Consider the following 72089-nt stretch of genomic DNA (forward strand, 5'->3'; position numbering starts at 1 on the left):
ATGCATCTAGAAAAAAGTATATATTTGCTTATATATTGTAACAAAATTAATTATTGGACAATTATATTTTATGACGGAAATGTGACTTTTAAGCCGCTCAATTTGACCTTTGCGTTCTTCTAAAAGAGCTTCCAACTCATCTTTTTCCTGAACAATCTACTTTATATAAATTTATATATTCTTAACACTTGTAAATTTACTATTCCAAGTACTATTTGGTTACCTGAAGATAAGCGTCAAGGTCGAAGAAGGTTGTCTTAAAGTTTTGCTGGTAAGTTTTTAACAGTTCGATGTATTCCTCTTTCTTGTTTTTAAGTAGTCGAGCTTGCTTATTATAATTTTTCATATGTTTAACTGTTTAGAAAATTGATAGGTTTAAATATAGTGTAATACTTGATAAACTGAGTAGAGAAAAAAAATTATTACTGAAGGTAATAAGACATGTGCTTTCACAAACTTACCTTTATTTTTGTAAACCCGATTGTGAAGAGATCTTAGTTCGACGATCTTAAATAAAAGTTTAAAACTTGACTAGTGAGGAAGAGCATTTACTTTGCATAAAAGACCCACTTCATTTCGCAAAGCTCTTATCGCCTCTTCTTCCCCTAGCTGGTCCCTCCAAGTAACATAATCCTTATCATCTTGAGGGGAAAAAGAAGCTATGTCATATATTTTATCCATGGATTTTAAGCACTCCTCGCTCCATTGATAGCCAGCCTTATAACAATTAAGTTAACCTTTTTTAAACAAGTTTTATTTAAGAAAACTGTAGTAGCTTAAAATTATACTAGCAAATTTTAATAAATTAAAGTTTCTTTTTTTAAAAACATCTCTTTGCAGATACTCTTACCGCTTCTTCTAAAATTATTTTCTCGTTCGTCAAAGTGCATAATTTATCAATGAGAGAAAGATTTGCTTGTAAACGAGCTTTTGCTTTTAACATGTAAAGTGTATTTTCTGTTTTTATATAAGGTTGAAAGCAATTTAACTATTCAATAACTGAAACAACTTTTAGTAAAGTTAGAACGAACCCTCCTGTATTCTTAAAATAAAGGAATAGATTTTAGTAATTTCTGAGGATAGTTTTTCGCTTCCAAATAAAGAATTCAAAAACTTGATATCTTTGGCTCTTTTCTCACCATGAGTTTTAGACGTACCTTGACTTTTATAACTATTTTCACTTTTTTCTTTCAGAACTTTGATAATTAATTTCTTAATAAAATTACTCCTTTCTGGAAACGCAAACATTCTTAAAAGCTTTAAGAGAAGGAAAATTATATTTCGATCTTTTGCGGTTTTATAGTTTCCGTAAATAAAATCAAGGAAGTTAAATTTTTGCCGAATCAGTTGTTCTTCGAAAAATTCTATAAGACTAACACTTGAATTAACCAGATAATTCCATTGCTGCCTTCTAACTTTATTCAACTTACTATTCTTATAATTGTTTCTTATTGGTTCATGATCTCTATTGTTTTGGCAATTGTAGAAAGAATTAGAATATAGTACAGCTATTGCATCACTATGAAGTCTACTTCCGTATTTTTTCATCCTATTAAAAGATAATAGGTCAGATTCAAGAGAATCTCCACTTTCATAAGCATGCTTACTTAAGTTAAAACAAATATTTTTAAAAGTAAAAAAGGATGACATAAGTAAAAGTCTGTTTTTATTTAAAAATGAAAATATATTAGAATTATTTGAGTCTTGATATTCTTCATGCGAGTAATTAAAGCCTTTAATTAAAGAGTTCAAAGTTTTTCGTTCAATGTTTTTTCCAACTTTATAATCATTAATCTGTAAGTCGTCAAAACTAGAACATAACATCCCTTTTACCCTACCACAGTATTCCACATCGACCTGCAAAAACCTTTATCAGAGAAGACTGTTCATGGAAATCCAAGAGGCCAATAATAAATTAGGTTAAGTTAATAACCATAGAAGGAAAATGATAAAGAGGATATTAGAAACGGAAAACATAATTAGTTTTGGAAGAAGAACGAGAGAATATCCTTTTTTCGTGAATCTCGCTTTACTACTTTAAATAGGAAAAGTTTGATAATTATAATAATAAATTAAATAAAAAAATTAATAAATAATAAGTGCTATAATAATTATATTAATAAAGCATCACTATCGAGTATTGAATAAAACCCTGCAGCTGAAATATTTGCATTTATAGCCGAGTTTTAATTTTTTTGAAAAAAAAACTTAGTCAATTAAGGCTACACATTCCTCTTAGTTATAAGTTTGAGATTTATATAATTACTTTATCTATAAACATATTTAAATGGTCCTTTAAAGTGAAAAATTAATCTGTTGTGAAGTCGATTAACGTTATCTTCTGAAAATTTAATTTCTTTATTTATTAATGTATAAGTATAACTTTCATCTTGTTAATTAAAAAGCTCGTTAAATAAGGTTAATAATTTTAAGCGAAGAGCGATAGGTTTTTAAAGCTTAAAGGAAACCCTCTTAAACCTAGCATTTTAAAACTTCTACATGGTTGAAAATAGAAGCATATTTTGTTAAATAATGTCTTTTACACCTATTTAAAACACTTTGTCAAATTTTAATCTTTTAAATTAAAGTCTTTTAGCCTGTAGCCTACTCTTTATATATAAAACTGCTGTAAGAGCATAAAGCGGGAAACAACAACTGACTTTGTTAAAAATTGATATATATACATGTTAAAATAAGTTTTTTAAACCAAATAAGCAGTATTGTAACGAAAATTAATATCGCCATTCCAAGTTTGTAAAATAAAGGACACTTTGAAACTCTCTTAGGATAATACGTGTAGTGAGGGATTCTAATCCTCCCCAAAGTTTTAGAAGATATTTAGTTATCAAAAACTTCTCACTTAATTGTTTTGGAAAAAAATTCCTTTCGTAAAGTTTAAGTCATGAACTAATTAAATGTATTATAAAATGGTTCACATAAAAGAAACTTCTTAACGCAATTATATCTGTTTGCAGAAGTGGCAATAATTTTAGCACTTAGCTAAAAGAGCGAAAAGATCAAAGGTATGAACTTATTAAAATTTATATTGTGACTTATCGCATAAGAAAGAAAAGTTTAAAATATTGTGTTGTTAAAAGTGAAAAGTGACTTAATGCGCAAGCTATTAATTTTTTTTTTACCAGTGGCTCAGTTTTAAGTGATTTTTTGTCTTAGCGAGATTCTTTCCTTTAACTAAAACTTAGAAAATTTAATTATTCATATAATTAATAAGAACTATTTTGCAAAGTTATCTTCCTTTAATCACGTAAAGTTAAAGGTCAGTAACGCGCTGGGAACTTTTTTTCTCCGAATTATTCAATGTCAAGCCAGGCAAAACGGATTTCAGCAACTAAAAGTTTCATGCCACTTTTCAAGTGCTACGAGTGCTTCCATTAACAAAATAGTTTTATTTTTGTCTAATAAGGGGTTAAGGGTTGCTTTATTGAGAAGGTGCTCAACTTCGAACCCGGCAGTTTCTAGTTTAAATTTTATTAAAGTAAACAAGTAAACAGAATACATAAGGAAATGAGGTCCAAAAGTATTAATTAGTTGCAGATTTATTTTAAGGTCAGACTATAAAAATTTAGGGTTGTTATAAATAGTAATTTAGTCTCTAGTTGATACACTGTTGTTGCGTTCCTAGTTAACTCTAAAATTCCGAAACATTTTTCTATGAGAGAATGAATACTATCAACTTTTTCTACTAGAAAGTAAACCAAAGAAAAAGGATTATTTTTTAATGCCACCGAGAAGTAGAATAAACATAAACATCGTACTTACGTTATTTGACCAATATCTTTTTTAAGCTCTTTAGAATTGTGGTTGAAGCCTGCGGAAATAAAAACCGAAAAATTTTTGGTTTATAAACTCGGATCTAAAAATTATTATTAAAAGGAATAATATTGATCATTAAGGTAAAGAAATTACGGAAAGTATCAAGGAGACTATAAAGAAGGCTTTAACAAAAAGATGTTTTGAAAAGCACGTGGAAGAGGTTGAAGTGCTGGTCGAGTATATTTATTGTCATGACAGTCTTCCCAACGTGTTAGGCGTGTCGCCTACGTTAGTGCTCTTCAAAAGCAAGTTATCACGAGTTACTAAAAGACAACCTTTTCAGTGGTTAAGATTCAGTGGGTAACTGATTAAAGCATGACGTTAATTACTGTAAAGCGACTAATGATGTGGACATTTTAGGAATTATACGAAGAAAAGATGAAAAAAGTCTGTGATAAAGAAGTCAAGAAAACCGAAAGACTAGTTTCGAGAGCTTTGGTGAAAATTGGGTGGAACTAGCTACTATAGAAAAAGTTTTATTAAGGACTGGGTTATAAGAAATAAGTTTAGAGGGAAAGCTATTTAACGCCTCCGAGAACAAAAAACAAGTGTATAAAATAAATTTGGAGCTAACTGTTGTGAGTTAAAGAAACTTGGAAACATTTATTTTAGTGAACTTTTATAAACCCGACATCACCACAACGAAAAAAAAAGAAATAAACACTACATTAAGTGGTAAGTACGGTCGTTTATGACTAGGCAAAGTAACCGCTATCATGGAAAGACGGGTGAGATGGAACCAAGTAAGAGGGTTAAATCCTTTTTGAAATACATAACGATAAGAAGCTGGTGGACACCAGATTTTACTCAGAGATCCAGCTAAAACATCTAATATAAAAGCCTAAAATATATACCCCTTGTAAATTTGTGAACGATCAGTTCCGTGAAGGCATTTCTTTTTCAGGCTATTCTTCAAGTAAGTTGTTATCTAAGAGTCTAAGATTAAAGGTGGGGAGGTAGTTCACAACAATTTTATATCTTAATAATAGGTTATTTTTATATTTGATAAAGATTATATAGCACAACTTTATAAAAGGCTTGTTAATAATTGTTTGGACCGCGAGCACTTGGTGTACCGGCGAGAGATAGAAATAGGGCTGTGTTATTAAATGTAATAAACGCTCAAACAAAAGACTTCAGGTCGCGGATATTCTCTAAAACTTGGTGTCATGACATTCAAAGTCGTTGTATGTACTTTTAGATAAATAAACATAAGCAATATTAAACACCGCCTTGTCTTGGTAAACCGCCATCAACGTTAAAAAAAGATGTATTTGCTTAGTGTATCACCCTTATCCCTGAGTACTTAACCTGCTTATTGCAAAATGGGTTATTCAGTTCAGTGAGAGACAAAAGATTTGAGTAAGCCCCCCGTCTTATAATCAAAAGGCTCCCCCTTGGGCACATAAAATGCTAATCTTTACTTAAAAATCGTGCATAAACACTCAAATAAAAATGTGTGTTTTCTTCATTAGCAAAGTAAGCTTTGAACTTAATATAAAACGGTGTTGACGGCTTACTAGAATCGAGAACCAAGAAATTATTAAATACTACATACCCTGTAAAGAAAGAATAATACGGGTAAGTAGCTTTATACCCTCGTGTAAATAAAAAGCTAAGTAATGTTTTACAACTTTGCGATGATAATAAAGTACCTATTTAAATTGCAAGGGAAGTTTTTGTAAAGAACTTTTTTAAGAGCTATAACGGGGAGCAAGACCGGTAAGGCCTGTCTTTAAGATATAAAATGGTTGCTATTTTATTACTAAAAATAAAATTTAAAAAACTTGAAAAATGACTTGATAAACTACTTAAAAGTAAATTATGGTTAATAACTACAAAAGTTAGTAATATAGATCATAATGCAAGCTAGAGAATGAACATTCCCATAAATCAGGTATCTCCCCTAATATTGGCCTGAGAGGCCAGAGGCCGACATCTCGTAGTAGGGCAAAATATTGCCAGACACACTTGTAGAAGCGCAAAGTTTTTAGAGTTTGTATACTGACGATATCTACTTTGGTGAGAGTTCAGGAACTATAATTTATATTTTATTATACTTCTGTCACTAAAAGAGATAGTGGGAGTACATCTAAACTAATTCAGCAGGCCAGCGACGCTACTAAACGTCAAAGCGGATCACTGCACAACCACTCGACAAAATTAGAAAGACAAGCTTTATTATTTTATTTATAGTAATTACTTACTACAAGCGTGATTTAGAGTCAATCTGCTTAATCTAATTCCTGCAATTATTTGAGGATGCGGAAGCCACGTCTCCCTTTCGGTTTATTACGCCGTCAACGAAAGGGATGCGCTTCATCTTCACAGCTGGTTAGTATATACTAATGAAAACGTTAAAGCAAAGTAATAACATTATTACATGATTAAGTTTCAATACCGTTATATTATTTAAATATATTTATTAATAAGTTAATGAAGTACACTATAACATTAGTTAAATTTCCCTTTAATAGGTCTAAGACCGCAAGTACTGGGTGTACCAACAAGATTCTTAACTAAGAGCCTGCCTAATTAGTGTTGTAGTCAGTTCCAACCTCTTAAGCTGTGTAACTGGCCAATTTACAATCCAAAAATCGTAAATTAGCCTTCACGATTTTATATGGCATTCAATATCTACAAAAAACGTTAAATATGTAACCGGCTTATTCGGGTGCGTATAGCCTCTTTTAAAGAGGTATGCATGTAGCGGACATATCCATTTCTCTGAAGTAAATGAGATAAACTATGCTGCATGCCTAACAAATATGATAAAATAATCTTGGTATCAAAGGAAAAGTTATAAGACTTCAATTTCGAAAAGGGCCCGCTCTTGCTGCGGAGTTAATACAGAAAGCCCATAATATATATCAGAAGCAAATGGTAAAAATTGAGATGCTAATTACTTTTTGAACACAGTGCTTAATTAATAGTTTTTCAATATTGCGGGCTAAATAGTTTCTTTTTTGCTGCCAAGAATTTTAGTGGACTTACCAGTAATAAATAGTTAGAAATATTAAGATAAACGTTACAGCGTTTTGTCTCACTTCTATTTTATATGTCTAAAACTACTAAATATATTATCTTTAGAGACTAAAAAATAGTAAAACAAACCTTTTTAAAAAATACTCTTTAAATTTTGTTTAAAGCTAAAGTACCTAAAGCCCAGAAAAATAAATATATTATAGTTGATTAAAAATACAATTGTCTCAAGAATTTATATTAAATTACATGCGAATCTTACAAGTAAATTTAGAAACCAAAAAAAAGGGAATAACAAAGCCTTATGAGAGTTATGAAGGCATGAGATGGACATCTACTCAACTTAGAAAAAAAAAAGACTAAATTATTTATGAAAGAAAGTAGTACTTAAAAAAGTGGAGCTCTCTTGGATGACAGAAATTTATTTTTCCTTTAAAGGAAGGCAAAAACAAAGAAGACTACAGAGAATTTGTTTGTTGTATATAAATAATATAACTGATAATAAATTACTACAGATTAGCTATTAGATATAAAATATTAAATATAGATGTATTCAACTTTATTTTGAAAAAATAATTTCAAAAGCAACTTTCAAGATGGTTATGTGCTACTTAAAAAAGTTTAATCATCGTAAATTATGTCTTCAGGATTAGGAGCTGTTGGCAAAAATTCTAAAGAAAATACACATTTTTAAAAAAATATAAAAAGACAAAACGTTCAATAATAAAAAAAGTGAGACCTTCATCAGGACAAGTTTGATGGAAAATCCGCTGAGCTTCTTTAATTATTGGTTCAAAATCAAACTCTGGAGGGTCGTTATTAATAACGTAGCAATTCTTGGGAAGAACTTCGCTTGAAAAAGATTTTGTTCTATAACAATTTTGAATATAACGAGCGGCATACAATGCATGAGGTTTTTGATAGCATTGTGTACTACAATTTTCTAGACAAACACCAAATTCAAAGTTACTAATTTAATTTTAGTAAAAGAAATTATTTAGTTAACTTTAGCCAATAATAAATTCATATGAATTACTTGAAGTGCAAAAATAATAATTCTCCAACATCTTTAAATCCTTCAAGGCTGCATCAAGATTCAAACTTTGAGATCGCATGTAAATGATAACTACAATATTACCGCCATAAATAATAGCAACAAGGAGTAATAATAATAATGGCTAACAATAATTCTGAGGACAACTTGAAGAACGTTCTGACAGTTGAGTAATAAAAACGTTACTACTAATTTCATAACTCGAATCATCAGTTACAAGTATTTTAGTATTTTGTGGTACAACTAAAAATGCATTCTATAGTATGTTACATAGAAATTATTTAAGTGAAAGCAAGTTTTATTAATATTATAATAATAGTAATAATAAAACCTGTTTATTTTTATATTCGTCGTTTATAAAAAAGTAGTCCTCTTGAAAATTTATGCTTCGAGCGGTAATATAGAAAGCCCGCGCTATTTTACTATTTTCATAGGAAATTTATACAAAATTCACTAAAAACTTTGAAGAAGTCAACAATAAATTATGAAATCTTACTGGTGGAGCTCTGCCCATTGAGAAAAATAAATTGAAGAAGCGATAACATAACGGCAACGAATTATTTCACCTTGATCCAAAATAATCTTTATTTAGGTAAAAAAAGTGCTAAGATAAATCTATCAGCGCGTAAATAAAAAACCTTCTTACACGTGTTATCTTCGTTATTAATTGCTACCGCTTTAACTTTTTTGTTCAGCATAAAAACGCCGTTAAAAACAGCAGAAAGACTAAAAAAAAAATATAGCTTTTGATTGTCATTTTAAAGTACCCAAGAAACCAATGCTAAACCATTTTTTTCTTGGTTTAGGGCTTCATTGCTATAGTTTATTATATAATGGCAGCATTTAAGTTTAAAATATTACCTTAAAACATTTAATAGATATACAAATTTTTATATTAACGCCAATTTATAGGGCCTAATAAGACTTATTTTCATATAACTTCTACTAAATGGTATCCAATACCCAAGTAGAATTTTATATTAATTACAAAATAAATGTAGAGTTCGTTAGCTGCAAGTATATTCACCGCCAATTTGCGGTGTCCCAAAATGCGTAAACGCAATGAAAATAAAAAAGATAAAATATATGTATTTATATAAACTTATACCGGGCAAACGCTTGTACTATTTCGCTCATGCCGTATGAAGATATAATAAAAGGCGTATTTCCGTACTTTCCAACCGACTTCAAGTATCTTAATAAAAATAAAAAGAAAACTAATAATTAGTAATTTATAAAACCTGAGATTTACTAATTTTGAATTTAATTTCAAAAAATAACAACCGCTGAGTCCTTAGAAGACCTGTGTAGGTTGTCACGTGACAATCTGATAGCGCAATGGCGTGCAAAATTATAGACTTGAGTGTGTCTCCAAGTTTTCTTTGATGTAGGAAGTCGGAGAACGGAAGATCTTTGTGCTCTGATAAAAGTATTCACAAAAATTTAAAACAATTTTTATTTTATAGGAATAATTTAATATTTCTTTATAATTTCCAATGGTATAAATTATCATAATAAATTTAAAAAGTAAAAAAAAAATTATTACTAATAATCTTATCATACTATAAAGCCAAAGATCCCAAATTTTAATTTTTATTAAATTAAAAAATTGAAGAACAGAATTTTAGATGTTAATAAAAGATAAAACTAAAAAATTTATTACAAAAAAGTTTAAAAAATAAAAAATATAAAATTAACTAATAAGAATCTAAATAAAGAGAATCTGAAAATTGAAAAGTAAATTGTTTCCTTTAAATATTATCATAAATAATTAAAATCTACTAATTTCGAAGAAAAGTTAACGTTAATTATATAAAAATAAAAAAAAATTTGTAAAATAAAAATTTTTTATTAAAATTTTTTAATTATAGATTAGAAATTTAAGAAAAAATTTCTTTGAAAAACAATAAAATTTATATATTTAAAATTTAGTGCAAAACTTTTCTTTACATTAAACTTTTGCTGTAAATAATATTACTAAATAAAAATTTAAAAAGTTTTATTTATAAAAAAAATTATAAAAGATTTTCTCCCGAAATAAAATTTTTATATATTATAAATTTACTAATATAAAATAGAAAAAAGTTTTTCATCATCATTAAAAAAAATTTATTATATAATATTTTACTAAGTAAAAAAAATTCATCGTTTGTATAATTAAAAAAAAAATAAAATGAAATTTCCACTTAAAAATATATAAAAATTATAATAATCATTAATTTTGCTTAAAAAATAAAAGGAAATAAATATATTAAAAAAGTTTTTAACGAAAATTTCAAAATATAAAATATTAAAAAGTTTCAAAAATGAACAAAATTTTATTTTTTAATTAGTATTATAAATTTAAATAAATAAAAATAATAAAGTGTACGTCAAAAAAAAAATTTATAAACTTTTTTAAAACTTATTCATTTATAAATAAAATAAATTTAATAATTTACAATCTAAAAAAACTAAATAAGAAAAATAGCAGTTATATTATTAAAAATTTTATAAAAATATAAAAAATATAAAAAAAAAAAATTGCAAAACATTTTATGCTCTATAAGAAGTTAACCCAAAATTTTGTATATTTTAGAATTATTACTCTGAAATATCAAAATACGATATCAGATAATTAAAATTTTAAAATTCTGTTATAATTTAGAAATTAAAATTATTATTAAATAATAATATAAAATAAATTTATCGATATATAGGACACCAAAATTTACAATATTTATAAAGAATTTTATTTGAGAAATTGCTATAATTAATACTCTTCAGAATATAAAATTTACAAAATTTGTTAAATCTTATAAAAACAAAAGTTTAATTAAAACTAAGTAATAATAGAAAAGAATACATTATATATTCCCAATAAAATAAATATAATATTTATTAAAAAGTCTTTATAAATTATACTCTAATAAAATGCAAACTTACAAAATTTGCAAAAAATATTAAAAAAAATTATAACTCATAAAATTTAATATAAACAGTATAATTATTTTTAACCAATCCAGTCGTCTATATTTTCATCAAACGTATAAGCAAATTTTAAAAACTTCATCAAAAGTCGTTTTTCAAAAACATTTATTAAAGCACTAGAAAAAATGTTAGCCTTCGAGCAGGGAGCCTTAAAAAATTAAAAATTATTACAATTAAAAACCGAAATTTAAAATATTAAAATGTAAGAAAAAATATTTAAAAACAATACTTTATAATATTAATGTATATATAATTATAATAAGAAAATTAAAAAATTTACTAAAAGCAAAACGAAAAAGATTATAAAATCTGTAATAAGTTAATCAATGTAAAAATAATTCTCCGTTTTCCTCAGGAAGAGTTAAGAAGAAATATAAAAAAAAGTTCGCAAGTAAAATTAAACAAATTTTATTTATCAAAATTTTAAATTAAATATTTCAAAATGAACTAAATTAAAAAAAATTAATGATTTATAATTAAAAAATAAACTAAAAAATAAACTAAAAATCTAAACAAATTAAAAATCAAAATTAACGAAATAAAAATTAACAATTTGTATAATAGAAAAGTAAAATTAAAAATCTCAAATTAATTATTAGAAATAAAAAAAAATAAATTCAAAGGAATTAACAAATTTAAAAAGCACTTTTTCCCTATAAAATTCCATATCTATAATAAAAACAAAATTTATAACAAATAATTTCTAGTAAATTATATAAATATAAAAGTTTCTTTTGTATTTATATAAATAAAAAAATAATCTTTAGATTTTTCAATTCTCTATAAAATTTCAAATTTACGATAGTTCTATAAAAATGAAAAAATAAATTATAGTTGATCAAAAAGTACAAAAAAGATCTTTTTAAAAAATATTATTTATAAAATTTTTTTATTATTAATATAAAAAACGAATGCATAAACAATACACAAATTTTATCGTTTTTCAAAATTGTATGAAATTTTAAATATATAATAAACTTTATAAAAAACTTCAAAATTTTTTTTTAGTTGATTAAATATATGATAAATAAACATATAAATATATATATAAAGAGTTTCTGGAAAACAAACAATCTTTAAACTTTTTTAATTTCTTATTAAAATTCAAACTTACGTTAAAATATATAATTATAAATTTTTTTTATTATAATAATAAATTTAGAAAAAAACAATTTTTTTAAAACATTCAATTTTTATAATATTTAAACTTTATTAATTCCTATTAATTTTGAAATTGACGATAAAATAATTATAAAAAAAAATTAATATAATAATAAATTTTCAATTTTCAATTTCCAATTAAAGTTCAAACTTGCAATAAAATAATTATATATAATTTTTATAATAAAATAAATTATGTTATCTATTGAATTTAAAACTTCAATAATATTAAATAAAGAATACTTACAGGAATAAAATTAAATAAAAAAACTTTTAAAAGATTCAAACTTAAAATTTTTTTTAAAACAATTAATATTGATAAATTGTAGACTAAATAAATTCTAAATATTTTCACTATAAAATTTATACTATATTCTTCAAAAAATAATTAAAATAAAAAAAATTTTTGATACAAATTATTAAAAATTTTTAAGAATAAACAAAATATTAAAAAATATTATAAAAACTTATAAATTATTATAATTCAAAAGTTACGATAATTATATAATTACTTAAATATTTATAATATATATTTATATAAAAATTCTCAAAAAATTTAGTTAACAATTTTTAAATTTTTTTAAAAAATCAACAATAAAAAGGTTATAAATATTCATAAAGCTTGATAATATAAATTAGGATAATTATAATATTTTATAATTATTATAATAAAATATAGAGAAGTAAAAAAATAAATAAAAATATAGACCTTCCAAAAAAATTTATTAAATTTTCTAAAAACAAACAATTTTGTACACTATTATAATAGTTTAAGTGTACGATAAGTTTGTAACAATAAATAAAAAATTCTATATATACAGATTTTAGCAAATTCAAAAAAATTATGAAAAAAATATAAATCAAAAAAGTTTTTTTATAAAAAAAATAAATTAAAAAAATTAGTAAACAAAAATTAATTTTTAACGCACATCATTAATTTTCCGGTAATTTTATAGAAATTTATAAAATTAAAAAATGGGGTTTTCAGTAAATTCAATAAAAAAAATTTTAAAAACATAAATTTGTAATGTTTAAAAAATCATAAATTTTTTTAAAAGAAACAAACTTATATAAAAAAACTTTAGATTCTAAAAGTTCTCCTTTTTCAATTTTATAAATGATTTAAGGTGTTATTAAATATATAGTCTACAGCATATAAAAAAATTAAAAAAAAATTAAATACATAAATTTATCAAGTATTTTAGCATTATTAAATTTCTATTAAAACAAATCTATGAAGCTTACTAATTTTTAAAGGTTCCCTTTCCAATTTTATAAATAATTGATATTATTATATATGTTTTATAATAAACTACAGCATATTTTAAAAAAAACTATAAAAAATTTTAAAAACATAAATTTAATAAATTATTTCATTAAATAAAAAATATAAATGTTAATAAAACAAATTAATAATAATTTACAGATTTTAAAAACGCTCCTTTTCAGTTTTATTATAATTCATATATCACCGCATATATATAACAATTATAATATAATGCTAATAATATAGCGTACAGCAAACTCAATAAGAATATTAAAAAAATTAATAGCATAAAATTTAAACAAATTTATATAAATTAATAAAAATTATTATAGTATAGCCTACAGCAGTTTAAAAAAAAATTAAAAAGTTAAAAAAAGTAAATTTTTAATTTTTTTAATAAAATAAATTTTTATAGAAACAAATTTATGTAAATTTACAGATTTAATAATTTATAAAAAACAAGTATTATAAAATTTTTATAATAGTCTACTGCATATTTAAAAAAAAATTAAATTTATAAAATTTTTCATACTTAAAACTATTAATAAAACAAGTTATAAAATTGATTGGTTTATAAAATTCTCCTTTCCAAAATCATTAATAATTTATATTATTGTAATATTGAAAATTTTTTTTTTATGAAAGTCTACAGCAGATTCAAGAAAAAATTTAAATAAAAAAAATCTAAAAAAAAAAATTTGAAATATAATTTTACAATAAATTTTTAATATAAGAATTTTATAAAAATTTATATATTAATGAAACTCTTCTTTTCTAATTTTATCAATGATTTGTATTATTCAGCAGATGCAAAAAAAATTTATAAAAAAAATATTAAAAAAATATTTTTATTTTATTAAAAACAGAATTTTTTTTTTTTCAAAAAAAAACTTAAACATTAAATACACATTTTCAGTTTTTCCTATAAATTTCAAATTTACGATAATTTTATTATAATTTTTAATATTTTTATAATATAGTGCTAAATTATAAATTTAAAAAAAAAATTTACAATCAATTTTTAAGCGCGCCTTTTTAGTTTTTCCATGAAAATTTCAAACTTAGATTAATTTTATTAAAAAATTTTATAACAAAGTTTACCACAAATCAAACAATTTTTTTATAAAAAAAATTTATAATTAATTTTATAAACGCTCTATATCTGATATTTTATAGTAATTATATAAAAAATTAATAGACTTTAATAAAGTTTTTGAGCACACATTTCCAAATTTTCATAAATTTCAAATTAACAATTTTTTAATAATAATTAATATAAACTTTTTATAATCAAATAAACAACAAATTAAACCATAAAATTTATATAAAATTTATAAAAACTAATTTACGATAGTTTTATAATTAATATTAAAAAATTTTTATAATAAATTTTGCAATAAAATTAAAAGATAAATTTAATTAACATTTTCATAAATAACATTACAAAATTATTTGTTTTACTTTCTACTAGCATTTCTTTTAAATCTCTATTACATTCAAATAGTTCATATAATATAATCTTTTTACTAACTACTAAGTTTTAAAAATATTTTTTATAACAAAATTTTAAGTTTTACTTTCTCTTATAATATATATTTTTATTTACAATTGTAAATTTTTTATAAATTTTTTTTAACTTTTTAGTTTTTATTTTTACTTTTATAAAATATTTAATAATTTTTAAATAGAAAAAATTAAATTTCTATATAATTATATATTTTTCATTTTTTTTAAATATATAATATAGAAATTTGTAAATTAGCTAACTATTAAAAAAGATTAAGCAATTTCCTTAAGGAAACTATTCATAAATAACTAAATTTCTCTTTACTTTCGAAGTCCCGAGAAATTTACAATTTATGAATTCTAAGTCATATAAGAAATTTACAAAAAAATTTATGTATCTTTTTTAAAATATTTCTTAAAAAATTTAAAAAAAAAAAAATCCACAAGTTTTTTTTATTAAAAAGTTTTATGTAAAAAAAATAGTAAATAAAAATATAAATTTGTATAAAGTTAAAAAAAACTTTGAATTAAAATTTATTTAATAAATTAAAAAACATTTGAATAAAGTTATAAAAGAAACTTCAAAATAATAATTTATTTATTAAAATAATAAACAACACAAAAAATTATTAAAAATAATATAATATATAATAAAAACTATAAATTCGCACCTTTTCAATTTTTCCGTTTATTTCCAAAAAAGAGGCATCTAATGCTCGAAATTCAATATACCGTGCAACGTTGGATTCAACTAATAACTAAAGTAGAATATATATATTTTTTAAAATAAGTATATATAAAACCAAATTTACATTAAAAAGTATTTAAAATTATTATAATGCTAATAAACTTAAAACAATTAATAATAAAAATATAAATTTGATAAAGATCATAAAATTCTAATAAGTAAAAAAAAAAAAAATCTAAAGAAAAGAATGCAAATAATAATAATTAAATTTAAATAAATTTAGTTTCTAAAAAAGTAAACAAAAGGAAATAAAATTTATAAAAAGCTACAAAGAAACCGTAATTATAAAAAAAATTAATACCCAAAATAATAATAAAAAATAAATTCACACAAAAAAAATAAAGAGCAGTCTTCAACCAAAAATGCAATAAAAATCTAAAAATAACTAAATTTTATAAATATTAAAAAATAATTAAATAAAAGTTTATAATAAAAGTAAACATTTACTTAAAAACTGTATATTTTAAAATTAAAAAAAAATTAGAAAGTTACTAAACAAAATTTACAAGCATAATATAAATATAATGGAAAATAATGAATAACATAAGAAAAGAAAATTTATTTATAACTATAAAAAAATAAGATAAATTTATCTAAAAAAAATAAATTTACATGTAATACAAAAATTTTTTTTTAAAAAAAATAATTAACTTTAATAAATAAACGTATAAAAGAGAGTTACAAGTATAATAAAATAAAAACATTATACAATAACAAAATTAAAAAACAATTAAGTATTTATATGACCGAAACATACTTTTGTTAAAGGTCCAGTAGAAAATAGCAAGTATGAGGCAAGATCTATGGAAAATTTTTTACTGTTTCCTATTAATTCTTCCCAAAATGACTAAAAAAAATTGGTAAAATTTTAGAACTTATATTAGTAGACAATAAAAATTAAAATGTTTTTTCCATATAATAAGTTAAAGTTTATAAATATTTTATAATGAACCTGATTAGAAGGAAATTCTTTACCGTTATGATGAATTTCAGTTTGAAAATTATCGAAAATTCTTAATCTTTGAGGTAAATGTAGTATTTTTTCTCCTTCATCTAGTAGAATTAAATTATAAATTATTAATAAATTAAAAAAAATATAATGCTGTATAACCAGCATAAATATTTTCATCTGAAGGCGGATCACTTTGAAAGTTCGATAAAGAGGACCTTTCAATAAATTCTTTCAAATTTAAAGTTTGAAACTTGTAAATATAAAGCAATAAAATACATAATTAAATAATGAAAACCAAAAATTTTCGTATCACTATTGTTGATATTAATAACTTTTAATGAAAAAATTAATACTTCTAATCCATAATGGTTTTCAGCGTCAACATGCAGAACTTTTTGGCCTACGCGTGAAAAAGCTGCTGAAAGTATAGTCTCACGCAACCCAGTTCCAATAATAATAATATCAAAGTTTTCAAAGTCCATCAAAGAAATACAAAAGAAAAACTGAAACAATAAGCGAAAGAAGTATCTGTTTTAAGGATAAAAAAAAAAAGTAAAAAAACAATGAATTCCATTTACAAATTAAAAAAGTCGTAAGCTGATAATTTGCTTATTTTTTTTTATTAAGGCAATTTTGTTAAACTTATCGTTTAGTTTCTACCTCTAAAGTTATTACAGTTAAAGCACAAGACCAAAACATACATAAATAAATTAAAAAAAACTTTTTAACGTTTAACCCTTTTCTCATGGTGTCGTATTTATAAATAATTATAAGCGTTAGTCGATAGCACGAGGGTTCCGCAATGAAATTTACAAAATATTAGAAGCACTAATATAACTTGTTCACAGAGAAAGTTAAGATTATTATAAACACGAAAATAAATAACCGCTGAGTTCTCTACTAATCAATAACTAAAAATAGAAAACCTTGAATTGGAATTTTCTACTTAAATTATGAATAATACAGTTATTAATCCCATTAATAACAAAGATCGCACAGCTTTTTTGTTTACTTGTTCTTTTATTTTTTTCTTTTTCTTTTTTAAATTCTCTCTCAATTTTATACTTTTATAAATTACTTTACGTTTATTTAGAGGGGCATTTTTTCTTGTTACGATAGTAATATACCCTGGGGTCTTTAAAAAAAGATTAAATTTCTTTCTCACTGCCTTTGTTACAAGTATGCATGGAAAACTTTAAGAGCAATATCATGTAAGAGAAGTTTAGCTTCGACCGCCTCATCATTCTTGCTGCTTTGATGGTGTAAACTTGGCCTCTCCGCAGGCGACGCGTCAGTCGGGGTTTGTCAGGGCTCAACCATTTTTTAGTTGTTTATTTGTAGCGCTGACTTACTAAAGGCGTGAGTTATAATCAATCGTTACTTAATATACTTTCATTCCACTAATTGATGGTGCAAAAGCCACAACTCCCCGAACATAAAAAAGTAAATAACAAATTCATATGTACTGAAATAGTCAAGTTTTAATACTGTTTATTAAATATATATGTTTAGCCATATTACCCCTCTAATAAGAATGAGAAATGTTTTGTCCGGGAGCAATTGGTGTACCAGAGTCATAATCAAGAGGCAGTCTAATTAGTTTGTGGTGAGAACTACAGGCTCTAGTAAGTCAGTTTCGTGAAAGTTACACCTCCTTATGTAGTTGACTGTTGCGCCCAAATGAAGGGAGTCCACCACCATTCTTTGGCTATAGTTTGTCAGGTGTCAAAAACGACAGAAGAAAGATACGGAGCCCAGCTTTGTCCATCGTCAAGCACAACCCCGAGATAGTTTTGGATTTAAGTGTCAGAATGAGTTCAAGAGTTATGAGTAACTTTACTGAAACAACAAAGCTGACTCCGTAGTAGAATAGAGGGCGACATGAACCGATCAGGATAAATTTACTTTGATATGTTATCCTGCCTTTGGATGGCTCCCAGTTGAGCACCGTAGACCGCAACCAACCGGTTCCCGCAAAGAATAAGAGCGACGACAGACGCGAATTTTAGACATAGGGCCCCTCTTGTTAGGCCGCTTTCACTATCAAGTCCCTGGCAACGGGACAGGAATCGTTACAAACATGCAGAGCGTACACTCAACTTGACGAAGTATCATAAGGTTCGATTCAACGGTCCAAGGCACCAAAAGCGCCAAAGCTTACAACTAAGTAGCCGACCTATGCAGTCGTTAATGTATTAACTATAAACTGCAAAGGACTAACTCTCTGCGGACCCAGTCAAGTTAAATTTGCATACGCGCATCCCGCATAAAAGTGAATATAAAAATGTGAAAGTTAAAGTAAAGTAGCGTACAGGACACGCGCAAGCAACCAGACACGCTAAGAGGCATATCTTCTGCACGGTCAATTATAGTGCTTAATTATTGTAGTTAGCAGCACTACCACAACGCGTCATCGATAACCCCCTCCCTTTAAAAACGAAGTTCATCTAAAAGCTGAAGTAAGACAATTGGTTTCATTTTTTATAATTATTGATCAAGAAAGTTCTCAACGTCATTTTATAATTGCTTTGTCGACTTACTTTCTCCAAGTGAGCTAGTTTTGTCTTTAAAGTTTCTAGTTTCCTTCTCAGTACAGCTACCTTAAACAACAGTAACTTTATCTCGAGGAATAGCAGTGCCCGCAAAGTGGCGCCTCAGGTAGTAGAGTAAAAACAAAGTTTGTTATAAATAGTCAGTAGTTATAGAGTTAGGAAGTTTAAGCTTTCAAATATAATAAAATATATATTAAAGAAAGCAACATATAAGTCACTAAACAATACACGTAACTCTGACGTAAGAAGGCGAGACTCAAACCATTAAAAACTGCCCTGCTAATTGAAAACCTATAGATCTATTAAATCAGTAAATTTAGAAAATACACAGGAAAAAACGCTTTAAGCTAAATAAACACTTAAAAGTCCACACTTTATTTACAGGACGTAGAATTTTTCCCATAAACTTTTTACATATTAATACTAATTTATATTCTTTTTTGCTACTGTAATTTTGTTATTTAACACAATATAACACTTTAAGAAATTAATTAACGTAAAATTTAATATAAATAAACTGGCTAAATAAAAGATAAAATAATTATCACAAAAAGTTTTCGTCTCTTGTTTTCGGTCAAATACCCTATAAACACATTGGCCATTACTAATATAAAACTAAAAGTGTTAATCTCATAGACCTATTAAATTAATTTTCCTGTTTAAAATTCCTTCATTTGACATATTTAAATCCTAAATAATAGTTAAACTTTATTTTCATATTGTTATCCTTGTTATATTTTCGTAGCAGTGATTAAAGATCATTGGTAATAAAGAGGTAACGGTCATTTTCGTATCTTGTTCCTTTTTCGAATTCTTTCATAAATTCTAGCTTGTTTGTTATTACTACCTTCTAAACTAAAAAGAAGATATACAGCTAAACATACCGTATTCATAAATAAAGTTATAACAATGAAAAATTCGTTAACTTTCCTATAAGAAAATTCCTTTGTAAAGGGCATAATACATATATGCAAAAAAGCCAAAAGTAATGTTAAAATAAAATGGCTTTCGTAGCTCAAGGCGCCCACTTCCTGGCGAAGTGGATAGAATAGCACTTTTAAAATCAACACCATTCCCTACGCTTTACTTATCGCTTACAAATCGACAAATACACTAATAATAAATGCTTAGGAAAACTTTTAGAGGGAAATCTAAATCCTCCTGATCACAAGCACATAAAAAAAACAGCGATAATAAGGAACATTCCGTAAGAGATTGTCATAAAAAAATTAAGAATCATAGATACAAGTTTAGCGTTAATAACTTTTTTTAAAAGAATTTCTATATAATTTTGGGGCTAGTTAAAAGAAAGGTGTGTAGGTATAACATAATAAACTGTACCACATGTTATGTGAAATTTAACAGCTATAAAAAACTTCTAACTTTTAGTATATAAAATTATATTTAAAACATTTATAATAAAAATACAATAAAAAAAACAGAAAACTTATGTTTAACTAATTTATCTTATTTTTTCTAAGAAAAAAACTTAGAATTCCCTTCGTTCAAAAAAATAATAATAAATATAATAAAAAAAACTATCTTTATTGATAATTAGAGTAAATTGCTATAAGAATAGAATAAATTTTCTAAAAATATAAATTTGAGAAATCTTTAAAATTTTAATGAGTCGGCAGAAAACGGAGACATCTGCAACGAGTAAAAAATTCTTCGAATTAAATCATAAATTTTTTTATAGAATTAAAGAAAAATTGAAGAATTTTACTTCAAAACACAAATTTATAGATTTTTTTCTAATAAAAAAATTAAAAAGGCGGCTAAGCTCCAGGGACAGGCACAACCTCCTATAAGAAAAATAAAAATTAAAACCTTGAAAAAATTTAAAAGATAAAGAAATTTTCTTTTAAATTAATAATTAAGTTTCAGACTTAATATAGAATTATGAATTCTATTATAGAAAGAAATACATCCCCAAAAATAATTTAATTTGAATAAATTCAAGTAAAACTAAAATTAAAAAATAAGGAAGACAAGTTTTTCATGACTAGTTAATTATTATAATAAATTAGTAATATTTTTTATTGAAAATAAAATTATTAATGACTAAAATTTAAATTAAAATGTAAAGTAAAAAATTATAAAAATTTATTATAAAAATTTAATTTAAATTTTATTATAAAAAATAAGTAATTTTTTAAAAAATTAAAATTATTTTGAATTACTAACTTATATATTAGAATAAAAAGTAAGTTTTTTTATTAAACTTATTATTAAACTTTTAATAATATAATAACAAAACAATAATTATTATAATTTTGTATAAAATTGTCCATAACTAAATATAATGAAACAAGAAAATTAATTTTTTTAATTGAGTATAAACTTCTAACACTTAATTAAGTAAAGCCTACTATTATATATTTTTTTAAGTAGTAGAAAATTTTATTAATATTTTTGAGATTATATTAATTCATTAAAACTTTTTTCTAAAAAATATACATTAATAGATAAAATTAATAAAATTGTAAGAATTAGTATGAAAATATAAAAAATTATAATGATAATTATATAAATAATAAAGAAACGAAAATATTAAAAAATTCTTTATAAATAAAAAAAAATTTAAATTAATATTTAACAAATAAAGAATATAATTATATTTTCTAGATTAAAAAATAATAACTATTAAATGAAATATTTATTAAAAATATTATAATTTTTAAAATCTTATAATTTTCGAGTATTATAATTAATTAAAAAGTAAAAAGCACTAAAAATTGAAATTTTATAAAAATATTATTAAAAAATAAAATATATAACAAACTTTTATAAATAAGAGAAATAAAAGAAATAAAAAAAATCAACAAAAAAGTCTTGAGAAAAAAATTGATAAAAAATAGTGATTAGTAGATATATATTAGAGTAATGATAACTATATTTCATCTATAATAAAATTTAAACAATAAAAATTTATAAAAATTCATATATTCAAAATTTAATTAAAAAAATTTGAAGATTTTTGTAAACAAAAATTTATAAAGCAAGGACATAAAAAAATTAAATATAAGTTATGAATTCCATTCATTAAAAAATAAATTAAAAATTCATTTAAAAAAAGAAACAACCATGTACGACTCCAATTCAGCATTCAACTCTTCCACAGTTTTAGAGGAATTCATTGAGCGTCCGCCACGACGCCATCGCCGTCCGCGTGGTGTACTGTTATTAACTGGGAAGTTGCCTCGTTGGTCGTGTTGGTAATAATCACGGCGCCCAACGAAGGGAAACGAACGACTTTTATTAAAAATAATAGGGATAATGATAATTAGTAATTAATATTTTCAAGGAAATTGTTTATAACATTTATTTTTATTGTAAAAAAATTGACTTTTATTAAAATAATGAAATAAATGTATTATAAATTTAATAATTGTAACATAAAATTAATAAAAATAATACACTTTATAATAAATAAAATAAGAATTTACCAATAGTTAAGTAAAAAAATTATTCATTATATTTTTTACTAAATAATAAAAAATCAGTACTTGGTTTTCACACCATCAAAAATTCTTTGAGAAAGAGGCGCACGCGGCTCTTCACCGAATACAGACATTTTTAACAATCGACCTTAATGTATATAATAAATAAATATAATAAGAATATTGATTTTAAATAAAATAGAAAACTATTTATAATGATAATATTAATACATTTACCACAATAAATAAGTAAAAACTAAATTTAATTAAATAATTGCTTATAAACCAATTATTATTAAAAATTTTCAGTATACAAGTTATATAAATGATTTAAAAAATTTCATATACTAATTAATAAATAACAATAAAAGATAAATAGAAATTCATTTGAAAGACTGTATACTACAAATTATTACGTATTATAATTTTTAATAAAAATGATTAATAATATTAGCAAAAATATAATCTATTTTCAAAATATTAGCATTAAGTTCCAATACATATTAATAATATATATAAAATAGAATAAACCAATTAAAAACAACTAATATAATATTTTTATAATAAAAGAATTAAGTCAAAAAAAATCTATAAGCACTAGTTTTCTTCCTAGAGAATTATATAATAATAGTATTAAATTGGAATTAATTAAAAATATAGTAATAATAATTTACTAAATAATATCACTAATCAAAATAATGCATATAAAAAATAGAATCATAACGTTTGCTATAAAATAATAAAAGTTATAAATAATAACACAAAGAATTAATTAATATAACAACAACAATAATAAGATATAAATGAAAATAATAATAAAAAATTAAAAAAAATAAAAATTATTAATAAAAATAAGGATATAAGCAGAAATAACAAAAATACTTATAATATAAAAAATACAAAAATAAATGAATAAAAATAAATATAAAAATAAAAGACCGTCGAGTTTCATATTAGAAAACTGCGAAATAGCTTTCAGAGGATCGCCTTTCCTTAGAAAAACAACTTCAGCCGTGCAGAGCGACTTTCCTTCAGCGTTGTAGTGAACGTGGGCGCTTTTTAAAGGGCCAATAGTTTCAAAAAGTTCCTTATAAAAGAAAATTGTCAAAAAAAAATTTAAAATTAACAATTGAAGTTAATAATTTTTATTATAAAAATATAAAAAAATAATATTATACATTTAAATTTCTAGTAGGTTGTAAGACAAATAAAAATTTTAATAATAGTTAACTTCCAATGCTATAAATCTAAATTTCTATTAAAAAATAATTAAAATAGTAAGAATATTAAAGATTTATTAATATTAAAAACAATTGACATCAGAAAATTGTAATAAAAATTCATTCACACTTTTTTTAAGATTATAATAAACACAATTATAATAACTAATTACTTTTAAATTAATATTTCAAAAATATATTTATTATAATAAATAAAATTATTTTTACACTAATAAACTCCAGAAAAATTCAATGAAAATAAAGTTCAAAAATTAATCGTATTTAAACAATTAGTGATCTAGCTTTTTCAGGAAATCATTAACTTGTAAATTAAAAAAAGAAGTCTTATTGTATGTACTTAGATTATAAATCTTTATAATTTAATTTATAATAAATAATTAAGATCAAAACAAAGTTAAGGGCAATTAAAGATTTATTAAATTTTATTATAATTGTAAAAAAATATTAATGTTTTTAGAATTTATTATAATTTGCTTTAATTATAGAAAATTATAATCTATATTCGCATTAAACGTAACAAAATTTTCGAATGTAAAGTTAAAAATATAATTTGTAGACATAAAAAAATTAAAGAAATTATTTTAAATAAAATACAACCTTAAAAACAGCTATAATTAATAAACACTACTACGTTAAATATATATTTACAATTAAAAATAAAATTTAAAAATAAATATAAATTTAAAAAAAGTTAATTTATATTAAAATAGTCAATTGAAATCAAAATCCTATCAATTTAATAATGCTCATACTCGCATGTCCGCATCGTTTACTTGTGGGTCCAGATTACAAACATTAAGAATAGTACAATCGCTTTGCGAGTTATAATTTCCCAAAAACTTGTCGTGATTCCAGTTACGGTCCGCCATGCGCTGATAAAAAAATGACAAGATTATAATACGGTTAAACCTATCGGGGCCCATCTCCCGCAACTTCCGCAAATTATAAATAAAATTTCAAAATTCTTCTTTTTCAGTTTATAAGATTGAAAATATCCAATCCAACGAGATAGAAATCTTTCTAAAAACCGATCCAAATGTGCCATATGACGACGTTGTGATAATTTTAATTCCAGATTCAAAACGCAACACGTATGTATAATAAACTATATACTTCTACAAAATCATTAGTTTCTATTATAATAAGATTGAGATCCAGAAACGTTCGAATTAATTTAGATGATCGTAATTATTATTATTCAATACTATAAAAAGCTCAACGGCAATAGCCAAACGTCGAGTTTATTACAAAAATAATTTGCTTTGCTCAAAAGCTTAACGGATTGGTGTGGATATCTTAATAGCAACCTGTAAAACCCATTAACTGACTTTTACTTTGTGATGGGAATGTACGGAAGAGGACGGAAGGAGTTAATATTATCAAAGGCTTTTACGGTCAGTCCTGAAGCAAAGTATGGAGTAGATCTTCGATTAATAAATCTTCTCCCACGGCCTCTAAATCGCCCGAATCCTCTAAAAGCTCCTCTGTTGTTGCCTAATAGAAATGAATATACACCAATATAAGTGGATTGTGTAAAATAAGTACCAGAACGGTTTTGTTTTTTATGTTGAGCAATAAGATCGTCTAAAGAAACTTCAACCATTTTCGTAGAATCCCAAATTAATAAACTCGCCGGAGAAAAAAATAGATAAAGGAAGGCGTCGGAGAGGAAGCAAAGGCAGAGAGACACCAAGCAAATTGTAATAAACAACGAGAGGCCCCCGCAACAATGTGAATATACAAAAAAAAAAAATTCAAAAGCCATGCGATCGCTGGGTTCCTTTTAAATTTTATTCCTACCAAATAACTTTCTTTTGGTAATTATAAGTGTTAAAATAAGCAACCGGCTCTACTATTTAAAAGTTTCCCAATTTTGTACCACATGGTTCCTTTTTTGCCTTTTATTTTATTATAACAAGTTCCTTAATAAAACCTTTTTAAAAGTATGAGTTAAAGAGAGAATTTAACTTTCTATTTCTATCATTAATGGTGTTCAAAGTTTACTATAGCCTAAACGTAATTTTTTTAGTCTCTTCTCCTCTTGTTAATTATTCTTGTTACTGCAGTATGTTAGGAATAAATTTTATATGTATACACCTAACGCATTTATAAATATTTTCTTGCTTTTATACAATTAAGCCAAAGCCTTTTAAATACTCGGCGATTTACGTTCTTATTATTATGTCTTTTATAAATCTTTAAGAGTGTGATTGGCGTTAGCCCAAGTTAATGTTTATAGCTTTTAAACCTTCCTCTTGCAAGATTACTGTAACTCTTTATAAATAGTTAATTACAGTCTGGTTTTAGCTAAATGATCAAAGTATTTTAGACTTTTTTAATAAAAGTATAAGCACTAAATATTAAATATAAATTTATTCTGTTTATAAACATAAATTTCCATAGTAAATTTTTTGTTTATGAAGTGTTTAATAAGTTAACTACGAAACCTACGAAATTTTTACCTCTATAGGTAGCGTAAGGGGTAAATGTTAATTTAAATATACCAAGGTTTAGAAGCTTACAGTTATTACGGGAAAATAATTTAGGACATGATTTGTTTCAACAGAATATTTTTATTTAAGTTATTACAAATAGTTTATCACTTTTATCTGAATTTATTTGATAATAAAGTAACTTCCTCATAATTTTTTATTTAGCCCTTTTTTACGAAGTACAAATATTTAAAAACTCGTTTGAAAAACGTAGATAACTTCAATTTTGCCAAATCTACTATAATGAAATAAAAGTATTTTTTCAATAATTTCTAGAGGGGGTTTAAATAAAAGTAACTTTTATCAAAGCTATATAAATACGATTAAGAGTATTTTTACGGTGAGGACAAGATGTAAACAGTCAAGCCCTATTTTTTTTAACTGATCTTCATCGTCTTCTATATATAAAATTTTTATTAAGACTTGTGAAAGTAATTTTTTTTTCTTCTCTCTTAAAATTTAGTATTTTCACCGGAAGTTTATTAAGATTGCTTACTTTAGGCTTTAAATTGTTTGCCGTGTGTTTTACCATCTAACAGTTGTTATAGCTTTTATATGTTTATTTTTAACGACAACAATAATTATTATTTTTAGAGAGTAATTATAATTTATTATTACTATGAAGTTAATAAAGTATTTTTATCTTTGACCCACACATTTTGTGGGGTATATCTACTTTATAAAAAAAAAAGTGCTATTTATTTTATATTAGTTTTTTATTCTGTTTTTATTATCAAATGTTGTTTACATATATATTTTTTTGATATTCATAATTTATCTTTTTTTTTTCAGTTTCTTATTAACACTCGTTTTATTGTTCTTCTTTAGCTAAGTTTATCTCTTTAAAATAACCCGATCTGTTACAAAGTTACTATAGTTTTAAAGCTCAGCTTTCTTTATGTTACAATGTTCGGACCATAATTTTAAAATAGTACGGCTCCAATATAATTTAAAAATTCCAGTTTTTAAAAATTAAAATAGTTTAAGAAAATCCGTTTATCAGCAAAGTAAAAAACAGTCTTCGTTTGAGTGTTCCTCAGTTGCTGTCCTCGTTCTAAAAATGTAAAAGTTTTCAATTGTTTTATTAATATTAAATAAAACTTATATTCTTTTAAGCAACGATTTAATATTGAGTATTGAGTTAATCACATTTAAAGTTATAATTTTTTTTAGAAATAGTTATATAGCTAAGTAACTTTTTTAATGCCAAGAAGAGGAAAAGATGGCTTCGTACTATTTTTTAAAAATTAATTAATATTTGTTTAAATACAAATTTTTATTTTTTCCTAATATAAATGCTCTAAACTAGAAGTTTAGTTGAATAAAGTTTGTAATATACTTTCCTTGTGCGATTTTTAAATCAACGTAATAGTGGCTTATCCTTCTCAATCTAAACTTTGTAGCTTTACGCAAAGTGCTTGTTCAATTACTAAATCGTAATTACTATAGAAAAACAGTCAACTACAATATATATTTTTATAGAGTTGATAATAATAATAGTAAAATAATACTGATAATAATATATAAAATTTTTATTATGCGCCACCAATATTTTTATAAATTTCCTTGAAGCTCATAACTTCCAATTAGACTGCAATTACTGGACCAATTTTTATATAAATTCTTTCTTATTGGTCAAAATAAACCAAGCAACCAACCAAAAAATAGAATAGAGCCAGAGGATAGACAACCAAAGGCTTGTAATTGGATGGTAGATAAGCTTTTTGAAAACAAAAGGAAGCTAGAATATTATTATAAATAAGTAATTAATAATAATAAATATATTAATAAGGAATAATTATAATAATAATAAATAAAAGAGAACCGTAAAGAGCCCAAGCAAAGCCAGCAACAACAAGAAGAACTTTTATTATAATATAAGCACTTCCTTGAAGAAAAAAAGTTATCAATCTATTACTAACTGCAGCAGTTATTAAAGGAAAATTGCAGTATCCTTTTAGTAATATATAGAAATATAACAATAAATATAATATTAATAATTGAACTTTACTCAAAATAAAAAAAAATTAAAAATGTGAATGTACCAAGTAAGCATAAACTTTGAAAGAAAGAAAGAGTCCCTCCTGATAAAATAGTAATTGTAATAATAAATAATTATTGTTACAAGTAAAATATGTGAATATGTATATCTCAATATGTAATGTACAGAAAAGTAAATTTTAAAAATAACTCAAATTAAATATAATAATTTTAGGTAAAATGTAAAAATATATAAATATACGTCAATGTGTAATCTATAAGAAAAGTAATTTCTAATAGTAACTAAAAGTAAACATCATAATAATAAAAATTGTAAGTAAAAATTATATTTATATAAAATATATTAATGCATAATATATAGCAAAATTTTCAAAATAACGTAATATATAGAAAATATCTAAGATAACTTAAAGTAACCATAATAATAATAAATAATAAGTAATTATAAGTAAAATTTATTACTAAATAAAAAATAGTTATAACTAAAATTATAATTATATTAACATAAAAAATTAGTCTATAATATATAATAAAGTAAACAATTATAGTAATTATAACAAATGAAAAATTAATAATACTTTCGTATAAAAGTTTAAAAAAAAAAATATGTTAATATGTTATATATAGAAAAGTAGTTTTTATAAAATATTGAAAGTAAAGATAATAATAATAAAATAACAATATTAATAATAATTATAATTACCTAAAAGTTGAGAATTTACAGTGACTATGGCGGAGCCAATCCACAGAATTACAAAAACTGAAGTGAAAACAAAACTTTTTTGAGAGGGAGCTGCTCTAATATTATTAATTATTACTGCTATTATTATTATTATTATTATTATTATTATTATTATTATTATTATTATTATTATTATTATTATTATTATTAGTACCATTACTATTAATATAACTATTAAACTATAATTGCAAAACAAATAGAGTTAATATAATAAATTAATATCATAATGATATTATTATTGACTTTAAAATTAAAAAATATATACGTTGTTTTATTAGTTAAAATAACCAATCAAAAATGAAATAAACTGCTAGAAAACCTTTAAAAATAGCTTAAATAGAAAAAGAGTGAAAAATAAGAAACTATAACAATTTATTAATATCTAACTTTTAAAAATTATAAATTAAACATCACTAACAGATAAATTTAAAAAAATTAGCAATTAAAATTATTAATAATATTGTATATTTTGAAAGAATAATTAAAATATAAAACTTTTCTAAACGAAAAAGTATGTCAAAATAATAATTAATAATAATAAACTAAAATAAACATTACTAGGAACAAGAAAACTCAGAATTATATACTATTAAAAATTAAAAATTTATATAAAAAATTTTTGAAAAAATAAATTAAATTTATAATCAAATTAAAAATCATTTGAAAAAGTAAGTAATAAAAAAATAAGAAGAAAACTTTTCACGTAGAAGAAGTGCGAGCGCCATGCAAAGAAAAAGTGGGCCCCATAAATCCCAATTAAAAAGAAGTTTTTTTTGTGAACTTTGCGGAAAGATAATTAATGAAAATTTTTTTCCGACTTCTTTAACGTCCCTAAACTATTATTATTATTTGTTATTACTAACTACAAATAAATAAAATTAATAAAAATAAAAGTTAGAGATTTTAATAAGTAATGTTACAAAGATAAAGGTTAAAAAAAAAAAAAAAAATTTAAAAATTATATAATAAACTTGTTTAATAATAAAGTAATCTCCCAAAAAAAAAATTTTATAAAAAGCTATCATATAAATTTTTTTCTCTGCGATATATAAACTTTTATATGTAGTTATATAATAAAAACAGAGAAAAGATGTACAAATTAATATAGAGTTAGAATTCTAATTTTATACTAAGAATGGCTAAGAAAATAAATTATAAAACAAAGGGAAAGGCTAAAAAAAAGTTTTACAATAATAATAATATTTATGAAATAGTAAAATAAGTAATTATTTATAACTATAATTTATAAGTAAAATTTTTTTTCTATATTAAGTACAATAGTAGTTAAGATATCTTCGTCAAGCGTATTAAATTTTTCAATTTCTTGCTCATCTGCAACCTTTTAAAAAAACATAAATAAAATAGAAACATTTTAAAGTTTATTATAAAATCTGAGGTATACTTCTTTTTTTTATTATTAAGAATTAAATATTAAAAAATTTGGATCTCTGAAACGTGATGCAGGACTATTTAAAAAGAGCTATTATTTAATTCAAATTCCTTAAATTTTCTAAATTTCTAGTTTTAATAATTATTTAAAGTTGGTTTACTTTTTTTGTTAAAAATACACCACATATATTAAAACATGCATACTTGTAAGTTCCCTTTTATCTCTTGTAAATCAATATTAATATCATCTGAGAGTGTTTCCATTACTTAGAAATTTAAATCCAAAATAGAGATTAAATAAAAATTGTATTATATAAAAAAATTTAAGAATTTTAGATTTTTAGCGAAAATATAAAAAAAAATAAGAGAATGAGTAAAAAAGTTAAATTCACTTTATGAAAGTGTTAAACCGCACACCTTTACTAGACAAGCCTTATGCTTACGGAGCTAACTTTCTATTTTTTTTTGTAATTAAGTCTAAAGCGTAAATATAATTCCATTTCCTTTTTATTGGTAATAATCTCATGTTTTTGTGCAATAGAGATTTATTATGATAATATTTTACATATAAATTAAAATCTGTTTAGGTTGGCGTAAATAATCAAAAGTTTTAAAACTGTGAGCACGTCTCTAGCCTTAATTTAAAAATTTCTCAACACTTTATTGAGCATTTTATTCGCAAAACAATATTTTTATTAGTTTATCTGGTTGATATTTAAACTGCTTGCTAACTTTTGTAAAACAAAAAAATACTGATTTTAACTTATTAATTTACTACCTGATTTATTTTTAAACAAGATATATATATGATTCTTAATTATCTTACTATTCTTTTTATTGTTAAAATATATACTAATAATATAATCAGATCTCTATTTGTATATCTTATAATATCCGTATTGTAGGACATTTAAAAAGTATTTTTAGGTAGCTGGAACTCTAACTAATTTTCTATAACTATGAGGAACGCGTTTAAAAACAAAGAGTAAGAATTGTAAACTGCTATTTACCAGCTCTAAAAGAGCATTAAATATTTTTAAAATTGAATAAAGATATCTAAAATCATTAATTTTTTTTTTTTAAAATAAAACCACACTTCTTACTAACTCGTAATATTTATGTACTACAAACTAATAGTTAGATTATATTCACGGATGGTTGTAAAAGTAAACTTTTATCTCCACCCCTTCAATTTACTTCACTCTTTTTTGTAATTTGCCCAGTTATAAATTTTATTATGAATAAAAGGAAATAAAAGTTAATGCAAGAAAAAAGTATAAAAAAGATTTTAATTTTTTTCTTAAGAATAAAAAGGTTAATCCATATTAATTAGAAACGTAAACTATGAAACTGCTAGCTAAACTAAACTAAGCTTAAAATAATATTGTAAGCTTTTTATCAAAAGTCAAAGCCGCCGAACAATAAAGTTAAAGTAGATCTTAAAACATCCGACTACAAACTTTCTAACTGCAATAACTGCAACAATATACGTGCCAAAAAACACTTAAGCCAAACTAAAGGATATCCTCTTTTTTTAATTTAAATTTTTTGAGTTCTGATTTCTTCTTTAATAATTACAAATGTTCACAAGATATAAGATTCTAGATTTTAAAACAAAGAAACGTCTTAAAGCGTAAATGTGCATACGTGCATCATTTTGCAATCTTAGAAGTTGAGCATTTCTCTCTGAGAAAAATATTAAAAATTTTAAAAGTACATAAGTATATTAACAATACCATTTAAAAAATAAAAATTCTCGAAAGAAAGTACAAAAATTATTAAAAAAAAAAATTCACTGTATAGCTTTAGATCCAATTATTATACCTCAAACCTAAAAATTAGTATCATAAAGAATAAATAAGCGTAAATAAGCTTGAAGCCGGTTTTTAACCTAAAGAAAACCTTTTTCTTTTCTTTTTTAAAAGCCGTAACGAAGTTTTTCTTCTTACTAAAATTTAAATATTAGTAGTTTTTAAAAGCTCCTGGTTAGTTTTTACTATTTATAACAAATTTGGCGAAGACTTTTCTGGTTTTTAAAATGTTTAAACTTTAGTGGTGCATTATCTTTACCAAAAGCAACACTTATAAATAGCAACTTTAAAAACCGAATTGCTTATATATATATACTTCAGTGATTTTAAATGTTCCCGTATAATTTTTCTTTTCTCCTAATCAGTAGTTAAAGAAGATTTTTAAATCGGTAAAGGTCTCTATCTTCAACGGTTTTAAAAGAAGTCTCGATGTGAGGTACTTAACAAAATTAATATAGACTTCAGTGCTTCTGTATCTCCTATAACTGTTGTTTTATCATCAAAGTTACGTTATGCGTAGTAAATTCGGGAAAAATAGAGAAATTTTTCGAAAGTTAAGGATAACTTGTAAAATTAAATATACTTTTAAAAAAGGAAGAAAGGCTTTAGTAATTAAGGTCTTTCTGTATTATAAAACAAAAGAGTAACAACTTTTTTTAACGTCATATGCAATTATTGTGGGTGGCCGTTTGAGGGCACAACCCTAATTAATGTTTTAAGGGATGCCATGAGCATCGTGTTTTTCCGTTTTACTTCCCGGCGTTGTCGTTGTGGTCAGTGTCTGTAGGGTGGTAAGCGTTATGTCACCCAGGCGACTCAAGAGCAATCAATTAAATTATACAGCTCTTCTTTAATTTTAACTAACTCTTATTATTTTCTTTGTTATTTTATTGAACTAACCACCCTTAATCTTTATATAATATATTCTTGAAGTTATCAAGGCTGTAAGTTTAACACAAGAAAAAACCTTAACAGAAAATTAAATGCACACCATTTAAGTTAGGCAAACACGAAATAGTATTCTTTTTATTTTTTTTTTTTAATGACAAGATCAAACTGATTAACTACACGAAGCTCCAGCTGCTTAGTTTATATAAAAACACTTAAAACAAGGGGCTAAAGGGTTAATAAACTTAAAAAAGCATTTAATAGTTAAAGTATAAGAAAACTAAAGAAAAAGTGATAGACGCTTATCAAAAGCGGCTTAATATGTACGTGAAAAAACGATAAAGTAGCTAAATATATTTTTAGTTTATATTATTTAAATAAGAAAATTTACAGTAAAGATATTTTTTTCAAATCTAGGAAAAACAAGCTGAAATACCCTTTATATAGTTTTTCCTAAATCGCCTTCTAAGATGTACTTAAAAACATATATTGTAGTTTCATGTCACAAATTATAAAGTACCTCACTACAGCCTTATTTTAATATTACTAACCATTATTATTTAATGTTATACAGAAATTTATTACAGATTTGAAATTCAAAAACAATATATTTGTAACTATTTACAATAAGAGAATCGTTAATTTACTGCCATTGAAGTTTAGCAATGGTTTCCTATTGTCTTGTTTAAAAAACGAGCAAAATCCCAGTTCATAAACAAAATTCTTTTAATCAATCTCTTCTCATTCCCAAATGGTGAGGCAGTACATTCCTGTTAATTTTTAATAACAGAGAAGTGTCTAAACCTCCAAAAGCTTGAAGGCACTAAAGATTAAAAGAATATCTAAAAGTGGTAATACACTTTTTAAGATAAAATCAAAAGCCTAACAAGTACTGCGGAAAACTGGCTAAAACAAAAGAAAAGAAGCAGTTTTTAAAATTAACTCTAATAAAGGAATGTTCGTAAATTTACATTTTTATCTTTAAGCTCTTTGCTTTTACTCATCATTTATTTCGATCGACCTTTAAAATATTTTGGAGCAGCTAATTTCTTACATTTTCTTCAGCTTTCTTTGTTGACAATAATAACATATTGACATTAATTTCACTAGCTGTTTAACATAGGAAAGCATACATGAAAAAGATCAAACTTTTTACTGTTAATCCTCTAAAGAATGCTGCCATAATCATTACCTGAAACTATAAAGCTTAACTCCTTAACCTTCCCCTTACAATCAGTACCAACTTCTTGAAGCACTAACAAATTTATGATATATATTACGAAAAAAAGAGTAAACTAGCTATCTCATATATATAATTACTTATCTCTTAGGAAAGCTGCCTTATATACGGAACAACCACTTTTATTTCACGACGTTGAAGTCTCGCGCAATATCTGTGGCGTGATATGTGTCTGGTCAACATTCAACCCTCATGTTTTTTTTTTAAATTATTTTTACCATATTTTTTTAAATATATTATTTTCAAAAAGTATAACTTTTTTATTAAAATTAGCTGTGCGTCATAGTTTGTTCCCAGCTTAATTTACATTACGACTTAAAAACCGAAATTCTGCGGTATTTCAAAGTAAGACCAAAGAGATTTTATAAAAGCTTTTAGTTTACCAAAACAAGTTGTTCACTAAATGAACACTAAATGAACACTAATTGAACTACTCAAACATCTGCTGTAACGTCGCAACAAGGTCAGATTAATGTATAGGCTTTGTAGAGAAAAAGAGACTAGGCTGTAGCTTTATTAGGTAAAAATAAAATAATCAATAAACATCCCAGTAGTAGAAGTATTTTTCCCGTTTGATAAAAAAGTCGGTAAGGATCCAACTCTCCAAATACTCTTGTAAGGTTTATGCAAGCTTAGGGAGTAAACGCCAAACAAAGAAAAATAACAATAAGCACTGATTTTTTTAGACTTTTTTATGTATTTATAATTTTTAAGATCGTTTTAAGGTTTATTACGAAAAATAGCAAAAGAAAGCAAAATAGAAACAAAAGAAAAAATAATTTTATATAAAATATATGATATAAAAAGTTTATATTTTTATTTAATAAAACTATAAATTTTCTTATATTTCAGTTAAAACTCTCACTTTCTCGTCTAGTTTAACTATAATGCCTACAAAGGTACGAAGAATAACAAGATTTATATATCAACAGTTTTACCGCGTGGCCCGCCAGATATTCAAACGACACGCACTGAATCAACTAACCTGCGGAAGCACCAACGCCCACAAGTAAATGGGTTAATTATGAACATTAGGGAACATTCGGGAACATTCGAGAATACTTAACTAACAAAAAAATATAAAATTATAATAATACTAATAACAAATAAAAAGTTTATACTATATAGTAATAATTACAAAATTATAAACTTTTTTATGTAAAGCACTTTCATGGCTACTGTTAGGACTATTCTTATTTTACTGTTAACTACTAAATTCTTTACTTTTTCCTAATGTTATTTCGTTATTAAAAATAATGATTGGCATTCTTTTTATATCGTTATAATAAACACAAACTTTTTAACGCCAACGCTACATTTTGACTTTCCTTATGATAGAATAATTGTTATTTTACCGTTGACTACAAAATCTTTACTTTTACTAATTTTATTTTGATCCATTTATTATTTCTTTAAAAAAAAAATTTTGTAAAGAAATAGCTCGTACTAAATACGTTTTTCTGTTGAGGTGATCTGACGGTACGCCTTTATTTACTTGTATAGCTTAGCCCATCCATTTTGCCTCTACCAATTTTTTTTGTACGAATTAGTAACGTTATAAACAGATAACATATAGTTCCTTGCTTGCTATTTTGTTTTTTTTTATGGTAACTGCAACAAACTTTGTTTCATTTTTAGTTATATCTGAAGAATCCGCTTAATTTATGTCTTCAACTGGAAAGAAGGCTTTTTACGCTGAAAAGATTTTCTGAAGGCTTAAATTTGTATTTCCTCTAAAAGTTTGACTCAATATTCCTTCAATAATAGCTTTTTTTTAAAAAAAAATAAATGAACACTACAAGCGCACGTAAATATGTACTTGCCATTTGGCAATATTTAAAAGCGTGAAGTCTATAATTTATACTCTGTAGACAGATAGATATTATACAGTTTGTTAAATAACTAAATTATTACCTATTTAAAAAAAAATATTTGAAGTTCCCATAGTTTCATGAAGGAGCAACCATTCAATACTTTGCGCGTCAACTCTTTCATGAATTACGTATGCAACTGTTATTTTTAATTGAATTTATTATTTGGGCTCGACATCGACAAATATATGAAAGTTATACTTAAAAGTGAGGCCGCTTTTATTATTGTTATTATTGTATATTATTTACTCGCCCTGATATCGAGTAGATGAAGAATTAGTTTAAAAAAAATTAAAATCGCAGCATAAATAAATTTGTTCCTATTAACTCTACTAATATCTAATTCTTACTAACAGTAGTAATTTTTCAGTTAATTTTGAGCAGAGAAACTTATTTAAATGTAAATCAAATTTTTGCAAAAAAAAATTAGTAGGAAAATCTTCCTTTTACAATGTAAAATCCTCTACTGCCCGCTGGAGAACGGCAATTATTTTTTACAAAAGCAACCTTTTATTTTTAGAGAGAAATCGTATCCAAACTGAATTGTTTAAATATTTAGGTAGCTATTTACGCCACAAAAAGTAATTTACGAACTTAAGAATAGTAGGACTTGAGAAAGTTAAAAAAAGTATTTAAAGCATAATTTTTTTTATCTGTGTCAGCCAATGTAGACCTCGCAATACGTTTTTCTAGAAGATTCGCATGATTATAAACGGTTTAGTAAAAAGAAAGTATATAAAAGACGGGTTTGATGTAGATCAGCTTTTTGTGTAAAAAAAAAAAATAAGAAAACACACAAACTTTACAACGGGCGCTAAAATTAAATTTAAAAAGTTAACCTTCGAAAAATTAATAATATGATTACTGTGATAATATTTAAATTAATCTTAAAAACATTTACACAAAAACGACTAGGTTGATTGGTTATAATCTTATTTTGCATAACTTTTTAATTTTCTTTTTTAATAAATTTTAAAAATATAAATATTAGTAAATAAGTATTATGCAGCGCTCCGCAGTGGTAAACTTTCGTTCTTCAACTTTTTTAGTAAAGTATATATTAAATAGATTGAACTTTTATAAAAGACCGAAAGTAGCATGATAAAAAAAATATGTAACTGATTTCTTCCTTTTTATATATCTACTAATTTTCTTACATTTCTTTTCTCTTTCCCCTTTTTCATTCTACTGGGTTTACAGGGCCACAATAAATTAGATTCGAATTGTCTGATTTTCGTTCTTTTAATATATATATTACATTCCTTTTGCCGTTTCCCTTTTTATTAACTTCTGCTGGGTTTATACAAGGGCCACAACAAAATGAACTTTACATGTAACTAAAATCCTTCCTTTTATATATATATGTTGCAATTCCTTTGCCTTTTTATACTTATTAACTTCTGCTAGACTTATAAGAAGCGTTTCCAAAAAATAAATCATGTGACTAGTTCTCTTTAGTTATACAAATCTTTCATTTTTTGTAATTCCCTTGCTTTTATTTTTATCCTTATCAACTATTGCAGTATTTACAAGGTAATTAATATTATCTTTAATTTCTTTACATTTTCCTTCTTTTTCAACTTATGTATTATATTCTTCAGGGCTTATACAAAACGTGTTTTAAATAATGTAAGGAAAAACTATTTTTCTTTTTAAAATTCTTATATTTTTATAAATGTCCCTGACCCCTTTTTTATTTTCTTTATTAAATTCTACAGAATTTTATACAAGTCTGTTGCCAGCTTGTTGATCTTATTTTTAATAACTTTATAAACTTCGCTCAGAATTAAATACGTAAAAATTTAATATAACTTTTCCTGCTACGGCAAGAGAGTAACTTACCTCTTTTAATAAATAACTTAAAAAAACTTTATAATTTATGTCATTAATAATAAATCTACATTAAAAAGTGATGGACTTATACTTCATTCTAAAGATTTTATGCTGCTCTTTATAAATCCCAATTTTTTTGGACTCTAAGTTGCTTTATACTAAATTATATAGTTAATTAACGCTTTACAAATAGAATCTGATTTCTACTTTTTAATAAAAATCTAATATCTTAATACTCTAAGTACTCCAATTAACTTTAGGTCACCATAGTTTCTATTGTAAGTAGGCGAAATTAAAAAATATAATAACTTTGTTGTTTTATATTAATATTTCCATATAATTTTACATATTTTTTTCGTGTTAAAAAATTTATTTTTATTAATCTTTAAATAATCAACTTGTCAATAACAAAAAAATCACAAAATATTATTAAAATATTTTATTCGTGATTGTGGATTCCATAGCGAGACAAAAACTCCAGCACGCTGGCCACCGACGCGGACGTACTAAATTCTCGAAATTCTATTAAAAAATTAAATTTAAAATTGTTACAATAAATTCAAAAAAAAACTTAAACTAATAAATTTAAATATAAACAATAAATTTATATAACAAATCCCTTTGTTAAGAAAAAGATTTAATAATAACAATAATTTTATTATAATTTTTTTCGTATTTCATAATAAAAATTTTTTAAAAATATTTAATTAATATTATTAAAAAACTTTTTTACTAAAATTTAGTATAAAAATAGTATATAAGTTTTCTAATAATTTTTAAATAAGAAAAAATATACTTTACAATATTAAAAAAATACTTTATATTATTATAAAAATATAATAATATTTTCAGGTTTTTTCAATAACGATTATGGCAAAAATAAAAAAAATATTCTCATAAAACTTTAATAAATAAAATCATATCAATAAAATTTTTTTGTTTCTATAAAAATAATAAAAAGTAATAAATTTTTTTAATATACATAAAAATATATATTTATTTTTTAAGAATAATATATTAAAACTTTAAGATTATTATCACTAATAATTACTATAAAATAAATAATTAAATCTCAAAACGTTATTAAATAAAAATATTTCACTAATAAATTTTTGCTTTGTAAAAATATAAAAAGTAAGAATTTTTTTTTTTGATATTATAAGATTAATAATAAAACATTTACTTATTACAATAAAAAATTACTTTAAAAAATAAAAAAATAAATATTGCATAAAACTTTATTATTTAAAAAATATTTAAAAAATAAATATCTCGCTTCTAAAAAAATTATTAAAATATTTAAAAAGTAATAAATTTTATAAATATTAATGATTTTTTTAATACTTTTCATAACAAAAATAATATTTTTTTCAATAATCTTTTAAAAATCTTTTGTTCATAATATAAAACTTAAACGAATAAAAGTTTATAAAATAATTTTTTATTACACTACTATTATTATTTAAATACTTTATATAAAAATTATAATTATAAAACTTTAATAAATAAAATTTGTTATAATAATTATTAATAAAAGCTATAAATTTTATAAAAAATATTTTGAGTAATATTATAAAATTTTTAAAAAATTTATTTTATTTATAATAATATTTTATATATAAAAAATTAATGACTTTTGTAAAAAGTATTATCTTATATAATAATAATAAAATTTTTAGAAGTATACTTTTTGGTAATAATAATTATAAAAAAATTTCTTTCAAAAAATTATTATAATATAATAATAGTGTTATTTTTAAGAGATACTTTTTTTATTATAATATTTTATAATAAAAATTGTAAGCTTAATAATTAATCATATAATAATAATAGTTATAAATTTACTTCTTATTATAAAACATATATAAATAAAGATATTCTAAGTTTATAAAAAAAATTTATAATTAATGTTTTAAACAAATAATATTATAATGTATTTATTAGTAATTAGTAAATTTTTTAAAAAATATTATAATATTTTAAGAGTGTACTTCTTCATTAGAAAAAAATTTATTAGAAATTTATGTTTTTAAGAAATAAATAAAATAATAATTATAATATTTTTAATAATAAAAATAATTTTTTTGTTATAGCAATATTATCAGAAAAATTCATATAACATATAAATTATTTTATTATATAATTATAAAACTATAATAGTTTACTAAGAACAGGGAACGGAAAGCAAAAGCTGATGACTTTTTTTTTTTGGCATACTACGGCCAATCCTTCTTAAAAACCTTAAGCGAGTGCCCCACCAGTGTACGCTCTTTGTAAAGGTATAACGACTGTTCTGAAGGATTAAAAATCGGGAAGTAGCGGGCCCGGGTTCCCGCCATTCAGCCTCGTGTGGTGGAAATCCGCTAAAAACCACCGCTGGAGAGGCAGCCCTAGGCCCAAGAACCGAGACCTCCTGCAGACACCAGCTCACACCACTGCCTGCCACGAGCTCCTGACCCAAAAGGAAGGGGGCCCAGCTTGCGACTTTAAAGTAAAATTAGGAGTCAATATACATACACATGGTAATAATCTTACTAGATTATTACCTCCGATAAAAACGCACCAATCTTAGATGGCATAACAAATAATGATGCAAATATGTATCCGCGTGATACATTTTAACAATTAATTATATATTAAGAATATTTTAATTATAAATTATTTATAAATAAAAATTATAAAGTTTTATGAAAAATATTTTATTATATGATAATAAAATTTTGAAGATATACTTTTTTATTATAATACTTTCAAAATAAGTTATAAGTTCATAAAAATATTTTATTATGTAATAATTATGGTGTTAAATTTGATAAAATACTTTTTAAAAAATAAGTTATTAATAAAATTTAGGTTTCATAAAAAAAATTTTTTTAAAAACTATTAATAAAAAGACTTTAACACAAAAAATATAAAAATTAAAAAAAAATACTTTTATTGTCATTAATTAATTATTATAATTTATTATAAAAAGTTTACATCAAACTACAAATTTTTGCAGTAATAATAATAACTATAAGAAATCTTAATAATATAACTTTTTAATAATAAAAGTTTATATTATAATAGAAAATAAATAAAATTAATAAACAAAACTTTTTTAATAATAAAAAGTTTATATAATAAAAATATAAATTATAATAAGAATTATAAAAATAACAATAATAATCAGTTTATATAATAATAAATGTTGCTTTTGAATAACAATAAATTTTTATAAGAATAAAAAATATAATAAAACTTAATAATAACTTTCTTAATAAAAAGTTTATATAATAATAATAAATATTACTTTAAAATAAAATAAAGTTTACATAATAATAAAAAATATTAATACTTTTTTATTTATTCATTTTTAAATAAAAGTTTATTAATATATAATTTTTCTTTAATTACTTTTCTATATGTAATATTTATTTATATAAAAGTTAATAATAAAAAGTTTATATTACGTAAATAATAATATAACTTTTATAATGACAAAGTTTGCATAGTGATAATAATAATTATATTCTAATAACTTAAAATATAAAATGTTTATATAATATAATAATATTAATAATAATAATGCAACTTTTATAATAAAGTTTATAATAATATAATAAATGGTATTAATTATACAACTTTTTATTATAAAAAAGTTTATATATTTAAAAAACTAATATAATATTATCAAAATAATTATAAAAATAAAACTTTCCCAATATTTATAAACTGATATAATAACATGGTAATAATAATACTTTATAAAAAATGATTCATGTAATTCTAAACTTTTTATTAAAAAGTTTGTATTATAATAATAATAAAACTCATACAATAATTATTACTAAGAAGAGTTTGTATAATAATAATAAAAATAAAACTTATATAAGCTTTTTATAATTAAAAAAGTTTGCGTACTAATTATAATATTATTAAAACTATAAAAAACTTTATATTAAAAAAAAGAAAGATAATAGAAAAACTTTTGATATTATAAAAGTATTATAACAAAAATTATGTGAAAACTTATTAATAATAAATATTTTTAATAATAATAATAAAACTTTTATTATAAATAAGTTTTTTAATAATAATGAGAACTTTTTAAACTAAATAATTCTTTATAAATGAATAATAATAAAACTTTCTATTACCGAACTTGTTTAGAACTTTTTCCAGCATAAAAATAAGATGATGGTGAAAAATATTGAAAGAAGTTCCATATAAAAGTGAATAATCCACAAAGTCTTGCACGCACTGCCAAGGAGTATAACTATAACCTGAAAAATAATAATAAATAAATTATTTAGTAGTAATAATATATTTACTAAGAAGATAATAATAACAGTAATTATGATAACGTTAATAATAATTACAGCAAAAAAATAAACCTTATAATATATATAAAAATAATAAGTTTAATAAATAAATATAGTAGTGTTATAGTAAAAAAAATTAATTTAAATAATAATAAATGGACAATTTAGTAAAAATAAATTATATAATAGATATAGTAAAAATAATAATACATGTTTTGAAAAAATATTATAAACTTAATAACAAGTAAAAATAATATAATAATAGAAAATCTAAAAAAATCATTTTTAACAATAATAAAAATAAATAAGAAAAAATAAAATATAAATAATAAAATAATAATAATTATAAATGCATTTAAAGCAAAAATATATTAATACATAATAAAATTTATTAATAAGAAAAAGTTTTATTGATGCTCAAAGTAAATATAATAATATATAATTTATATAACATATTATTAAACAGGAAAAATAAATATTATTAATAATAATAAGAAATAACAAAAATAATATAAAATAATAAAAACTATTAATAATGATAATTATTTTTAAAATTCAAAAAAAAAACCAGCAAACATAGCCGGATTAGCTAACAGCCCTCGAGCAGCCATCACGCCATTAGCACGTGTCAACTGCACTAAAATAATGAACTCTTGGTGGTTATAGAAATGACAAAAAAGTAATAAGTTGTTGGAGATTAAATAAAAAAATTAATGAATTGTTTAAGACAATTAAGTTGATTTAAAGAACAATAAATTGTGGTGACTATAAATATAAAAATAATTAACAAAATTAAGAACTTTTTAAAATTATAAAAAATTACAAAAAGATCTTTTAATAAAAATAAAAATAACATTGCATGTTTAAGGCTATTATAAAAATATTATAAAAAATTATAAATTGTTTAAAATATAAAAAAATATTGAATTTTTTATGATCATTAAAAAATATTGAAAAAAAAAATAGAAATTGATGGTTATTAAAAAAATGAATAATAAAAATTATTAAATGGTTTAAACATGTGAAAAAATAATGAATTATTTATGATTATAAAAATGACTAATAAATTATTAGATCGTTGAAGACTATAAAAAATATTTTAAGAAAATTAATGGATTATTGGTAGTTACAAATGTAATTAGAAAAAAATAATGTAAAATATTATAAATTGTTTAAAATAAAATATTATTAAATTATTGTTTGAAAATATAGAATAAGGAAGTGTTCATGTTTATATAAATAATATTAAAAAAAATAATCAACTATTGAGGGTTATAAAAAAATATTAAAAAAAATTAATAAATTGTTAATTATAAATATAATTAAAAAAAGTAGTGAAAAAATCATAAATTGTTGGCAATTATAAAAATAAACTTAAAATAATAATGAATTGTTGAAGATTATAAATATAATAAAAAAAATGATAAAAATTAGAAATTGAAAAGGTTATAAAAAAATCATAAAATATTGAATTGTCGGTGATTGCAAAAAAATATTAAAAAAAATAATGATAAAAATAATAAATTGTTTGTAATTATAATAAGTAATATATAAAAAAATTGTTTTATAGTATAAAGGTAACTAAAAATAATAATGAATTGTTGGTAGTTATAAAAGTAAACTAAATAAAATAGTGAATTGTAGAAGATTATAATAATAATTGGTATTAATAATAATTATAGGAATAATAATAAACAAATTTTTTGAGCGTCTTCTACGGAAAAACAGTCTCCATTAGCAATAACAGGGATACTAACGTTTTCTTTTACCTGCAAATATTTTTTTTTATTAAAAAATAATAAAAAATAAATAAAAGTTTTGAATTATTAAAAAAAAATTTAATACGTAAATAGTCGTTAAATAATATAAAAAATATCTGAAGTATAATATGTATAAGCACAAAAAAAAAAAGATAATTTTCTAAGTAAAATTAACATTATAATAATAGAAAAAGAAACAGAATACGGAGAAGTTTTAATATAAATATATAAAAATATAAACTCTTTAACACTAAATAAAAGCAAAAGTTTACATAAAAATAAAATTTTTAAACTTTCACTATAATTTTTTATTAATTATAATCCGTAACTGGAAATTCACTAAAAAAATTTAAAGAATTTTTATACGCCCATAAAAAATTAAAAACATACAATTTTTAGTGAAACATTGAAACTAAAAATTTTTAATTTTCAAAAAATAAAATTGAAAATGAATTTATTTTATTATTATTACTTTTTTTTTTTACTGCAATAATAAAAGTAATAATAAATGTTAAATGTTTTAATATATCTTTAACATTTTTATATTTTCGTTGTACTTTTTTTTTACAAAACGCAAAATTTATAAGCTGCAATGTGTAATTATATTATTTTTAAAGAATATATATATAACTTAACACAATGAAAGTTAGTATTTTACACTATTAACTGATCATAATATCATAAAAAACTGCTTTAAATTTTAAAAAATTATTTTTTAACAAACCAATCATATTAAAGTTTTAAAATAGCTAGAGATATATATTTTTTGTGAATAAAAAATCAAACTAAATTCTTTAAATAGCAAAAAAGATATGTAAATTGCTAATTAAACAACAATTGAAAAAAATTATTTATGTAAAGATAATCAATGAGTAACAAAGTTGACAACCATATTAGGTAACCAATGAGACTTCATGTAAAAATACATCAGAAAAATAAATATTAAAAAGTTTTAAACTTAAAATATATAAAAAATAAAATAAAAATTTCCAAATAACCACATAGACAAAAAATTAATCAAACTTCTTTAAATCAGTTCCTGTAAACAACCAATTAACCAACGTATAAAGCAAATAAAATTGACTTGTAATGAAAAGGTCTAATTTAGTTAACAACTAACCCAATAAAAAAATTCATGAAAATTAACCACCATAAATTAAAAAATTAACCCAATTAATAATTTATTTATAAACAAAAATAAACCAATAATAGAACTTTAAAGCAACCAATTATCAGAATTACTTTAAATTACAAAAGAGAAGAGTAAGCCAGCAAAAAAAAAATTTTTAGTATAAAAAAAAACCAATCATCAAATTTACAAATCAGCCACTCCCGGTAAAAAAATGGTACACAGACAAATCAAATTACCGTAAATTGTAAAAGGAAAAAGCGAGCCCACTATAATAATCACATAAAATTTAAACCAATCAGATTTTTTAAAAGCAACCAATGAAAGCTAATCAAAATAACAACTAAATTGTGAATAAAACAAATATAAATCAGTTAAAAAAATTATTAAGCAGTCAATACTGGATAATTATGGTTATACAGACGAAAGTCAACGTAAAGGCAAGCCAGCTATACTTTAAATATAAAATTATAAACCAATCAGATTATTTTTAAGAAAATCCTCAAAATTACATGAAATTAAGGGAAAAAACAAGCAATCATATAAATTAAATAGCAACCAGTCTTATTGAATGATAATTGGCTGGCGCACTATTGTCATAGGGCGTGCGGCCGTGCACAGTAATAAAAGAAGCACCAGCCATCTCGGCTCTCCGGGCGAATTCAACGGTTAAACTTAAAAAAAAATTTAAAAAAAAAGTATTTTATATTATAAATTTTAATAATATATGAAAATATTTATAATAAATAAACAATAAATTGAAATTATTTATTGTATATAATAATAATATATAAAAATACTTCTAATATATTAATTTTTAAGGCATAATGTTTTATGATATTTAACGCTCAAACTTAATTTATATATAAATGTTTCTAATAAATAAATTTTGGATAAAAAATTATTTAAATATTCAATAATATTTATTAATTAAAAAAAAAATGACTTTTCTTGATTATTAGTTAACACTTTGGTAATTTTTTCCTACTAATTAAAAATTAAGTTTATTAAATTTTAATTCAAACTTATTAAATAATTTTTTTATATAAAAAATATTTTAATTAACTATAAAAATTATTATTTTTTATTTATTTAAAAAAAGAATCTAAAGAAAAGTAGAATAAAAAATAGTCTTCTGCTCTAATAAATAAAAATAATTTAATATGATTTATAAAAAAATTTTGAACAAAAAAAATTTTTTATGTTATAATAATAAAATAATGTTAATTAATAAAATTATAATATCCTTAATTATTATAAATTACAACTTAATTTTTTTTAATGATCTTTTTTCTATTAATCACGAGTTTATTTTCTTAAAATAATTTTCTTTCATGATATAAAATTTTAGTTTTATTATATAAATTTATATTGTTCTTTATTTTTTTTTAAATAAAAAATAAATCTAAAGTAGAATAGAAAATGATCTTCCGCTTTAAAAAAAATATATATAATTTTAATGAAATTTATAAATAATTTATAATAAATAAATTTTAGACAAAATTTTTTTAATTAATAATAAATAACAAAAATTAAATTTTAACCAAATAAGTCTTAAAAAAAATTTAAAAAAATAAATTTAAATTATAAAACTAGAAAAAATTGTTATTTTTTAAATTCGAGATAATTAAAAAACCTAAACAGAAGTAGAATAGAAAATAATTGAGTTGATATAAATATTTCTATACAATAAATTACGACAAAATTCTTTTTATCACTACATTGTGTTAGAAAATTTTAAACGTGAAAATTTAAAAAATTAAAAAAATTAACGAATTTATATATAATTCTCAAAGTAGAATAAAAACATTTTCATTAAACTGATATAAAAATACTTTTTATAAATAATTATTAGATTTTTCAGAGTAAATTAATAGAAAAAATGAAGAATTAAAAAATAATAAAATATGTTAAATTTCGAACTTATAAAAAGAGTAGAATGAAAAATGGTCTTCAGATTTTTTTACAAAAAAAATGTTTAAGAAAACTTTAATAGACTTTATATAAAAATATTAAAAAATAAAAAAAATTCTAAACTAAAGCAGAATAAAAAATGATTAACGCTTAATTATATATAAAAAATAAACAAAATACTTTTCAAACGGATTTTTTTTCAGCTAAAAAAAAAATTCTAAAACGAATGATTAAAAAGACTTTAATAAAAGTTAAAAAAAAATTTATATATATATTTTTTTAAACAAAAGTAGAAAAAATAGTTATATAATAAAATAAACAAAAACTTTTTAGCTGGTTTTCAGCTTAAAAAAATTGTCTGAGAAACTTTTTTAAATTTAACAGGAAAAAATTTATAAACAAACGTAGAAGAGAAAATAATTAACGATTTTATTATCTAAAAAAAATAAAATAACTTTTCATCTGGAAGAATTCGAACTTTTAAAGAAATTGGAACGGCAACAACGTTGTAAGCTTCTTTAATCATTGCAGAAATAAGTTCCTTAACAAGTAAAAATATTTAAAAAAAAAATTTTAAAAATCAATAAAATATAAAAAAATTAGAAAAATAAAATTAATAAACAAAATTTTTTACTAATCGATTATAAATTTAAAAAAATAATAAAAATTATGAAATTTATAATATTAATTAAAAAATTAACAAACAAAATTTTTGTTACTAATCGATTATAAACTTTAAAAAATAAAAATAAAATTAACAAACGAAATTTTTTTAAAAATCGATCAGAAAATTTAATAAAAAAAGAAAAAAATCAACTTATTCTTAATATTAATTTATTAAAATAATTTAATAAAAATTAAATATTTACAAAAAATTTTTCTTATTCAATTATATTTTATTAAAAAAATTTGAAATAAAATAAAATTAAAAAACAAAATTTTTTATTAATCGAACAAAAATTTAAAAAAATTGAAATATTTTATAAAAAAATTATTTCCCAATAAAAATACAAAAAATAAAATAATAAAAATAAAAATCTCAAAATTTCTTTAGTAACCGATCACAAAAATTAAAGAATAAAATTTCAAAAGTTTATAAAATTTTAATAAAAAATTAATTAAAAGATTAATAAATTAACAAACGAATATTTTTTCTTATCAACATTAATTTAAAAATGTAAAGAAAAAAATTCAAGCATTTTTTCTTCATTTGTTTAATTTTTATAAATAAAATTATTAAAATTAAAAAAACGAAATTTTTTTTTATAAAACATAAACTTAAAAAATTATAAATTAATAAAAATTACACAAAAAACTTTTTTTTCAATAACAAATTTAAAATTATTGAAACTAACGAACAAAATCTCAAACATAAAATAAAAAAAATAATAAATTAGAAAAAAAAATTTCCAATTCAGTTAAAATAAAAAAAAATTTTAATATATATTTTTTTTAGTTTTTATATATATAAATTTAAAATATAATGAAAAAATATTAATTAAATTATTTATTAAATTTAGATTTATTATTATTAGTTGAAAATTATATATTTTATTTTTATTATGTAATATATTTTTATGTAAATATAAAAATTTATTTTAAAAAATATTAACAGGATTTTTCATGAGCGCAGAGCCAAGCCCGCCTTGAACAGCCCACGATTGCGGACAGCCACAATTTAAATCTATCGCATCGCAGAATTTAGAAACTATACTGTGAAAGGTAGAGAAATTCATATAATAATAATTAGAAAAAAAAGTTTTTTTACATAAATAAAAATATTAAATAAATTTTTTTAATTTAAATTGTTTACCAATTTTTTATAGATATATCATAAAGCAATAATCCTTACAGTAAACTAAAAAATATAAAATAAAAATTACAAGATATCAGGTATAATATTAAATTATATTAAAGATTTCTTATAAACATATTATCATCTAGAAGCGAAACATTTATACTCAATAAATTTATTTTAAATTGAAAATTTATAGTCTTCAAAATGAACTACAATCACCTCGCAGCAGTTGCAAAATCAGAAGAATTATTAGCAGCAAACTGTAAAACTAGAGGCCGATCAGAAGCATTAGTCCTAAATTCAACGTCTCTTGCCTTACTCGATTGTATAAAGCATTTGGAAATTATCTATAACAATAAATTTATAAATTAAAGTATATAAAAATATTTATGTTCTCTTAAAAATATATATACTTGCTTAATCTGCTTTTTAGGTCTAATAAAATATCCCAAAGATAATCGTAAAGAGTTCAATATATTTTACAAAAGTATCCCTTAAGTAAAAAAATTAAACAAATAATTTACTTTTGTAAAAACTTTATAACTTTTATATTTAAAAAATAATTATAACGCTTTACCATCGGAGAATAGGAAATATCCGTGCTATACTTTTTTACTAAACATCGAAAAGCTAGTTTACTATAGCGAACCTGCTTGTAATAATTAAAATATATATATATATAAAGAAAATTTAGGCACACCATGGGAGCTGAAACGGTAACATCGCCTTTTTCATTTAACCTTTTAGTATATTTTATAATCATTACAAATTATTTACGATACATACAAAAATTCACTTCTAATTTAAAATTTATAAAAAACTACCATAAAACCAAATATTATTATTAAAAAACATTATTTGCATTATTTTAAGTATAATAACTAATAAATAATATCTCACAGCTTCATCACAGCATTATCATTGTAAAGCATTCAAGCTTTTCAACAGCTTTTTAATGAAGTTCGCTACTGCTAAGCTTAAGATAAAAACAGTCTGACTTGGCCTCCATTGCACCACGTGGCTTTACCTGCAGCTTGATAGTTACAATATTACTATAATAGGTCATTTTTAAAAAATTAACGAAGTTGACTGGATATAATTTTGATTAGTTCTTCAATTCCGGTTTTTTCGTCTACAACCCCGGAGTCCTTATGCTAGCCCATTATTTATTGTGGCATATCTTATTGACTTTTATTATTGCGATAATATTTAATAGCACCGATATTTTAAAATAAAAATATATTTTATTTATTTTACATGGAATGAGTTTAATTTTGTGAATATTTATAACTGAAGTTTGTCCTTCAGTACTCTAAATATATTAATTAATTTTCTTTATGTTCGGCGCTGAAATTCGCGTTATACTACTTTAAAAAATATCTGGGTCCCTATTCACTCGGAACTAAAGAACACCTTTTGGAACGTTTAGAATGAAGGAAGATGTCACGTACCGTGCAAGAATTAGTATTCAAAGATACAAACAGCTCTTTGGAATCGACAATCACCAACCCTTAAGTCCTGTTATATTTAAAGAAAAACAGCTAGACTTCTGATAGTTCTAGACATTAAAACTAATTGAACAGGTTACAATTTTATTTTAAAAATGCATCTGTGAAGCCAATATGGATGTAAAATTATTAGTAAAATTATTGGTTTTGCTTGATTTTGCAAACAAGATTTAACAGGGAAATGTCTTTCTTTGAATAAAGCACTCTATGAAATTAGACAAGCTGGTTATAACGGAATCACTAGTAGTGCCATGCGTTTTTTATTTAATGGACTTCTGTTTAAAATACATTATTTCTTTTTACGTCGACGATTTAAGAGTTTTTAAACACGATACAGAGTTGACCTAGGAGGCTACTTAAAGCCTTATATTCTGGTTACAAAGAAGTACCAAATACTAGCTTTATTAGATTTAATATTACTGAAAATGAAATCTCTTTAGACCAAACGGCAGCAATCTAACAATTTTAACTGAGTATAATTTTTTAAACTCAAAAATTGCCTGGCACCTATGACAACTACCTAAGCAAGCTACAGCCATCCATGGTCCTTACAATGAACCACTCGGATCAGTGCAGTACCTATCTAACAGTACGAAGCCCGACATTACTCTAGCTGCTGGTAAACTCTCTCATCTTACGACTTACAGGTAAAAACAATGGCAAGCCGGCAAACAAGTTCTAAAATATTTAAAGGGCCCAAAATCTCATAAATTAAGGGTCGTAAAAGGAAGCAAAGTGTAATTTACAATGTATAATGACTCCAGCTTTAGTTCTGAAATGATAAAAGCAGTCACTGCGGCTAACGGTTCTTCCTTAAACTGGGAACCTAAGAAGCAAAGTTTTATTGCACCTTCATTCAACGAAGCAAAATATATTGCCTTATTATGTAAAATGGCTTTAACAATTTTTAAGGAAATTAACAGGTCCGCAGCACCATTAGAAGTAATGATTTACGACCAACCAGCAATGCACGTACATATAGACGTATCTTATCATTGTGTGAAAGAAGTAATCTGTGGAGGAATTACACCCCGATATTGTCCTACTAAAGAAATTCATACTGATGGTCTAACTAAAATTTTATCAGGATATTCCTTTAAAAAGTTTATAGATCAACTTCTTTTTTTTTTTCACTTGAAAGTTTCTGTTGTACAAGATCAGAGGGTGTGGTAATTAAAAATTTTAAGCCTATACAAAACACAAAAATAAAAGTAAAAATTACCAAATATAGAATGGCCACAGCAAGCCAAAATTTTTGGATAAGAAAATTAAATCTTGTAAAACAAAAAAAAACTTTAATTAAAATAATTACAAAAGCAAGGAAGCGCATTGGTCGAGGTCCCCAATTTCATTGGTCGGCAGCACCCGAAATTTTAGTATATAGATAGGACTCATAAATAGACCTTTTTAGTAATTCTTCTTTATTTGTTTTATCAGGGTTTCTTAACTACATGATATTACAACATACAATTTCATTTGACACCAAACTTAATTAATACATTTTTAAGTTAATTTATATTTGACGCTATGTTATAATTAATCACGAGTGTTTGATTTACTATCTATTTAGAGTATAAATATAATTTTACGGTTAATAAGGGAAAATGGGGTTTTTCTTTCAGCTTTGTTTTTGCTCGTATTTGCTCGATGAGTGTTTTACTCTTTCTAGTTTATCGTCAACGGTCTAGCAGTTTAAAAAAGGATTGCTTAGGTTCGGTTTAAGAAAAGCTCGTAGGTACATACTGGTTATAAGAAAAACTTTGTAGATATATTTTAGTTAAAACTCAACAATTTTTTAAAGAGTTTATCACAGAAATATGTTATTACTAGTTTATATATTTCCGTTTCTTCATGAAGTTCACCGTCCGCGAAGACAATGAGTCGCAAAAATGCGCCGATTTTCGAATTTAATATGTTACCAAAATATGACAAAATATAAATTGAAAGCTCTATAAGCTCATTATTAATATAAACTTATCTTTAAAAAAATTACAAAATTGTGTAATTTTTTACTTACATTTTTAACTTTTACTTTTTTTTTACTTTTTTTTCAAGAATACTTGTCAATAAACCATATGAAAAAGCCAGGCGAGGCAGAGGAGGTCAACTAAGTTTTGTCTTATCTTGTCCCAATCCTATTAATTTAAGTACTTTTATTAATAGGTTAATAAGCTTTAAAAAAATTGGCATTGTGGTTGCAGCTAGATACAATTTAAGAAGGTTACGAAGGGAATCACTAATTATCAAGTTTATGTTATGTGTTCTCCGTTAAATAAGTTTCTTTAGAATGACATACTTAAAGTAAGGACTCCACTAACTTGAAAACACTCTGCAAAATAAATGTTAAATATTCATTGCGAGTTTTACTTTTTAGCTTTAAGTACCCTCAACAAGATTTTACTTAATATTCCAATCAACAATGAATTTATGAATTAATCCAGATATTATAGATTACTTAATGATAGGTTAAATTAAAAATATAAACAAGGGCCGATCGGTTATTCTAATTTATCTCTCCCTGTCTCTTTATTTTAATTTATTTCTTATTAGTTATTTTTATTTAAATAAGTACATATTTTAATTGTTGTTCCTAATTTTCTATATTTTTTTCTAATCACTAACTTGAATATAGAACACCCTGAATGAGTCATCCATACAATAAAAAACATCTTTGAAAATGTCAAATAATATAAAGGTATATCTCTTAAACAGCCTCTAAATGAAACTAGGGAAAAACCACGTGAGCAGGAGGAAGAAACGGAACGAGATAAATTTTATTGAGCTTCACGAGAAATATATATACTATTATAGACCCTGACTCAAAATACAAAATTAATTATCACTATGGGGTTATATGACAGCAGTTATTATTCTATAGTAGTTATTATCTAACACACAACCCTATCATAGCACGATTCAGATGTACAAGTTGAAAGCTTCGTGAAGGAATCATTTTAGTTAATACGACAGAGAGATTGTATTCTGTTGGAACATAGTTAAGCTGAACGGTTTGAGCTTTAGGCTTTTCTCGACTTGAAAATAATGGATATCAATGTATTATTTTTTTACATGATGCTCTGAATCATGACAAACCCAATTGCAAGTTGATTATCCACAAATACTGAACCTGCGTCATCTAAGCTTGCGACCTCTTTTAACAAGAACTTCAACCATACGTTCTCTTTAGGTATTCAAACGTGGCATAAGCTCTGCCTCCATTGTAGACAGAGCTGTATCTTCTGTAAAACTGACTTCCAAGTCACCGGCGTATCATTATGCAGAAGCCCGTGGTGCTGCGTTCAGTTTGCGTACAAGTTCCATAGTCACTATCGCCGTATCCTTTAAAGTTAAACCTTCCCAGCTTCTTATAATAATACTATAACGCTTAGTGCCAGTAAAATATCTCATTAAGTTTTTGGTTGACAGATCCTCAGACTTAGACGGTCTGCTGGCCTTTCTAGCTATTTTCCAAATGTGAATAATATACCAGCTACAGTATCTAAGTAGAGTAAGAGCCGATTAATTCTCTGTACGATAAGTCGACTAGGGCTTCACTAGACATGTCTCTTCGACTAAGCTGACGTTTCTAAGTGACTTTGGGTCATTTATGTTAAATCTTATGATGTCATTAATATATTTTTTTTGGTTGATAATAATTAATTCCATCATCACTTTGAACAAGGTCTATTCCTAATACCCCACAAACTTTCCCAAGGATTTTATTGTCGTATTTAGATCCCCCGTAAGGTGTTACTTCGTCATAAAAGGCTTTGTCCTTACAGGCAACTAAACAGTCATCAACATATAATATAACATTAAGTTCCCCGTGTTTTTTCATTATGTATAAACAAGAAATGCTGTGACAGTGGCGAAAATCAAACTGAACCAGGTCATCGTGCATGGTTACATTCCATTTTAAACTGGATTATTTTAACATAGGAATTGATTTAAACTATCTAACACAATTATATTGCTTGTCAACTTCCGCCCCCTGCGGAACTTCATATACATTTTTTCCTCTAATGTAGAGATTCCCTCTACGTCAAGCTGTGGTACCTCCATCCTCATAGAGGTAGCTAGACAGGAAAAAAATATTACAGTCTTTAACTTAGCAACAGGACTAAAAATTTTTTACATAATTTTCTCCATATTACTTGAGTAAAACCTTAAACACAACTTCGGGCTTTAAATTTATTGAAACTGCCGTTTAAGTTGCTTTTAACTTTCAAATCCACTTCCAATCGACTCTTCTGCTACCTTATGGAAATATGGCTGGAATCTAGGTGCAATATTTGGAATGATATAAAGAATTCCTGACTAATAGAGTGTAACCACTCCCTTGTAGTCGCTATCCATGCTGCATTGAGAGCCGTGGGCGTTGCAATATCGCATGCATTGGGTGTTAGGGCTTGAGTTAATAGGACGTGCCAATATTATCAGATTTACAAATTTACTTGTAACACGATCCTCATCAGCTCTGGTGCGTTTACCACAAATGATTCCATCCCCAAAATCATTTGGGTGGAAGAAAAGTTGGCACATGGTGAATGATTATCACAGGGGCCAATTTTTTAATTTACGCATTTGCATCAACTCGACTTAACTTCTCCACCTATGTTGACTGTGGTAGGAAGCCTATCAGGTACCTACAAGGAGTCATTATTGCTCGATCCATGAGTAAAATTCACCTTTGAAAACGACACTTTCTTCAAAAAGAACATCTCTGCTGTATACGACTTTAAGTGAATTTGGATTAAATTTGTAACTGTCTAGATGAATCGAAACCCTCTACTTTAGCTCGTCCAGCTTGAACTTTACAGAATTACTATAATAAAAGACAAAAATGCGAAACATTCCATGTCTGACCTCCGTTCCGTCAATAGTTCATGTGCAGTTGAGTGAGGCGATAAAGATGACGTAATATTATTAAGAAAATAGGCAGGAAGTAGAAGAGCTTCGCCCCACAATCGTTTGACCAGAATCGAACAGCATGGCTCTACCATGTTAAACGATGTCTAATCGTTCCTTCAGCAAATTCATTTCTTTTTGGAGTGTATGGGGACTTGTAAGTTACTATGACTCCTCCACTCATTATCTCAAGAAGAAATTAGACGCAAATTCTTTAGCGTTGGCAGTGTGAAGGTTTATAGGGCCACATGTTACTGGTTTTACTATATACTGTCTATAAAGTTTAATATTATGCGGGGAGCTTCATTCCTATATTTCATCAAGTACCAAGTTCTATAACCACTGTATACACATGTAAAACATATAGCCTTCTGTTTAAGTCAGCTGGTTTAATGGACCAGACGATACCAACTTGTAAAGTTTCAAATACCCTAGTTGCCTTAACGCTTAGTCCTTTTCGAGAATTTTGTTCTCTTACACTAGCCCAGTTGACAACTTTTACAGATAGAACCACTAGGACTGATTTTCGAATTATATTAAGATTGTCAACCGATTTATTTTTGGCCATAGTGAGAACGACTTTTAAAGAAATATCACCTAGTCTGTGGTGCCAACATCCAATCTGTTCTTAGACAAAGCAATACCAGCAAAAGCTGTAATTTCCCACACATTCGTCTCAAGAGGGAAAGGGATGTGTTCATATTTTCCCACTAATTTAACGTGTTATCGCTATTAAAATGGATAGTATATCCATTTCTATAAACTTACTAACTGACAATAGATTAACTTCAACTTCTTTGCAAAAATAGGCTGTAACCTTAGCCAGATTATATTAACAATATTTTTGTAGGTCGCATATACGTCGTTTTCGTAGACGTTAAGAAGGTAAATAATTTTAAGCCATTGAATAAATGGACACGCACAACTACCCAATTTATTTGTTTAAAGTAAATCGCGAGAAGTGTTGCTTCTATAACAGAGCTAGTTCTTTATAACAAGCAAAGCTAATAGTAAATTAATTTTAAGAATAATCGTTATTAGATTTATTACACTACAAGTACAGTCATTAATAAAGTTCATACCATGAGGGCAGCACGTTCGACAATTTTTCTAAGAGTGACCCCGTCGTAAACAAATTTACATTTAGGGCAGACGCACTAATAAAATTCTTTTTTGCAAGTTCAACAGTATCCTGCTCCTTTCTAATTAGGCCCTCATATCACTATTAGATTTACCTTAGTACGAAAAATTTAAAATAATATAAACCCTTATGAAAAAAGTTAAACCCACACATTACATAAAGTATATACACCTTCGTATAAGTCAAAGGATTAAGGTTAGTGTTCTAAACCTTCAACTGTATAGGTGCCTCTTGATGTAGTTAGACGTGCAAAAACTACAACTTTTTTGGGCTTTAATTAGAGTCAAGTACACTCTTTAGTAGAGTATGAATTGCTCTGTGCCCCTGATCCACTTTTGTAAAGCGGCCGAAAAAAAAACTCGTATCACAATGAAACTATTCCTTGCGTTAACCATGGTGGCTGAGGATGGGCTTTGTGCACCTAATGTAGTTTCACCTATACGTCACTCTCTTTAAAAAAAAAGCAACTTTCTTTGGATTGTCGGCTGTGTCATAGATCCCCTGCTTTAATCAGAGCGCGTCACCTTATGACCATCTAGGTACCTCGTTGGACACCAGCTTACTCTGGCGGATCTTCACCTTTTCGTGACTCTAATCAGATTCAACGAGATCCGGTTTATAAAAGATTTTTACTAATTTGCTGCAGGTTTACCACGGACATTTTAAGTGCAATGTCAAGCGAGTTATTGACTACCCCAATCTTTTAGATTATATGCGGAACATCTACCGGCATTACAGAGACAGTAAATATAGAGTATATAAAAGTACCTTATGTTTATTATATCCACTAAGTGCTTATGTTTTACATTTTAGCATCATTATTATCGCTCTCATCCTACTATTAACCCCTTCGGTATTGTTACTCGTGGACCCACGCGATCTTATCCTCCTCCATGACAGAAATAATTTTGGCGGTTAAGAAGCTGTAAACAAATTTAATAAAAAGAAATATTGTAATAGCACTCGCCAACTGTATTTAATAAAGTTTTATGAAAGAAATTAGACTGTAAATTTTGGTTAACTTTGTCTACATTTTGAGTCATAAATTATTTACAAAATTTCCTTTAAAATGTGACGAGCACGTTGGAACCCCAAATTTTTTAAATAATTCTTTTTTCATGAATAATATACTTTTATACTAGAAAACTTCGTTCACAAGATTTAGCAAATTTAGTTTATTAATGAAGTTATTGAGTATTACCTCGTAAATTTCTATTAATACTTTTATTTTTAAGTTGGTATCTGCCCCCTCTTGTTTTACTCCTATTAGTAATCGATATTGAGTACACTACCCCCGTCTATCTACAAGTTAAAAGTTGAGGTACAGGTTGCGCGTGCCCATGTGGCAGGCAGGAGGTATTTACCTTTTGGCTCAATTGTTTTCATCTCTATGCCTAAAAAATGAAATGAAAGTGTTAATATCTACAAATAGCTTATTTTACAACTCATTATTTCAGTAAAAAAAAATTAACTTTTTAATTTTATGGTTTCTACGAACCTGAGTTTGTGGAGTTGAAAGAAGTGTATATCGATTGTAATAAAATAGTTTGTGGCACTTAAGAATTTTTTAAAAAATTATTAACACATTTTTGAAAGTTTTAATGCAGGATCGTTATTAGGATTGTAAAGATTTTTGTTTTTCTTTGTTTATAAGTAATTTAGGCCTTTTAAAAAATTTATTGTGCACTGTGTATCCACTAACCTTTGTGATATTATAAGAAGATGCGATTGTAATACATATTCAAACTAGAAGTCGGAACTTACCAACTTTGAGGAGTTGTAGAGTTAAAAAAAATCTTCTTAACCAAAGCCAAAAAATATATTAAATAAACATTTTTATTAGATTTTATAACTTTGTTTAGCTGCAACTGCGCTATAGTATTTGCGGAATTGCAGGAATCGTTAACATAATACGGGAATAACACTTCTTAATTTATTATTAAGCGCCTTTATAATCATAATAATATAAAAATTATTTAATTTTATATAATAGTAATAACATCACAGATCCATGTCAACATTACAAAGTTATTATCTGCTAATAATAATCATTATTGCCGGGTGTACCAGGTTAATAGAAGTCGATAAAATTGATATACCTGTTAATTGTTAAGACTTAAACAATTAAGTGACTAAGGTGTAATGAAAATTTTACTCGTATATATAGGATACGTGCAAGCTTAACCTTTGTGTACTTTCTTTTAATGCCATAATTCCAGCGCTTTTTATTTTCAGCCACTGATTTTCAAAATTGCTCACTCTCTTTATCCACTATAGCTTCTAACACTGTTATTAGAAAACTTGGCGCACTCCTTTTGATTTTCTGTTGTTTAGAATTCCTTTATAATTTTCTTTTTATTGAACATGTTATAGTATAGCTTACTTTTAAAGCATTAAGCGACTTTTTGTGATATTAAGTTAAAAAATTTAATTTTTTATGACCCGAGTGTCCTTTCTATCACTTCTTTGGCTTAATGACTTCGTACCGCACTCCCAAAAAGTTCTATATCTCCCTTCTGTCGTTTATGGCTTCTCCATCTGTTATAAATGCCTCGCGGGTTTCCTAACTTAAACATCTTATAATTCGGCATAACCCACTCAGAATTTAATCGTTACAATTATTCTTGTCCAGGTTTTTAAATTCTTCAAATTACCAATTTTGATATACTAGTACGAGACTGGCCAATTAACTTTGAGCTTACTATCTAAAAATAATTATTAATTCGCTTGGGAAATAATAGATAGCTTAAAATAAGATGATATGCGAAAAATATATAAAATTAAACTCAGAGCTTATCGGCGACTACAATTTCATTTTTATTGATTTTTCATATTACTCATTTGCTCTGGTCCGCTAATCCATGATATATGCCAAGATCCATTGGGTGCTGTCATGTGTTTAAAAGTGTCTTAAACACGTTCGTTGCTAGATGCTACATTCTATCACTTGTGCGCATAGTTATTGCTCCTCCGGCCAGGTATTATCATTGACTACTATACTTTGGCAGGTTCTATTATAAATGTTATTTTAAGGGCCTTGAAGTCATCTCCCATATAACTAAAGCACGGCACTTTAGTGGATGACCTTTTAGCTGTGGTTACTCATTTCCTGTGGCTTTTATGCGTTGTATACTAGCATCATCTACTGACGTTGTTTATTTAAATATATAAATAGTTAGATCTGCGTGGGTAACTTGAGTAATTTGAGATGATAAGCTCTGCACGTCCTCCAGCTGTTAACTAAATGCCTCTGAAACCTCAATGTAAAAGGCTTGCGGTGAAGGTGTCCAAAATGGGATTGGATACCTCTTATTCCAGAAATCATGAAGCGCATCAGCCATACAATGCACTGAAAATTTGGATAAAAATGTTAGACCGAAAACTGCAAAAGAGCTGACCGGTAAGGAGGAGAGAAGTGCTTGTATCCAGTTTCTTAGCTAAATGTTGGATACAGGCACCCTTCCTAATAGTGTTATTTACTAGTATTCTCAAGTATACGTAACGGTTATAAGCCTTGTTTTTTCAGTCCGCCCCCTTTTAATAGTATATACTAGTAAATAGCATTAGTATTACCAGTTTATTAAGACTATACTTGGAAGCTAGCACGTATCTAACAAATATTAGCCATTACCTTTTGGTAAAGGTGTTCTATTAGTTATCGCAGTATTACGCAAAACTTCCTAGCTCATAGCGCTACTAAGATCTTTATCTAGCTTAGGTTTTCTTTTTACATAACTAGCATATTATCAAAGCCAAAATGTTTGACAGATAGCTAAATGCCAGAGTAAAACCGCTAGACACTAATTAGAATAGCAAAGCTACTAATAAGTTACAGCAGTAGCAAGCAACATTAAAGAGCGAACAAGAAATGCATTCAACGGTCACTTTTCAGAAAAACTTTTACAAGGCACTAAATTTTTAAATTAATAAGAATTTTACATTATAAAGTGTTTAGGAAGAGAAAACCTGCCAAAAAAGTTACTTAACTTAATTTTTAGTTTATTATTAAAAAAAAACCTTTTTTCTCTTATACAAGGTTTTCCAATCTTTGCATCATTTATTGCCTTTCTTAGGTTAATAAACAAATACTTAGACTATTAAAAAAATTACTTAGTTTCTTTTTAAACAGAAATAATAAGTTGTACACATCTTTAAGCGATTGTAATAATGAATTTAAAATTAGATTTTAAATAGTGAATTAGTTATAAATTTGAGATTTATTAACTACGTACGAACTTATATATATATATATATATTTCAATGGAAAAACTCTGCTTTTATAGATATAAAAAAGGTAATTAGACTAAAAAGATAAAAGTTTATATACGCAGAGTATACAATTTTGCTTTTTCTTCGTTTTCTAGGCCACATTTTACCTTAACAAGCTTGAATTAGACTTGACTTCTTTAATATAACTATTATTTATGACGTTTCATGATAAAAATTACTAATAAACTTTAAATATTCTGTTCATTTTGCTTTTAATGAGACCAACAAGTATAAGTTTTTGATGTTATAATACAGTGCAGTTGCATCTCAAAAAGTACATATTCAAGAAATTTATATTTAAGCACTTCGATGCCACGGAAACATTTTAGTTACGACGAAACTATTTCTGCTACGATTTTTAAATATAAATTCCACAAAATTTGTGACTTTTAAGTTAAAGTAGTTGTTTATAACTTAGACCCATTTTTAATAATTATTTTATTTTTTCAAAAGTTTACTAAGTAAATAGATCAAAAATTTCATCAATGTTTTAATATTCCTCTTGTACTAGTGTGAGTTAAATGTCACAAACTTGATAAAGACAATGACGGAAAATTAACTATATAGTTTATTCTTATGTAAATTATGAATCTTAAAAATTACTTAAATTAAATTAAAGAAGGTACATATGCCCAATATTTCTAATTATTTAGCCAGAAATAATAACAATAAATAAAAAAACGTAAGAAAATAAATTATACATATAAACTCAAAAACAAAAATTGCCAACACAATTACTTTGTAAAGAATGCTGAGAAAGTCAAAAGAGGAGTAAATACTTAAAAAAGCGGTTTTTTTTATACAAATAAATGCTAGAAAAAAAAGTATATAAAGAAAAATCAGTTTAATAAAAATATGGTTGTTCTATAATTAAAATTCACATAACTTTGTTTGCAAATAAAAAGTTTTACAATGTAACATTCCGAATATCAGGCACGTAATAAAACAGTGTTAATTTTAAATCCTTAATTCAGCAAACTTTATACAATTTTTTTTTTTCAACTAAACTTTTCGACTTTATGTAATAACGCGAAAGCTTTTTCCATTAGTATTTTAAAGAATTCTTATTTATTTTTTCAAAACTATCCTACCAAAGAACAAATAAGATCACATAATGAAAAAAAGTACGCGTATAAAACTTGCATATGTAGCATTTTTTGTCATAAATAAAAATAAACTATAAAGCCCTAGCCGACGCCAGGTACAATCTGCTCTCTAGTAGTATAAACATTAAAAGTATTTAAGCAACGCATGTATATAAGTCCTTAAAAAAAGCTTTACTTTATGCAAACTGAAAAAAGCGTGTGTCGTTGAAGTCCTTCGATGTCGTATAAGCACTATTTAATGCCAGCAAAAATACGTTCTATCTGTTTTATGTAAAAGTTAGGACTTTTTCTGGGTGAGTAAATTTATAAAAGAATATTCTATGAAATTTTATTTTTTTTTTTAATTTATAATATCGGGGCTTCGAGGCTCTAAAGCTTTTACTCGACAACATTAAATTCTATTTCAAATATTTCTTAACAACTGCCACTTTGTTAACGCAGACAAAGGAGCACCACGTCTTCTTTATAAAGTTAATAAGCCGTGTACAAAGTTTTTAAATATTTTTTTGTATAAAAGTTTATTTATTTTTTATATGATCTAAATTTTTAACTTTGGCTCAAACTACATAAATTACATAAGATTTAAGGATTATCAAGAAAAAATAGTGTACAAAAATGTTAACCTTAAGAAAAGTGTTTACTGTTTGGTGTATATTATTAAATTTTTACTTTTAAAATATTACCTTTTTATCATGTTAAATAAACTTATTTTTTTCGTTACTTATTTATAATATTTAAAACTTATCGTTAAACTATTAAACATCGTATTCTTAAATTATAATTCTTAGTATACTTTTTAATTTATTAAGTATATTTTACACTTTTTAATTATCATATTTATATAACTAGAATACAAAAATTTACCGTAATACATAATGGAGGTACTTATTTTTTAAAATGTGAATAAAAAATTATTTAAATTTTGTTTTATCAGGCATCTTCCGTTGATTATCGTTCGGATTTTAGCGAAGATGAGGGAAGAGAAAAGTAATTAAGTATCTTTATATAATATATGTTAACCTCCGAATTTTTTAATATTTAGTTAGTAAATAATTAACTCAATTCCTTAAAAATTTACTTTTTCTTTTACAGAATTCACTTCTGTTATAGTTTTCTTGTTATAAAATAGTTTTAAAAAACTACTATATACTTCCTTTTTATTCGATATTTTTGTTTTTTTCCTTAAATCGCTTTATAAAGATTTTTTTATAGCTTATTAGTCACTAATTTTCCTTCCAGAAAAATTCTATTTTCGAAAAGATTAGTAAGGTCTGTCAATTCAAGGCTTCCGGGTTTCCGAATTACTATAATTTATATATATTTAAATAATTTCCTTTTAAAGGGATTTCTTCTCTTCCTCCCGGAGCAGAACGAGTCTATGAAGATCCGGTTTAATTTTTTTATTACTAAATCAAATTTTATAAAAATTAATTTTTTTATTACTAAATCAAATTTTATAAAAATTAGAATTTTTTGTTTGAAAATTCACTTACTAAAAGTAAATTTTATAATTAGAAAAAAATATAATTTTTTTGTCCTGTTATAATTATTATTACTAATATTGTTTTTTATTATTCTTGTTGTAATTGTTGGTTTTAATTTAGATTACTAGCAGAAATCTTCTAAAAGTTAATTAACTAAATTATTTTAATTTATGTTTTACTTCTCAATATTATTTGCATTTTTTTGAAAGCTTATTAATCGGCAATTTTATAAAAAATCAACTTCAAATTAGAAAATAACTTTGATGTGAATAAATTTAGTCACCTACAATAGCATTTTCGCCGACCTTTAATTTAATTAGCAGCATTTAATTAAATGAGTTCCACGTTTAAAAATTGGCCGTAAAAAAAAAGTTTATTTAGCCCCCGTCAATACTTTTGGCTACCCTTTTATTTGACAGTGTCCATTTCCTATACAACTCCCTCATTGGCTAGTTTTTTCTTTATGGTCTAGTTAACTTCAATCATTTTTATATTATTTTTATATTGACTTAACTTATTCTTAATAAGTATCAACGTCATAGAAAGTATATAGCGCAGTACCTTAAATTTTACAAGCCTGAAGGTTTTTTTTATACTTTTTTTTTAAATAAAACTTTGCTTATGGCTTTCAGTTTACTTAAAATTATATTTTTATAAACTTTATATTTATTATCTTTATTATAAATATAACTATACTTAAAAATAAATATTTAAAGTTATCAGGTTTTTCTATATACCGCATTAAAAAAATTTTATTTTGAAATTTTTAGTTTATTATTTATTACTTTTTTTATATATTTTGTTATAATCTTAAACTTTACTTTTTTGCATGTTAGAAACTTTTTCTTTCTAAAATATTGTCAACTGTTTCTTTTTTCGGAAGACCGCTTAATTTTTTTTTTGCATTTTAATATTAATTATATTAAATTTATTTGTAATCTCATTGGCCTTCACTGAATTATTAAGTTTTGCAATTTTTTTCATATCAAGACTGACTTTTTAAAATTCAAATTTTCTATTTATTTTTTGATTCCATTGGCCCTAAAAATTATTATTATTAATTTTCGTATATTTGAGCTTTTTTTTAAAAAGAGATATTGATATTATTTTGAGTTTACTATATATTGAAGTACTTTTTATAATTTTTTTATAGAAATCGTAAGCAAAATTTTTTCTTTTTTATGCTTTATAACTATAATCATTGTCATTATTATTTACTTTTAGCTTTTTTAAGTTTATTAGTGCTTTCTTTCTTTATACAATTATCTTTACCATTTCGGTATTAGCGAGAATATACATATTAATTCTCATTTTTAATTACTTTTATTAACTTTTTTATAGTAGTAACAACACTGCTATTTTGGTTGTCATTTGTTATGTATATACATTATTATTTTAAATATAATTTTTATTTTTATTAGTACTTTACAGCTTAATGATTATGTATTCTTTTATTAAGAATATCTTATTTTTAATTAATTTTTATTAATTATAATGATATTAATATAACATGTTTATTATTATATATTGATTATTATTTATAATTTTTATATTTATTAGAATTTATTGCGTTTATAATTATTAAACACATTATATTTATGAAACAGCAATTTTTTATATCATTTAATATTATTTAATATTATTTAATATTTTTTCTTTTATTGTGACAATTATAAAAACTTTTGTTTAAGTAAGTAAATACAATTATTATTAATTATTTTTGTTTGTTATTAATAGTAATTCATTTTTTATTTAAACTTTATTATTTATTTATTGTTTTTTTATAACAATAATATTTTTATATATATAATTACTATTTTTTTGCGTGTTATTATTAAAAAAAATTATAATTTTATATTTATTTATTATTATTACAATTATAAAAAACTTTTGTATAAGTAAATATAATTATTCATTTTTTTAAGTAAATAAATTTAATTTATATATTTATTTATGATTAGTATTTCGTTTTTTATTAAAATTTTATTATTAATTTTTTAATAAAAGTAATATTTCATATATATATTCATTATTTCTTTCCTTTTTTTGATAAAATATTAATTTTATTTGGCTTTTAATTGGTTTATAAACTTTTTTTCCTTAAACTTTAAAGTCATATATTTTATTTTTTATTTTTTACTCTAGTAACTTTTTAATTTTTTTAATTTTTATAATATTTGTTATATTACCAATTACTCTTCTTTTTTTTATAGAAAATATTAATTTTTAATGCGGCGTCGTTTAATTGATCTTTGAAACTTTTTGTAACTTAATAGTTTTATTATATTTATTTTATTTATTATAAATTTTTATATTTTCTTTTACCCTAATAACTTTTCATTTTTTAACTTTAAATATTTTTTATATGTTTATCAATTACTCAGAAAATATCAGCTTTGTATGACGTGTGATAGGTTAACGAAACTTTTTAAAAAAACTTCTAATAATTTTTTAATTTATTTACTATAAATTTTATATATTTTTTACTCTAATAACTTTTTATTTTTTAATTTCAAATATTTATAAATTATATAATTATCAATTACTCTTTTTTTTAAAAAATATAACTTTATTTGGCATTTAATTGGTTTATAAAACTTTTTATTAAAACTTTAATGATTTTATAATTTTTATTTTATTTTTCATAAAATTTATATATCTTTTAACTTTAATAACTTTTTATTTTTTTATTTTTTAAATATTTATTATATTATTATTTATGACTCTTTACTTTTCTTTAATATACTAACATTATTTGGCGTTTGACTGGTTTATAAATTTTTTTTAAACTTAATTTTTTATTTTTTTATATTTATTTTTATTTATTATAAACTTGTTTTTTTTTACTTTAATAAACTCTTTTTTTTATTTGAAAATATTTCTTATATTTTTATATTTCTTTAATATTAATATTATTTATTAACTTTTTATAAATAATGTTGATTATTATTTGACGTTTTATTGGTTTAAAATTTTCTTATTTCTTTATTTGTTAGTGTCTTAGAGTTACAAAAAGTTTTTTATATTTAATTATTGATTTATAAAATATTTTTATATATTATAATTACTATATAGATAAACTTTAATAGTCTATCGAAATATATTATTTAAAGAACTATTTAGTAATTTATTATTTATTGTGAATTTTAAGAATATTTTATAATTATAATTATTACTATTATATTATTTATTTTTATGAAAGTCCCAATTCTTAACTTTTTTTTATATTTTTTTAATTTTTTTATCAATGTTTTTTACTTAATTTTATTATTATTTTATTATTTTTGTAGTTAAGTTTATTATAAAAACTTTTTAGGAGATTTGCACAAACACGATAAAGATGTTATTACTGAACGTGATATCGTTAAAGCAGAAAACAGGCATAAAGTTTTAATATTTTTCAAATAAACTTTTATAAGTAGAAAAAAATAGTAAATAATTTTATTTATTATTTTATAAACTTTAAATAATAAATATTTTATAAGCGTTTATAAGTTAAAAAAAAGTTAAAAAATATTTTTATATTTTTTATTTAAAAAATTTCAAGGATTTTTTTTTAAACTTTATAAGTAAATAAAAAGACCAATAAATAATATTTTTATCATGAAAACGTAGAGGGAAAAGTTTATTATAAATTTTTACAAATAAATAAAAGCTTAAAAGATATTACCTATTATTATAGAAATATTTCAGAAAATATTATTTTTAATTATTTTTTTAAGTAAAAAAGTTATTATAATTATATATAATTATAAAACTTTAAAGAAAATAATTTTTTTAATAAACTTTTATAGTAAAAAAGGCATATAACTTTTTTTGTTATAAAAATTCTAAAAAAAAAAATAGTTTTTTTTTATAAATTTTATAAGTAAAAAAAACTTAAACTATTTTATTTATTACTGGAAAACTGCTAATTTTTTTTACAACTTTTATTATAAAAAAAAAAGAAAAATAAAATATTTATTACTATAAAAACTTTAAAAAAAGTTAATATCTTTATAGACTTCTATAAATGGCTTTTTGCTATAATGAAAGTTATTAAAAAATTATTTTTATATTTTATAGAAAACTTTTTCTTATATTAAATATATTATATAAGTTTTTTAGTAAAAAATATTTTAATGAAACTTTTTTTGTTTTTTTTTTTTTTTTATTTAGTAAAGTTGTTAAGTAAATAATATTTTAAAAAATAAAATTTAGTTTTATTAACATTTATTACCTTAACAGTACTTACTAAAGTATTTTAGTAAAAAATATTAATAAGAAACTTTTTTAAATTCTATATTTTTATTACATCGTAAATATTTATTTGAGTTTTTTAGTAATAAATACTTTAAATAAGTATTTAATACTTATATTTTACTTTATTTTTATTATTGAAAAGTATATATGAAAGTTTTTTATTTAAAAAATTTTTTTTGTAAGAAATATATTTTATTTTTATTTTTATTACATTCAAAATATTTATTAAAGTTTTTTAGTAAAAAATATCTTTTAAGAAACTGTTATGATGAAGTTATTTTTTTAATAAAATTTTTTAAATAAACTTTTTTTTTTACTATTATTATTATTATTAAGGTTAGGTTAGTTTTTTATTATATTTATTACTAGAAATTTTTATTATTATTTTTATATTAATTACATCAAGAATATATATAAACGTTTTTATAATAAAAAATATTATATAAAAAACTTTTAAAGATTTTTTATTTTTATTACTTTTAAAATTTTTATTATTATTATTATTTACATTTTTTTTACATCAAATTCTTAAAATTTTTTCTTCGGTAAAAAATATTTTATAAGAAACTTTTACATTTTACAATTATTTTTATTACTTCAAAATCTTTATTTTATTAAAGTTTTTTATTAAAAATATTTTATAAGAAATTTGTTTATATTTTTATTTTATTATTTTTAAATATTTAAACTTTTTTATAAATAATTTTTTAATGAAGCTTTTTTATATTTTACTTCTATTACTTGAATATATTCATGAGTTTTTTGTTAAAAATATTTTATAAAGAAATTTTTTTATAATTTATTATCATTTTTATTACACCTACCATATATATTAAACTTCTTTCATTAGCAACTTTTTTATTTTTTTATTGTTGTTGAGTTAATGATCTTTATGTTTTCAATAAAAAAAGTAACTTTATGTTTATGTATATATTCTTATTTATGATAATTTTTATAATATCAGTTTTTTTATAATAAAGTTTAATATATTTTATACTAATAAATATATCTATTAATTATATAAAGTATGTTATAACCAATTTTTTAAGACATGACTTTCAAGAAACTTCACTATTTTTAATGACGAAAAAAATAAAAACTTTTTTTAATGAATTAATAATTTTGTAAATTAAATATCTTTATATTTACAAATATCACATTCAGTTTATTTATTGAACCCTAAATTATTAGAAATAAATTAATAAGTTATATTTAATTTTTAGTAATTTTAATGAAGTAACGGAATTTGTTGAAACCGAATTATTAAAATTTGAAATTTTTTTTTTGTATTTTTAGAACTCAACAAATTTTGAAAAGTTTATTTCATTAAAATGCTTGTAAAATTTGTTATTAATAACATTAACATAAATTTTTTATGTATAGTTTTTCTACGAAACCCAAGATTTGATATATTTCATAATTACTTTAATAAATTTTTTTTTATAAATATTTCTTACTATACTAAATCAATAATGTTTATCATTATTTTTTTTGAACCCAATAAATCTAAAAAAAAGTTTAATTTTTTAATCCTATTAAATTACACTTGAAACCAACATTCAAAATTTTATTATTAAAAATTATTTAATATATTTACGAAAAAATTATTACTTTTATTTTGAAAATATTTACTAAAAATTTCATAAATTTTAATGAACTCGTAAAGTTCGCTTGAACTAAATTTTTGGTATCCATAATATTATATTTCAATATTTTTATTGAACCCAACAAATTAAAAACATAAATAATTTTTTAAAATGCAGTTGAATTTCACTTGAAATTTTTACTTGTATATTTACATTTTACTGAACCGAACATTTGAAATTCATATTAATTTAATATTAAATTTTTTTATTAAAATTTTTAACAAAATATAAGATTTACGTAAAAATTGATTATTTAGAATGATTTTAAAAAATTTTACTTGAACTCAATTTTTATATTTCATTATATTTCTTGAGCCCTGAATTTTATATAAGTTCATACCATAAAAATTCACGTACAAATAGTTATTTTTTTTTTAATTAGAAAAAAGTGGGAAACCTAATTAATTGAAATTTTATCATATATTTGATCATGTTATTTACTAGTATACAACTTTTATATATTTCATTGTATTTTATGAACCCAGCAAATATAGAAAATTCATTTTCTTTATTGATGTAAAAAATACATGATTTATATACAGCAAATTTTAAAACTGGAACTATATAATTATAATATTTTAGAGGAACCCAACATTAGATAAACCACTATTTTTAAGAAAATTTAAAATTTTCTTGAATTTCAATATAATTTACAAATCATTATATTTTTTAAACTCATTTTAATAAAGACTTATAAAAGTTTTACTTAAAAATAATACTTAAGTAATTTTCTTTTTTTATGAAAAACTTTTATAATATATCTATTAAAAAAATAAGAGATAAGTTATTTAATTTGGTTTTCAGAAAAATTTTTTGTATATAGTAAATACATTTTTTCTGTTTACTTTAATCGCAAAAACTTTTAATAATTACTATAAAATTTTTTGTTATAGTATTATTGTGTATTTTCTTTAATAGTTTAGCACATATTATAAAAAGTTTACTTTTCTCTATAATAATAGATTTGTGTGGAACACTGCCGACGAAGAAAGTATGAGTTGGGAAAAAAAACTCGCTAAAAAATATTACGACCGCTTGTTTAAAGAATATGCGCTGTGCAATCTTTCACTGTACAAAAAAGGAAATGTATAAAAAATAATTTTTATTGGCTTTTATAGTAATAATTAAATATGATTGGCTAGAAAGTAGTTAACGTTTTGTAACTTTTGTATATCATTTTTCAGAAGACCTCATTGGCTGCATACATGATTTTTATTGTACAAAAAAGGAAATATTAAAAATTTTATTTTTAAGCTTTTCACTGGCTTTAAAATAAAAATATATATCATAATTGCCTGGAAAGTAGTTTTGAAACATTAGATATAACTAATTATTGTTAACTGTGGTTTATAAATATATTAAAAATTTCTCATTTGTTAGTTGCGTAGAGCAATCTTTTCACGTACCAAAAGAGACCTGTAAAAGAAATAAACTTTTATATCCTGTTTATGGGCTTTTACTGTGAAAATATAATATACTTATTGAAAAAATAGTTTGTGTATTATAAAATGCTTTATTTCACTTTTCACTGTACGGAAAAGGAACTCCAAAAATATAAAATACCTCTTTTCATTGACTTTTAATAAAAAAATAATAAAGTTGGCCAGAATTTAATTAACCTGATTCCTCAACTTTCTAAATAATAATCCTATTGTCTCATTGGTGTATATTTTTACTGGAAACCACTTTATTCAATATTTTTGTTTCGTGCTTTCTTCCTTTTTTAAGAGAAATTGTATAAAAATAACTTTTGTCATCGGCTTTTATAATATTTATTTAATATGATTAGCTAAAAAATAGTTTTTATTAAGTTAATCGTCTATAAATTATTTTTGCGTTTTATTGGTCGATTTGTTATTAAAAAGTTCTTTATTGATTATAGATTGCTTTACGATGGCGAACAAAAAATGAAGTGATTGTGGGGAAAGGTTTAAATTTTTAATAGTAAATTATGAGAAAAAGTCTATATATATTTTTTTAGGTCAGTTTATCTGCGGATGCGTGACATGTAAAGAAACTGATGGTTTGCAAAGTTGGGAAGTTAATTTCCGTTACGAAGAATATAACGAAATAAAAGTCCCATAATTATTATTATTACTATTACTATTATTATTTTATTGTTATTATTAGAATGCTTTAGTTAAAATAAGACTTTGTTCGTCCTGCTCTTTTAAATTAAATTATAAACACCAAAAGAAAAAAGCTAAGCAAAATCTTAAACAAACAAGTTCTAGTAAAAGAATAAAAACTGGTAATATAATTTTTTATATATAAATTATAATTATTATTATTTTACTTTATACTAGAAAAAAAAAACTTTTTAATTATCATTATTGTTAGAAGTGTTTTAAGAAATTTATATATGTAAAATAAATTTATTTACTTTTCAATATCTTTATGAAAAAACTATTTACTTATTATCATTGTTAGAAGTGTTTGAAGAAATTCCAACCAGCGAGAAATTAAGTGAACTTCCCAGTAGCGACGCTCAAACGCTAAACGAAAAGGAACACACAAAAAATGAGGAAGCAGAAATTTGGAAGCGCTCAGCAGCTGTAGATCCCCAAATTGTTTTAGAAGAAGATTTGGAAAATTACTTTTTAGATTTGCTGTTGTAGAACAAAAAATTTAATTTACTTAATGAAGTTATTGAATAAAAATGATTTATATAAAATTTCTTTAATTTTCTACAAAATTTATGTATATTATAAAGTTTTATCGAGATTTACAGAAATTGTTATTGTATTAAGAAAAATTTCACTGAAAATTAAAAATTTATATACAATTATCGAAGTTGAGTGTAAAAAGTTTTAAAATTTATTAAGTTATTATAAAAAAAGCTCTTGTAAAATTTCTATACTTTTTACAAAATTTATTAAGTTATATGTTAAAAAGTTCTATCG

At 23.1% G+C, this 72089-nt stretch overlaps 4 protein-coding genes and 1 long non-coding RNA gene across 5 annotated transcripts; 1 reads left to right on the forward strand and 4 right to left on the reverse strand.

Moving 5' to 3' along the window:
- Nucleotides 1-7750: 7750 nt before the first annotated feature.
- LOC135121984 (rab proteins geranylgeranyltransferase component A 2-like) lies at nt 7751-16944 on the reverse strand. The gene is made up of 14 exons (XM_064046243.1): nt 16828-16944; nt 16634-16724; nt 16475-16575; nt 16280-16369; nt 15446-15532; nt 10868-10988; nt 9155-9290; nt 8979-9065; nt 8509-8596; nt 8367-8452; nt 8202-8292; nt 8000-8126; nt 7853-7942; nt 7751-7785 (listed from the first exon to the last, which is right to left on the reverse strand). The coding sequence occupies exons 6-14, from the start codon at nt 10920-10922 to the stop codon at nt 7760-7762; spliced, it is 786 nt and encodes a 261-aa protein (XP_063902313.1). The 5' UTR covers nt 10923-10988; nt 15446-15532; nt 16280-16369; nt 16475-16575; nt 16634-16724; nt 16828-16944; the 3' UTR covers nt 7751-7759.
- Nucleotides 16945-20687: 3743 nt separating this feature from the next.
- Nucleotides 20688-25388, reverse strand: LOC135121983 (uncharacterized). Its single transcript, XM_064046242.1, has 7 exons — nt 25256-25388; nt 25104-25204; nt 24463-24582; nt 23409-23556; nt 22536-22617; nt 22113-22281; nt 20688-20831 (listed from the first exon to the last, which is right to left on the reverse strand). The coding sequence occupies exons 1-7, from the start codon at nt 25311-25313 to the stop codon at nt 20805-20807; spliced, it is 705 nt and encodes a 234-aa protein (XP_063902312.1). The 5' UTR covers nt 25314-25388; the 3' UTR covers nt 20688-20804.
- Nucleotides 25389-28057: 2669 nt separating this feature from the next.
- Nucleotides 28058-28995, reverse strand: LOC135121982 (uncharacterized). The gene is made up of 3 exons (XR_010279189.1): nt 28907-28995; nt 28248-28286; nt 28058-28156 (listed from the first exon to the last, which is right to left on the reverse strand). It is a non-coding gene; the product is annotated as an uncharacterized LOC135121982 (long non-coding RNA).
- Nucleotides 28996-38416: 9421 nt separating this feature from the next.
- On the reverse strand, nt 38417-49837 carry LOC135121978 (tRNA-dihydrouridine(20a/20b) synthase [NAD(P)+]-like). Its single transcript, XM_064046239.1, has 12 exons — nt 49783-49837; nt 49583-49622; nt 49460-49531; nt 49296-49375; nt 49102-49229; nt 48698-48797; nt 47540-47625; nt 45730-45844; nt 43978-44050; nt 42850-42918; nt 42117-42242; nt 38417-38499 (listed from the first exon to the last, which is right to left on the reverse strand). Exons 6-12 carry the CDS (start codon nt 48707-48709, stop codon nt 38417-38419), a joined length of 564 nt encoding a protein of 187 aa, XP_063902309.1. The 5' UTR covers nt 48710-48797; nt 49102-49229; nt 49296-49375; nt 49460-49531; nt 49583-49622; nt 49783-49837.
- Nucleotides 49838-62030: 12193 nt separating this feature from the next.
- On the forward strand, nt 62031-66706 carry LOC135121979 (uncharacterized). The gene is made up of 8 exons (XM_064046240.1): nt 62031-62107; nt 62181-62284; nt 62664-62695; nt 62749-62801; nt 63054-63106; nt 63157-63203; nt 63827-63881; nt 66615-66706. Exons 3-8 carry the CDS (start codon nt 62690-62692, stop codon nt 66704-66706), a joined length of 306 nt encoding a protein of 101 aa, XP_063902310.1. The 5' UTR covers nt 62031-62107; nt 62181-62284; nt 62664-62689.
- Nucleotides 66707-72089: the final 5383 nt, after the last annotated feature.

The sequence above is a fragment of the Zophobas morio genome, unplaced genomic scaffold (assembly GCF_036711695.1).
Source record: "Zophobas morio isolate AGI-343-1 ecotype UQ-CSIRO unplaced genomic scaffold, CSIRO_AGI_Zmor_V1 ptg000820l, whole genome shotgun sequence".
Taxonomy (NCBI): Eukaryota; Metazoa; Arthropoda; class Insecta; order Coleoptera; family Tenebrionidae; genus Zophobas; species Zophobas morio.

Coding starts and splice junctions, on each gene's coding strand:
- LOC135121984 (XM_064046243.1), bottom strand. CDS start 10,922: ATGAAGTTTTTAAAATTTGCTTATACGTTTGATGAAAATATAGACGAC. Junction 9,291..10,867: donor AAATATAGACGACTGGATTG/GTTAAAAATAAT, acceptor TACTTTTATCAG/AGCACAAAGATCTTCCGTTC. Junction 9,066..9,154: donor GGTCTTCTAAGGACTCAGCG/GTTGTTATTTTT, acceptor ATTTTTATTAAG/ATACTTGAAGTCGGTTGGAA.
- LOC135121983 (XM_064046242.1), bottom strand. CDS start 25,313: ATGGTTGAAGTTTCTTTAGACGATCTTATTGCTCAACATAAAAAACAA. Junction 23,557..24,462: donor TAAACGATGCGGACATGCGA/GTATGAGCATTA, acceptor TTCTTTTATAAG/GAACTTTTTGAAACTATTGG. Junction 20,832..22,112: donor CTGAATTGGAGTCGTACATG/GTTGTTTCTTTT, acceptor TTTTTCTTATAG/GAGGTTGTGCCTGTCCCTGG.
- LOC135121978 (XM_064046239.1), bottom strand. Junction 42,243..42,849: donor TAATCCGGCTATGTTTGCTG/GTTTTTTTTTTG, acceptor ATTATTTTTCAG/GTTATAGTTATACTCCTTGG. Junction 38,500..42,116: donor AAAAGTTCTAAACAAGTTCG/GTAATAGAAAGT, acceptor ATTTTTTAATAG/AATTTCGAGAATTTAGTACG.
- LOC135121979 (XM_064046240.1), top strand. Junction 63,107..63,156: donor TGTCAATTCAAGGCTTCCGG/GTTTCCGAATTA, acceptor TTCCTTTTAAAG/GGATTTCTTCTCTTCCTCCC. Junction 63,882..66,614: donor TAAATTTTACAAGCCTGAAG/GTTTTTTTTATA, acceptor AAAACTTTTTAG/GAGATTTGCACAAACACGAT.